The 72,089-nt window shown below is 36.2% G+C and overlaps 2 pseudogenes; both read left to right on the top strand.

The window, feature by feature from the left end:
- The first annotated feature begins 43,890 nt into the window (after positions 1-43,890).
- Positions 43,891-44,870, top strand: LOC149201053 (chaperonin 60 subunit beta 2, chloroplastic pseudogene; annotated as a pseudogene).
- Positions 44,871-45,127: 257 nt separating this feature from the next.
- Positions 45,128-47,657, top strand: LOC149201054 (ruBisCO large subunit-binding protein subunit beta, chloroplastic-like; annotated as a pseudogene).
- Positions 47,658-72,089: the final 24,432 nt, after the last annotated feature.

The raw sequence follows: 72,089 nt of genomic DNA on the forward strand, positions 1-72,089 counted from the left end.
TAAGACAAAAAGAGTTTGAGATAGATATATTTTAAGACAAAACTTTATATTTAAGACAATGACAATTAACATTAAACTGATTTAATACAGTTAACAGTTAAGACAAAACCATATCAATTTAAGACAATATTACCTAACACCTGCAAAATTGACTATGAGAGTGTGCCGTAAGTCCACCGACTTGCAGCTACTATTTTCTCCCACCTATATCGAGGTTGTTATTTCACTTACCATTGATGTTATCTTATATAAAGACAATGATTTGTTTGGCTCTTCATTTTGTATGGGTAGCCAACTCTGAAGAACACGATAGCTTTTCGTGGGAAGATTTCTCGGACATCAATTCCCCTTATCTCCCCTCGATCTCTACTAATATGATTAGAGACAACTTGTATGTTATTGCATTCGGGAAGTTTGCAGAGATTCTATTAGCACTAAGTTTATACTTTCAAAAAAGGGTCAAAATGTTTTGAAAATCAGTTAAGAGTTTTATTACAAGCAAAGTGGGCTTAAGTGTAAGACTAGGTAAAATTTTGGTGTGAAAAGGTGGCATAAGAGTTAAAAAATCATGTTAAGAAATTTGTTTATTTCATGCCAAGTCTTGCACCAATTGGATGCCAAAAACAGAGGGTGCTATGAAATATTTTCGTAGCGCCTACAGGTCGCACTACAAAATATTTTCATAGCGCCTACAAAATTTTGAAAAAAATAAAGTTTTATAACTATCACTTGGGTCATTTTAAACGCTTTAAAAGTTTTTGATGAAATTTAACCTATGATATGACTTTATGTGATGGTTTGAGGCGGTTTCAAAACATTAAAAAGGGTTTGGAGAGGACAGTTAAAACCAGAATTGTGTGCAAATCAACCATTTCCATCAAACCTAGGTGACTAGCTGGCAGCAGATAGTGAAATTGCTAGCAATTTTTGACAACGCATGGTAGAGTGCTTAGTTAAGCAATGGGAAATTTAGGTCATGTGAGACAATTTGAACTAGATGGAGTATGGTTCGAGGTCTGTGATGAAGTTTCACCTTTATTCAAAAATACAAGATGGGAGTCGATTTTCTAGCAGTTTCATGGTTACAATTTGAGTTGGTGTTATGATTTTATTCACTCTTTTGATGGCAACAGAGCTCAGATAAGAGGAATGGAGTTTGTAGTCACTGAATATTCAATAGTAGAAGCCATGGGGTTGCCTATCGAGGGTGAGAAGTGGTTCAAGAAACAAATGATGCAGAATGTGGATCTCAACTTCTTCCTAAAAGGAGAACATCAGAACCCTAATTGGAGCATGGGAATCCCTCAGAAGATGTTGAAGCCCGAATGGTCTAACGTTTTAAATATTGTGAAACTTTTTTTACATGTGAAGGCTGGTATTCCAAAATCTACCTTTACCACATGAGGTTTTTATGTCATTTAGCTGGTTTTGGAAAGATGAGCTTACCTTACATCAAAGTCTACTTAAAATGTCCACTAAGGCCAGAACCAAACCAGAACTGTTACCTCATGATATATGTCACCATGGCCTGATTAAGATATTGTATATACATGATTTAGATAAGAAAATACAAACCATGAGGCAAAGGACATGGAGAAACTCTGCACTTAGAAGACCAAGAAAGGGTAAGGCTAAAACTCATGTTGAAACCCTAGCCCTCGAAATAGAGGCTGAATCCAATCATGTGCATGTTGAGCAAAACCTTGTAAAGGAACCAAAGATTAAGGTCTATGAAAAGAGAACAAGAAGACAACAAACACAAATGTTAGAAAAGAGGAAGTAAAGCATCAAGCAGAAAAAAAGTGAGAAAGGAAAGTAGAGTATGGAAATAGGGGATGAAGACACAGAAACAAAGCCTAGGGTTTACCATAGGAAACCCCATACTCGTCCTACAAATAAATTAAGACTAAGTTTTAAGGAAAAACTTAATCCTAAGCTAAAGGAACTAGTGATAATTGATGAAGAAGAGAATGTGAAGTCTTCAAAGGGCAAGAAAAAGGCTATGAAACAGGGGAAAATAGAGTATGCAGGTAGGAAGGGGAAAGGAGCTCTAAAAGCTAGCAGAACTATACAGAAGGGTAATATAAGGATGACAAGAAGCCAAGACAAGTTAAAACTCCTTGCTCATGCTGCAGAAGTTATGGAAGAATGATCAAGTTACCTCATTGACAAGGCAATATATGAAACCCTAATTTTGTTGAAAAAACCCTAATTTTACCTTAGTGTTTTGGCATGCTCCATTTTATCTTTTTGATAGTTAGTTTATTTTTGATATGTTATGGTAATATGTCATAAAGGTTTTGTAGCTAAAGGAGAGCATAAAATACGAGTCAACACAAGAAGAAGGGCCTTAAAGAGTGTAAACAATTGCACAGTTTCAACAGATTTCACAGGTTCATGTATTAGTTTTGCTACAAAGGAGGAATACAAGTTACAGTTCTAGATACAAAGCCTACAAGGGTGTGAACAGTTTCAGTCCTACACTTCAGCTATGACTCGTCCTTTTCCCAGAAGAATAACAGAGGATGCACACAATAATTTTAAAATTCTTTGACTAATGTTTAATTAACAAATAGAGATCTGAATAGCTAGAAGGATAGGTTTTTAATTATGTTTTGTAAATTAAACTCTCAGATATTGTAAATATTTTACAATTATGCTACCAGAAATTGTGGATCTTAACTTTCCAGTTTTAGTTTTTGGTTTTTCAGCAATGCATTCTCAGTTTGCAGTTTCAATATGGACTTCAGTGTGGTACAATTTATAGGTTGCAGGGTTATTGGTCGGGAGCTGCCCAATGGATCAGGCACATGGTTAGTGTTTTATTTACTGCCTCTTTGGGATACAATAACCCCATTGGAGCCAATTGTTAGCACTAAGTTTATACTTTCAAAAAAGGGTCAAATTTTTTTGAAAACTAGTTAAGAGTTTTATTACAAGCAAAGTGGGCTTAAGTGTAGAACTAGGTAAAATTTGGTGTGAAAAGGTGGCATAAGAGTTAAAAAAGCATGTTAAGAAAGTTTTTTATGTCATGCCAATATTTTTTTACCTAATTATTGCACCAATCAGATGCCAAAAATAGGTGGCGCTATGAATCTTTCAAACTTTTCCCTTCCAAGCACTTTGGTGAAGATGTCTGCAATCTGCTCATTTGTGGAACAATGCCAAAGGTGGATTGTTTTGGCCTCAACATGATGTCGAATCAGATGGTATTTTTTATTAATGTGCTTCATTCAATCATAGAATTTTGGGTTCTTGGCCAACTTTATTACAGAAGTGTTGTCAATCAAAAGAGGATTTGAAGTGTTTTCATTCAAGAAAGCAATTTTTACATCCATTTGATGGAATTTCCAACCATTCTAAGCTGCCAAGGCAAAGAGTGTCCAAATGGTAGCCCATTTTTCTATAGGGGAACATTTATCCTCATAATTGGCCCCTTCTTTGTATGCAAAACCTTTTGCCACAACCCTAGCTTTATGCTTGTCAAATGAACCATCTACTTTATACTCATTCTTGAAGACCCACTTGCAGGTTATTGGTTTGGTTCCATATTGGAGGATCAACCATCTTCCAGGTGCCATTCTTTATCAAAGCATCATATTATTTATGCATCGCTTATTTCCATTCATCATGAGAAGCGACTTCTTTGAAGGAATTTGGTTCAAAATCTATAGAAAAATTTAGTTCACAATCATAAGAAACATCCATATCAATAGGTGAATCAGGATCGTATACATCACCTCCATTTTGTCTAGTTGAGCTTCTTGTTCTTGTCTTTCCAACCTCATTAGGATGAGAACTTTCAAGTGTCTTTGTTGGCCATTTTGGAGGACCTTTCTAAGATGGCACAAGCTGCACAGTTGATTGAGATAGGGCTAAATCAAGATTTAGGCTCCATATTATGTTAATCACATCACTCAAAGTGTCATCTTGATCAATGGATAGAGCTTCATGTGGGGGAGAGAGTGCTTTTGAAGGAGATTCCACAGATTGATCCTAAGAGAATGATAAGAAATCTACATTTTATGGGTGTCCAAACATTTGGAAACATTTAATAAGATGTTGCATGCAAATCAATAGCATGCACGACATGAATAAATTTCTTCTCTCTCCTAATGTGAGATACAAAAGTGTCCAACAACTACCAAGTCATCCCTCCAAAAGTTGTCCACAAATTGTCTTTCAAATGTCCAAAATTGTAACAACACTGGTAAAAAGACTCATGTAAAAATATATAAGACAATAGTTGATGGGACTAATATTCCAAGTTGAATGGTGGGCAAGACATCCTAGGAGGTGTTCATTTGGTTTTTTATGGCTAAAGGGAATTGGAAAAGGAAATGGCTAAGGCTTTTGAAAGGCATGGGGCATTAATTGGCATTTTTTTTATGAAAATAATGGAAATTATGAGAAAAGGAAGGGGAAAGGTCACATGTTGCATGCGAGGAGGAAAATGAAGGAAAATAATGGAGAATGAAGAAAATAGAGGCCTCATTCATAAAAAGGCTTATGAGGATCAGTTGGTAATCTTTTGTAAGTTTAGCTTTGGAGCTCTCTCATTATTCTCTCTCTTTCTCTCACATACTCTTGGGCACTTAGTGTTTCTTGGAGCACTTTGGCATTGGAGCAAGAAAGGAAAAGAAAGCAAAGATCAAGTAGGGAAAGGTAGGATCAAGTAGCTACAATAGGCTTCATTGCAGGTATGGACTTGCATGTGTATTTTCCTTGCTAGATTTGGCATGCATGGGATTGCATGTGTTTCTTTTCTAACATGGCATGGGTTTTTCCAGGTGTGACAGTCTTTTCAACCTAGCCTTGCCATGTCTTGAGAGATTTGATGAAATGGGTTCTCTCATACGGTTTATGTGGGATGGACAGATTAGATTCGAAGATGAGTGAGGTGGATCTCCAAATTGACAAACACATGGTATGAGTGGTCCCTAAACCGAACTATGGATCACGAAGCCACTAGCCTAGTAACCCCTGAACTTGATTGTGGGTGGTGGTAAAGCCAAATTGTGTGCCTCAGTGGGCCTAGGCATCCTTGCCAGTGAATGGCGGGATATACGATAAATCCAAGAGGTGGATTTTCTCTCCATTGGGCCTTGTGATCCCGGGATGGGATGCACAGTAAAGTCTAGAGAGTATGTCTCAGTGTAGGGCCTAGTGATCCCTAGATCAGACTGTGGATGCATGGTAAACCCTGAAAGACTAGGAGGCACTCAAATTCCTCACGATGTAGGTGGAGAACTCTGACGACATCCATGTTGATTGGTGTTTTTGATGTGTTCTATGAGTCCCAAATTCATGCTTGGAATATGGAACAGGGGTGATTGACTAAAGAGATATGTGGCTCAACCAATCTATGGTCAGGTGGAACGTGGTAGTCCCATCTCTGGTTGGTTTATTACATTCATTAATGAGAAATTCATTCCCTTGATTTTCATGTATAAATGTACTAATGTATATGTGAATTTTGATGATTGATATGTTTATGGTGTTGTTGTTCCTATTATTCTGGTTATATGCGTATTTTATGACAGTAACTATGTATGGCTCTCAGCATGTTTTTACTTGTATATGAATGGATAATGTGTTTATGACCTAATAGATGATAATGAAGAAAATGACATAAGTGAACAATGGTTCATAATGATTCTCAGATAAGTATGAGGTCCCTACACTTAATTCTATTGTTTACACCTGTAGCTTACATGTTGATGATATGTTTGACGAAATTATTGTCATGGCTAGTAGGGGTCTGGATATTGTCTTGTTGAGCGTATTGATTTTGCATCATTGTTTCCTTGTATTTTTACTGATTCTAAGTTATCATTCCATTCTGGGCAGTGGCCTTGGCTCTGGGCGTGAAAACATGGCTTAAATCTCGGGGTCGTTAGAGCAGAACTGACAACTTTGGTCTCTAGTCATTGCCAGCCAAGATTTTGAGAGTGACTTTGGGTTTCTGGTCGCTCCCTTGCCCATAGCATGGGAGAGACTATGGCCTAAGAGATCCAAAACAACAATGGGACCTAGGGATAGTCTGACTGAGTGGATGACTTGCCTCCTGAGGGTTTTGTTGGTGATGTTGGATTACTGTGTGTGATGTTTCGTCGATTCCACTTCCTTAAGGTCGCATAGGAGGTTGAATCTGATCATAGTATCCTCTTGTCTCATGTTTACCTCGGTTGGCATGGTTACTTGGGTGGATGTGGGAGGAGGGTGTTACAGAGTGGTATTAGAGCATGGTTCAACTCTCAGACTGGATGGGAAGTGTGTGTTGTTCATGCATGCATGCTAGTTGCAAGTGTGCCTTTTACACTTGCATTCCATGTGCTTGTTGCATTTGTTTGACGATTGATTATGGTTGTAGTGTGGTTGTTATGGAGAATTTGATCTTGATTTCGTGAAATGTATTTTTCATGTGTATGTGACTGCTTGCATATGGTTATGTGTCACTTACAATGTCTCCTACTTACATCCTTGTATGTTAGGTTACATTTTTTGAATATTTTGATTACATGTATAAGTCTTGTAGGATGGTTACAAGAATTGGTCGCTTATGTTTGACTACATGCATTTATGTGTATGCGTAGTTGATTAGGAATTCCTTATGCATGTTTATGGTTACATGTGGCAATGTCTACAATGAAGTAGTGGTTGTCAACATGCACGAGGTCATGGTTTGTGTGGTTGATATGGTCATGCATTTATGATTATACTCTAGATAGAATGATGTGTATATGTTGTTGCACTTCCTTGTTATGTGTCTATATGCAGTCATTATGCATGTATGGTCTTGGTTATAGTTATAGTAGGTCAAACATCCCTTGTGAAGTAATGGTATGAAATTTAGGTCATCATGGTGCTATTGGTATGCTATGATGCTAATGTGTTGAATGAGGTAAAGCAAGAGATGCAGATCATCAAAGTGAAGTTGTAGCATTGGACCTCGAGGCAAGAGCATGTTGTCATACATGTACTGTATGTTTTGGATGCAGGTATGTAAGTTAAGGATTTTTATATGCATTAGGTTTATGTACATGTCGTTTGATGTTATGGTTACATACATGATAGATGATAGTTTATTAGTATAGTCATATGCACATGTGTCGGGTAGTCAAGAATGATGGTAGCCTGTGGTTGTATGCATTGCTATTGTTGTTTTATGTTAGATAACTTTATGATTAGGTTATATGTTGTTGATGAGCATGATATGTAGCTTATTGTTGTTATATGTTATTAACTTTATGATTAGGTTTATTTCATTGAGATATTGATGTTGTAATTTAGATTGGTCATATGCGTGATGGTTATGTTCATTACATTGAAGATGTCGATGTTATACGTATCACAACAAGTTAGATTGGCCTATGTAGATGGTTATGGTTACGCTATTCAGGTATGAGCCGACATATTTGTGATATGGTGTTGTACTAATCTAGGCTGACTTTGCATATGTTTGAATGATAATTGTGTATGAGTTACGATGTAAACATGTTAGTTAGTTATTGTTATGGATATCACGATTTATGTTTGAATTGATATGTTGTGAATTTGTATCATGCTAACCTAGATTAATTGTGCAAACAAGATAGCCTCCCCTGAAATACACGAAGGTATGAGTTTTCTTATGTCGTATATTTGGTGCTTGATTCTTTGATTATGTCATCTATTTGGTGTTTGAGTGTTTGGTATCTATTATGTCCCCTAGTTGATTTACCTAACATGGTATATTTATAGTTTGTTGAATGTTAGATTTGTTGCATGATATGAGTATGAGTCTATAGCGTTGCATGAATAAATGATCTTGTTTTAAGATGATTGTACTAATACATATGTGTCAATACAATTGATATGTACTTGCATGTAAATAGGTGACAGTTGTAGCATTATGTCTAATGATTATGAGTTGACTATGGATTATGACATGATTGTTAGTCTTGCTAAATGTTGATTTCAAACTGATAGATATGATTGCCTTGATATTTGGAACATGTGTTTGACATGTGTGAGCAGTTGCAGGAAGCGTGTTGGTATTAGCCTGACAAGGTAATAGTTGATGTGTTTATATCACTAATAATCAGGTGATGTGACAGTGCATAGTAACACTTAATTGTAGCAAGGACAAGGTCAAAGGAAGGAATTGGGAAAGAACTCCTTTGGCTATGTTTGGAAACCCTAATTCCAAACGAATGAGTACTTTGCCTACAAGAAGTCTTCTTAACATTAATCATGTCTAAAATTATGTGGATACATGCAATATTCATGAACATGTACTTGACAGGTATATTAGCTAGTCTCTAGTTACAGGTGGATTTTTCAAAGGATTAGAGTCCCTTGAGAGATGGTGCGGATGTGTTCAGTTGCAAGCAACGTGCTTGACACAAGAAGATGAGGTAACTGGTGTATTGTTATGTTTATTTATGCACAAAAAATTATGTGTTAATGACAACATGGTGCATGGAGTTGCATGGCAAGAGAAGTTTCAATGAAATCTTGAAGAAAGCTCAGGTCAAGATTTCCTTGGGAACCATGGGGATTGAGTCATGGTGTCGGTTGTTAGTCTTATGCTTTTGGTATTTTGTGATTATTTCACTTGATTTGCAGTTTTGATTGTGTCTAGTGCATAGCTATGCCACTTTGTTGCAGTGTCATATTTATTTTGGTTTTTCATGGTCTTATTCTTGTTTGTTTTTGTTCTTTCCTTTTATGTTTTGAGTCTTGGGAATTGGTTTGGGGAAGAGGAAAGTTAATGGAGCTCGGGGAGATCTATGTTGTACCTAACAGGTAATGTAAGACACGGATAAAGCTTGGTGCATGTGTAAGCCCAGCGGAAGGTAAGACTATGACATTCAGTTGGATTGGCTGGGTCCATTGTGGTAAATGGACGCTGGAAGTAAATTCATGAGAAAGGTAACAAAAAAGGTAAAGTGAATGGAATAAAGGAATGATTATTCTTAATGTTGTGCATGTGTTACATGAATAAAGGAAGTTTTTGTAAACCTTGACCTTGATATCTGGTAATTATGTTACGATCATGATTATGTTGATGTTTATATATGTTCAATTGATAAGTCTCAAACAAAAGGGTTCAATAATGGAGCACATTAAGGAGTTCCAAAAATTGAACATAAGGGTAAAAAATATTCCAGAGGAGCATAGGATTGATGTGTTCATAGGGACTTTAAAGGATAATATCCAACATGTTGTTCGCCTTTGGGAACTTGATTCATTAGAGAAGGCATTCAGGTTAGAAAGAAAAGATAGAAAATATAGATCAATGCCTTAGAATTCAGCCTCTTCGAGGGGGAAACCTCCTTTACATTACATAAATGAAAAATTCTTGGATGATACAAATGAAAAAACCTCCTTTCTATATATAGGAGTCTAAGGGGTAATAACATAATCAGAGCCGACATAACAATAATAGTGTAAGGGCACAATAATAATAGTAGTGGGTTTCTATGGGGCACAATAGTAACAATATGGGCACTACATGGGTACATCAATATAATAAGTGGGTTGTACTAATAACAATAAGGGGTTACACTATTAGTATAGGGGCCTAACATGCCCCTCTCCTTCAAAAAGTGTTGTCGTCAACGCTTGAGTAGTTCTAGATGCTTCTGTATAAAATTCTTGTCCTCCCATGTGGAATCTTCAGCGGGTAAGTTCTTCCACTTGATGAGATACTCTGAAATTGATCGATTTCATAGCTGTTGGGTTCTTGTTTCTGTGACTGCTCCAGGTTCCAATATGATTTTTTCTTCCTCTTCAATTTCTGGCAATATTGTTTAAATTGGGATCTTTTGCAACTTTTGAATAAGTGGCCATACTTCTTCATCCTTCTTCTATTCATCCCTTTCTTCGTTCATCTAATCTAGTTGGATAATAGAAATAGCACAAAACAATGCTTCCACATCCTCATCCTTGAAGAGTCTTCCCATTTAGTAAGGTTGCCATTTTTTAAGTGCATGTAGTATTGCCAACATTTCCTTCTCATAAATAGCTTGCTTGAGATGTAGCAGTAAAAATACCCAATCACCTACATCAAAACATTTTTCACTACGATGTTGATCTACCTGTTGTTTCGTTTGATTTTGCACTGAAGTGGTGTTATCCTTTAAAAGTTGGAGAACTTGTTGTTGATGCTCGATGTTATCTTTCACTGCTTGAACCTTTTTCTTCTTGATATGTCCTTCTATCTCTAGAGTTTGAGGAGTGGTAATTTCTTCCAATCCTTCACAAGATATGGTTGGATTCATTTCTTGATGCTCGATGTGATCTTTCACTTCTTGAACATTTTTCTTCTTGATATGTCCTTCTATCTTGATAGTTTGAGGAGTGGTAATTTCGACCAATGAATTACAAGATATGGTTGGATTCATTTCTTCTTTCTCGATGTGATCTTTCACTTCTTGCACCTTTTTCTTCTTGATATGTCCTTCTATCTTGAGAGTTTGAGGAGTGGTAATTCTTGCCAATGCTTTACAAGATATGGTCTGATTCATTTCTTCTTTCTCTGGGGTGGGGTCCTGGCGTATATCTTCTTCTTTTGATGTTTCTTGATCATTTTCTTCCTCCTCTTCATATTCTATGTAAAATAATTTCTTCTCAGCACACTTATGACCTTTAGTGCATTTGCTATCACAATTGTAACAAAGCCCTTTTGCTCTTTTTTCTTCCAATTGTTGCGGTGTAGCCCTTATAGGTTGTGGAAGGCTAGGAGAAACAACACTTCCATCTTTATAGTTGTGAGGGGTATGCCTCCTGGTTTCCATAATTTTTCTTTCCACTATGTCACAAAGCCCTTTTACTCTTTCCAATTGTTGTGGTGTTGCTCTAAAGAAGGTGTTGCTCTTTGTATCCTCATAATGTGCTATCATTTCCTCCGTGAAAATTGACCACGTAACAAGTTGTTTACGAGAAAAAAGCCCTTCATACCATAAAAATTGATCCGGTTCTAAATATGAAGATGCAATACATACCTTTTGTAATAGTGGTACACCATGTAGATCAAAATATTGCTCCATCTGAAGTATCCAATTTATCGGATCCTTGCCATCAAACTTCCTCATCTTGCTTTTTCTTGATTTTAGGAGCTCGATCTTGAAATGACTGTAACTCTGTACTTTCAGATCTTTAAGTTTTGAAATCGCGATCTGTATTAGCCCTCTGTGTCCTATTTCCAATGCCACCAGTATAATCCAAATTGGATTCTCCAAGAAAGAGTTATGCACAATCTCCCAAGATGACATAATTATAGACCTTTCCAGAAGAGCAAACTTGTATGAAGTGCCACGTGTCATTGTTTCGACCTTTGGCACTGAAAAATATATACAAGAAACTACAGTCCGTCCTCTTTCTGCACCTTCTTACAAAATTTCAATCCGATGCTCAGAGAGAAAGTTATGACGATTTTCCCCAGGTCACCTGTTTGGAATTTAATTTAGGAGTCTTCCAAAAGACCAACTTCCTCAGATCATATCTCCGCAAATATAGTGCGAAAAGATCTGAAATTCAGACCCGAGATTCAGTGCGATGTATTCTCAAATGGGTTTTTTTTTTAGTTTCTGAAACTTCGCAGAAAAAAAGTTATAGTGAAAATTCCACGATGACCTGTTTGGAGCAGCGAAACCCTAGAATCCAAAGCTCTGATACCAAATGTTATGAAACCAGCTCAAGAAAAGATAGAAAAGATAGATCAACGCCTTAGAATTCAGCCTCTTTGAGGGGAAAACCTCCTTTACATTACATAAATGAACAATTCTTGGATGATACAAATGAAAATACCTCCTTTCTATATATAGGAGTCTAAGAGGTCATAACATAATCAGGGCTGACATAACAATAATAGTGTAACAGCACAATAATAACAATAGTGGTATTCTATGGGGCACAATAGTAACAATATGGGCACTACATGGGTACATCAATATAATAATTGGGTTGTACTAATAACAATAAGGGGTTACAATATTAGTATAGGGTCCTAACAATCAATTAAAGGATAAGTATCAATATATTATTTCAGTTTTATTATGAATGTGATTTATGATTTTGGTCTATGATGATTACATGTTTTTAATGATTTTAGTTTATTATGGTCAAATGTGATTTATGATTTTGATCTATGATGGTTGTGCTTTGAGTTAACCTGATGTGATATGTTTATACATGACGATTTGGTCTAAGATGTTAGTTTGACTTGTTTTGGTAGGAAGTACACAGGATGGCAACGTACCTTATTAATGAGCTACCCAGGAGGTATGATTTGATGTTATTTCAATTTATTTTAAATGTAATGGAAGTTATGTGCTTGGTACAGGAATGCATGAACATGCCTGGTTGGGTGGTTGAAATTGACTGTAATAATTGACAGAAGAAGTAAAAGAAATTGGAACATGCAGTAGTATGTTGGAAGAGTACTTCAGGAGCAGGGCCATTGTGGGGCACTAGTACCCAATAATGTCCATTTATCTCCATGAGCACGCTATGACCGATATGATGGTCTTGAGGTAGGTGTATGCCTTGGGTTTTGTATCTTCCGATGCGAGGAAGCCTCGCCAAGTGATGGACTACCCAAGATCAGGGTGCCAGTGGAACTTGGAAGGTGAGCGACTGCATGGAAGAGGTGACCGAATTCTCGAGGGATTGTGTAGCAGAGAATGGAAGGTCACGGATGGATCTGTTTTGGTCATGAGCATTGCCAGATGGAATCATATGCACATTGGGAGTGCGCGCTAGATCAATGAGTCGATAACTATTTACTAAGAGGACAAGTGGCGTAGGATTATAGTGCTGGACATTGGATGCGGATTTGAATTTGTAGTGGATTTTTAATTTCCTCGGAAGGGGGTGAATCCTGGTACTACTTTTGAAGGTTGAGGTGTGAGCCTCTATATTCCCTTGTTGTGGATGCAGGCATCATATTTTTTTATTTTCTGGTTTAGCAAATGTTCATGTGTGTATATGTGGTTATTGTAAATACCGTAATGAGCTGTGTTATAAAGCTCTAGTATGCGGTACTATTGTTATCTAGTCATGTTTTCATGATGTTTTTGAGCGAGTCATTCATTGTAAATACTGCAACGAGCTATGTTATAAAGCTCCATAGGCAATATCTTTTGTTTTCAGCAGTCTTGTTGGTTATAGGTGTCATTAAACACTGAGGATGGTGTTCCCCCAAGGGGGAGAAGGGAGAATTTTAGGGGCTAATATTTGCAAGTGGGCTAATTTTTCATGATATTTCCAAAAAACGATTCTCCAATTTCCATTTCTTCTAAAAATGATTCACCAAAGTTTTACAGTATAAAATTATTTTACCCTAAAAATCGCCAAAATTATATGGACTCTACCTATATAATAATTAGAAATTTGGATATTTTTATAAAGATATCAACAAACATTATTTAGTTTTCATGTTAGACACTAGTGAGATTCCCCAAGATTTGTTAACTTTGAAATACATTTCCTTCCTTAAAATTTTCTCTAAAGGGAAGGGTTTTGTAACAACCCTGGTAAAAAACTCGTGTAAAAATATATAAGACCATGATTGATGGGACACATATTCCAAGTTGAATGGTGGGCAAGACATCCTAGGAGGTGTTCATTTGATTGTTTATGGCTAAGGGGAATTGGCAAAGGCAATGGCTAATGATTTGGAAATGCATGAGGCATTAATTGGCATTTTATTTATGAAAATAATGGAAATTAGGAGAAAAGGAAGGGGAAAGGTCAGAGGTTTCATGTGAGGAGGAAAATGAAGGAAAATAATGGAAAATTAAGAAAATAGAGGCCTCATTCATAAAAAGGCTTATGAGGATTAGTTGGTAACCTTTTGTGAGCTTAGCTTTGGAGCTCTGTCATTATTCTCTCTCTCTCTCTCATACTCTTGGACACTTAGAGTTTCTTGGAGCACTTTCGCATTGGAGCAAGAAAGACAAAGAAAGCAAGAGGAAGCAAAGCTCAGGCAGGGAAAGGCAAGATCAAGCAACTACAACAGTCTTCATTGTAGGTATTGACTTGCATGTGCATTTTCCTTGCTAGATTTGGCATGCATGGGATTGCATGTGTTTCTTTTCTACCATGGCATGGGTTGTTCTAGGTGTGACAATATTTTTCAGCCTAGCCTTGCCATTTCCTGATAGCTTTGATGAGATGGATTCTCTCATACAGTTTATGTGGGATGGCCGGATTGGATTCAAATATGAGTGGGTTGGATCTTCGAATTGAAAAACACATGGTTTAAGTGGTCACTCAACCAAACTGTGGATCACAAAGCCACTAGCCCAATAACCTTGAACCTGATTCTGGGCTGTGGTAAAGCTAGATTGTGTGCCTCTGTGGGCCTAGGCAACCTTGTAGGTGAATGGCAAGATATACGGTAAAGCCAAAAGGTGGATTTTCTCTCCATTGGGCCTTGTGATCCCGGGATGGGATGTATGGTAAAACCTAGAGAGTATGTCTCGGTGTAGGACCTAGTGATCCCTAGATCAGATTGTGGATTCACGGTAAAGCCTGAGAGGCTAGGAGGCACTCAAATTCCTCACGATGTAGGCAGAGAACTCCGATGGCATTCATGTTGATTGGTCTTTTTGATGTGTTCTACGAGTCCCACCTTCATGCTTGGAATATGGCACGAGGGTGATTGGCTAAAGAGAGATTGGGCTTAGGAAATCTACGCTCAGGTGGAACGTGGTAGTTCCATCTCCAGTTGGTTTATTGCATTCATTAATGAGAAATTCATTCCCTTGATTTTCATGTATAAATGTATTAATGTATATGTGGATTTTGATGGCTAATATGTTTATTGTATTTTTGTTCCTATTATGTTGGTTATATGTGCATTTTATGAAAACATCTATGTATGGCTCTCAGCATCTTTTTACTTGTATATGGATGGATAATGTGTCTATGAAATAATAGATGATAATGAAGCAAATGACATGAGGGAACAATGGTTCATAGAGATTCTCATATAAGTATGAGGTCCTTACACTTAATTCTATTGTTTACACCTATAGGTTACATGTTGATGATATATTTGATGAAATTCTTGTCATGGCTAGTAGGGGTCTAGATCTGGTCGTGTTTAGCTTATTTATTTTGCATCATTATTTCCCTGTATTTTTACTGATTCTAAGTTATCATTCCATTCTGGGAAGTGGCCTGGGCTCTGGCCCTGAAAAGTGGCTTAAATTGGGGGCATTGGTACAAAAATGGAAGCTTTTGTCTCTCGTCGCTGGCAAGCAATCCAATGAGAGGAACTTTGGGTTTCTGGTCGCTCCCTTGCCCATAGCATGAGAGCAACTAGCCTAAGAGATATAGAATAGTAGTGGGACCCAGAGACAGGCTATCTAAGTGGATGACTCTGTGTGATGTTCCATCGATTCCACTTCCTTAAGGTCCCATAGGAGGTCAAATATGATCATAGTAGCCCCTCGTCTCATGTTTACCCTGGTTGGCATGGTTACTTGGGTGGATATGGGAGGAGGGTGTTACTGAGTGGTATCAGAGCATGGTTTAAATCTCAGACTAGATGGGCGGCATGTGTTGGTCATGCATGGATGTCAGTTGCATGTGTGCCTTTTACAAGTATTGCATTTCATGTGCTTGTTTCATTTTCTTGACAATTGATTATGGTTTAGTGCGGTTGTTACCGAGAATTTGATATTGATTTCATGAAATGTATTTGTCATGAGTATGTGACTGGTCTCATATGGTTATGTGTAACTTACATATTGATTTTATGTCGCCTACTTACATCCTCATATGTTAGGTTACAATTTTTGAATATTTTGATTACAAGAATGGTTACAAGAATTGATCGCTTATGTTCGACTACATGTGTTTATGCGTATGTGTAATTGATTAGGAATTACTTATGCATGTTGATGGTTGCATGTGGAAATGTGTGAAATGGAGTAGTGGTTGTCATCATGCACGAGTTCATGGTTTGCGTGGTTGATATGGTCATACATTGATGACTGGACTATAGCTAGAATGATGTGTATATGTTAATGCACTTACTTGTTATATTTCTATATGCAGTTTTTATGCATGTATGGTCTTGGTTTTTCTATAGTAGGTCAAAAATGCCTTGTGAAGTAATGTTATGCAATTTAGGTCATCATGGTGCTATTGGTATGTTATGATGCTAATGTGTTGAATGAGGTAAAGTAAGAGATGCAGATCATCAAAGTGAAGTTGCAGCATTGGACCTCGAGACCAAAGCATGTCGTCATACATGTATTGTATGTTTGGCATGCATGTATGTAAGTTAAGGATTTTTATATGCATTAGGTTTATATACATTAGTTTTATGTACATGTCTTTTGATGTTATGGTTACATATATGATAGATGATGATTTATTAGTATAGTCATATGCACATGGGTCGGGTAGTCGAGAATGATGGTAACCTATGGTTATATGCATTGTTATTGCTATTTTATGTTAGATAACTTGATGATAAGGTTATATGTTGTTAATGAGCATGATATATAGCTTATTTTTGTTATATGCTATTAACTTGATGATTAGGGTAGTTCATTGAGATAGTGATATTCTAATTTGGATTGGTCATATATGTGGTGGTTATGTTCATTGCATTGACGATCTTGATGTTATATGGTTCACACTAAGTTGGATTGGCCTATGCAAATGGTTATGGTTACAATATTTAGGTATGAGGCGACATATTTGTGATATCGTGTTATACTAATCTAGATTAACTGTGCATATGTGTAAATGATAATTGCATATGAGTTATGATGTAAACATGTTAGTTAGTTACTATTATGGATATCACAATTTATGTTTGAATTGATATGTTATGAAGTTGTATCGTGCTAACCTAGATTTATTGTGCAGGCAATATAGGCTCCCCTGAAATACACTAAGGTATGAGTTTTCTTATGTTGTATATCTGGTGCTTGATTGTTTGATTATGTCGCCTATTTGGCCCTTTGAGTGTTTGGTTTCCATTATGTCGCCTAGTTGATTTATCTGACATGATATATTTATAGTTTGTTGAATGTTTAATTTATTGCATGATACGAGTATGAGTCTATAGGGCTACATGAAGAAATGATCTTTTTTTAAGATGATTGTACTAATACATATGTGTCGAGACAATTGATATGCACTTGCATGTAAATAGGTGACAGTTGTAGCATTATGTTGAATGACTATGATTTTACTATGGATTATGACATGATTTTTAGTCTTGATAAATGATTATTTCAATTGATAGATATGATTGTCTTGATATATGGAACATGTGGTTGACATGTGTGAGCAGTTGTAGGAAGTGTGTTTGTATTAGCCTTACAAGGTAATAGTAGATGTGTTTATATCACTAATAGTCGAGTGATGTGATAGTGCATAGTAACGCTCAATTTCCAGCAAGGAAAAGGTCAAAGAAAGGAATTGGGAAAGAATTCATTTGGTGATGTTTGGAAACCCTAATTCCAAACAAATGAGTACTTTGCCTACAAGAAGTATTCTTAAACTTAATCTTGTCGAACATTATGTGGATACATGCTATATTCATGGACATGTACTTGACAGGTATATTAGCTAGTCTCCAGTTACAGGTGGATATGTCAAAGAATTGGAGTCCCTTGAGAGATGGTGTGGATGTGTTCAGTTAAAAGCAACATGCTTGTCACAACAATATGAGGTAACTAGTGTATTTTTATGTTTATTTATGCACTAAACATTATGTGTTGATGACAACATGATGCTGAGAATTTCATGGCAAGAGAGGTTTACATGAAATCTTGAAGAAGGCTAAGGTCGATCTTTCCGTGGGAACCATGGGGATTGAGTCATGGTTTTGTTGTTAGTCTTATGCTTTGGGTCTTTTGTGATTGTTGCACTTGATTTTCGATTTTGATTGTGTTTGGTGCATAGCTATGTCACTTTGTTGCGGTATCGTATTGCTTTTGGCTTTTCATGGTCTTCTTCTTGTTTTGTTTATGTTCTTTCCTTTTATGTTTTGAGTCTTGGGAATTGGTTTGGGGAAGAGGAAATTTAATGGAGCTCAGGGAGAACTGTGTGGTACCTAATAGGTAACATAAGACACGAATGAAGCTCGGTGCACGAGTAAGCACATTGGAAGGTAAGACTATGACAGTCGGTTGGACTGGCTGGGTCCATTGTGGTAAATGGACGGTGGCAGTAAATTCATGAGAAAGGTAACCAAAAAGGTAAATTAAATGGATCTGAGGCATTAGATGACTTGGCTATGTTGGGAACAACTATTCTTAATGTTTCACATGTGTTTCATGAATAAAGGAAGTTCTCTTAAACCTTGACCCTAATATCTGGTAATTATGTTATGATCATGATAATGCTAATGTTTATATATGTATACATGTAGGTGTGTATGTATGTCATGTTTGATAGGGTCGTCATGAATCATGATTATTAATGCTAACATTTATGTGTATATATGCATATCATTTTCTGACTGAATCATTATTGTTTATGTTATTGTTTACGTATATGTATGTATGTATCCATGTATCCATGTCATTTTCCGATAGATCATCAAGAATCATTCTTGTGGCAGAATGATTTCTTATGTAGGCGAATGGCATGAAAAATTTCCTGGCTATGAGGAATCAAGTGGGAAGAATATTCATGACAAATATATGAGGTCAGTATCATGTGAATGTGAATTTATATTGTATTCTTGTACTATGCCTATGCTTATGTTATGGACATATTATACCGAGGGATACATCAGCAAAGTGAAAGCAGTGTAGTCTGCGGCATGCTAGGATAAGCATGGATAAGACACTGGAAGGAAGGTTTCTTGGTAAGGACAATGTGGTTCTGGATGTGTGGTATTACTGTTGTGCATATGTTGTATATGTTGTGTTAGGTTCCTACACTAATAGGTGTCATAATTTATGATTGACTTAGTTTATCTCTATAATATGTACATACCTTTGCTTTCTACAAATGTTTTCCATATTCAAAAATTCAAAAACAAAAAAAATTAAAAAAATGTAAAGAGGGTCTGTCCTAAAAGAAAAATCGAAGGACAAAAAGAATAAAGAAAAAAGTCAAAAAAATGAAAGAATATGAACCCCAAAAACAAAAAGACCATGAAAGTGTACAAGACACAATGCCACTACTATTTACTTTTCTGCATAATAATGATTGTGTGTAGCTTGTTACCTTTGCCATAATCCATGGATGGTCAAACAGTGTAAACTTGACTATTTCATGTTTTGAATTTCATGCTTAGTAATAGAGAATAAAATCTGACCAAACTATTTAATCTTGGCAGATAAGTAGATAGGTAGAGTGAATAAAAGGAGCTCAACAGTTTAATCTGAGCCCTTGGATGTAATAAGGATAGACTTAGATAGATTGCTATATGCAAAAGAAAAGAAAGTTTGATAAGGGTTTGCCAGTTTAAGTGCACCCTAATAAAAAGAAGAAAGATGGTAGGATAAAGTAGGTAGGGTAAGTAGATGAATGGTTGCAGAATTATGTATGATGAATGATTATCCAGATATCAGGTCATATACTTTCATCATCAAAAGAACTTAAAAGATATGGATGACAATGAAGACATTTACATCATAGACAAAAGTCAAACTAATTAACTTCCTCACTCATTTTTCCCTAAGTTTTACTAATTTCCCATAAGTACTAAAGGCACCAACAACCTGAAAGTTAAAGGGGCTCAGAGCATTTCTCTGACTTCTGGAGGGACCGGACCCTCGGCCCAATAACTTGTGAGGCCTAAGTGCTAAAACCCCTTCATCAAAATTCACCCCCTTTCATAATTCATTCATCCCCTTCAAATCCTTTTCCTAAGGTAAAATCACTCTTTTACTTAGGAAAAATAAATGGTTCTTTATAAAACCCCCCAAACACATTTTAGCCTAAGTCATAATGTTGGATGATGAATGTATTTTCGGAAACATTTACTTAGCGCATTTTCCTCTTCCATGGTAATATTAACTTTTAATTCTTATTATTTATTTAAATCCCGAAACAAATTTCCCTTTCCCATATTATTAATAAAAGTCCCAAAATAAATAAATATCCCATCCCGATGGTTTGCAAAATAAACCATAATAAAGTTAATTAAGTTGGATTAATTAATCGAACCACGATTGGTTAAGAGCCAAAATTAATTAATCACCTGGATTAATTAATAGCCTCTCTACCAATCATATCATCCTTGATATAATTAAAGTCATTTTAATTATGTTAATTATTCCATTGGGCCCCTCCATTTAACTCCCTAACACTTTCTACTGCTGACTACCGTCCGATCGGCCTTCCCTCATCCAACGGCTCTCACCCATATCGCGCTGGCCTTTTGGTCGAACGTTAACCACATGATATAAGTTGTTTTGACTTTTCGCCGATGCTACGTGTCATCCAATTTGTGGCATCGTGCGACCCTCTGCCAAAACCACCAACCTCCCAAAAGTTGTGCGATGGATCCCACTTACCGCCTACCCACTACGCGACAAACCATCTACTGTTTAGTTCGTGCCATATTTTGAAAGTTTGCCCGTTAAAGTTCAAAACCCCAAGAATCCATGTTTTCTCGCCCTTCGCCCATTCTACTATATAAACTTATGAAACCCTTCTGCTCCACCTGAAGCCTCTGCTAACCAATTCAAGCATGGTTTACTTCCCAAAATCATTTTGGACTCACTTCATAGATCTATAAAGCTCGATAAATCCATTAATGACCCTCCCTATCAACCCAATGTTTTCCTAACAGTTTGTTTTGTTTTACAGGTGATCAAAAGACCACAGCCTTGGATAAACAGTCTTAATACTAGTCATAAGACCTGTTTACTCCAAGATTGTTATAAAACCTATTCAAACATATATGGAAAATAAAACATGCAGCTAAAAGAAAAACAGAGGAAACATGGAATTAAATGATTTACTGTTGAAATAGACAGTAAAAAACCTAAAATATATAGTGAAGGTAAAAGGACACAGTAAAGAAAAGTCAAAGTGTATCAGGATTAAAGAGTATCAGATTGAAGACCAAATCGAGTAAATCAGCTAGCATGAAGATAAACAACAGGGAAGACAATTACAGAGCATACAGATTCATGTCAAAGTAAAGACAGATGAAAAAACAGAGCAGTAAAAGTAAGCCATAAAAGTAAAACAGTAAAAGTAAACTTGGAGACAGTAAGGGTTAAACAGAGATGAAAATACTTTCACCAGAAACAATGAAGTTTATCCAAAGTAAAAGTGAAAAACAGTTAAAAGAAATTTAAGGTTAAAAGATGAAATCAGAGCAGAAATGGTACATTCTTCAGAAATTTTTTGTTTAAGTAATAGTTTTTCAGAAACTATTGTGGCCAATCCAAGAAGTATTTCAAGAAATTGGAGGAGGATTTTGTTCCTAACAGGCCAATCTACAAAAACCTATCTCACATTGTACACAGGTATTACCAAAAGGGAGATAAGTGCATGTCTTCACAGCCTATTTTTCAGTTTGTGCAAAGTCTTGTTTTTTACATCTGTTTGTAGAGAATATTGTGAACATATGGAGATGAATTTTGGGAAACTGAAAGAGGTTTATCTCAATAACATGCTTATATACAATAACCTCTTTCACTATTTACATATCTATCTCGGATTGAGATATACAAGCCTATCATTGGACCCTAAGTTTGTAGAATTTCTGGGGTAGAATGCACAAAGGAAGGATGTAGTTAGTGACTGGGATGCCTCATCATCAACTAAGAGTTGCTATCAAATTCGAATTTCTCTTCTTTGTCACCATAAATCCATAAACATAGTGCCAAATAGATTCATTAGTTTTGAGTGTCATTTATTTAAGTTCTATTAATGTAAAATAGTTGGAGATATTTGTGAAACCAATCTTGATACTTTTTCAAGATATTTCAGTTTAGAATTAGTATAAATGCTTCTTCATTTGAAGTATTTTGGGTGGAATCTATAACATCTTTGTAAACCTATGCTATCAAGATGAGAAAGCTTTTGTACTCAAATCTGGATGTTCGCTGGAAAAGAAATGAAAGTTGAGGACATTTCATCAGATTCTCGTGCAGTATAATTGCAAATAAGTATTCTATCCTTGTGATTTTATGTGTTTTTTATATGTTTCAATGTTTCATGCATTTTAAATCTAAATGGTAAAATAGTCAAAGTATATCAGAATTAGCTTTATTGCTCTTTGCTATCAACAGTCTACCATTTATATGTTTTCTTCTAAACTATTTTGATAAATGAATTCTTAATTGCTCCTCTATCCCTGTAGTTTTTCTTTAATAAGTCCCTGGTATAGGATTCTTAATTGCCCTTTGCTAGTTGACCTATCTTCCTTTCTTCTTTCTAATCCTAACTTGAGGATTCTTGATTTCCCTCTAGTTTTGATCATAACTATCACCCATTCAATCCTCAAAGTTTGTTTTTACTCTGTTATCTTGCCTGTTGAAATCCTACCTCAGCGATTCGACTTATTCCAGTGAATTATCCCTATTTGACTCCATAGCCCAATGGCCTAAAAGCCTAGTTTGCCCATTTGTTTCCAAACCCCACCACTCTCAAACAAAACAACCTCATTGAACATTAATACTAGCCTAAAATCCTTTCAAACATAGCTAAATCATACAAAGAGAGACCTCTCTGGATTTAGGTGGGCTAGCACCTAAGTCTAAAAGTTGGATTGTGGTTACCTCGGAAATTTCTTTCTTTAACCTTGAGAAAATTCTGAGTGATAAAATGTTGTACATGTTTCATATATGAAGTTGTGCAGATGCAATTTTGTGCATATATAGTGTGTGTACATGTTGTTTATGCAATGTTATGTACAAGATGGTATAGATAGTGTTGTATGAATGCTGCATATTCTATGCTGGGTATAGATGATGTTATGTACATGTTGGATATACAATGCTATGTACTATTGTGTTGTGTGCATGTGGCGTTGTGTACATGTTGTACAAGTGGTGTTGTGTGCAGGTGGTGTTGTGTACATATTTTACATGTGGTGTCGCGTACATGTTGTGAATGTGGTACTATGCACATGTGTTATTGTGTACATGTGGTGTGGTGTACATGTGGCATTGTGTACTCGTTTTGCAGGTGGTGCCGTGTACATGTGGTGTTGTGCACACGTTGTGACATGGTGCGATGTATCGGTGGTATTGTGTACATGTTGTACATATGGTACTGGTGTACGTGTGATATTGTGTACATGAGGTACTATGTATGTGCATTGTGTAGTCGTGGTATCATGACATGTGTGCTCGTTATGTTGTACTCTGTGTAGTTCATGTATTTTGTTGTGTTGTATACCATATGTAGGTACATGCATTATGTGGCGTTGTATATCAGGTGTATGTGAACGCATTTTGAGGTGTCACACATTGTGTGCGGATGAATGTCTTGTGATGTACAATGTATATGTATGTGTTGTGTTGTGTCGTACAACAGGCATAGGCACATTTATTGTGTTGTATTGTGCCCTGGGTGTAGGTGTATGAATTGTTTGTCAGGTGTGAATGCATGTATTGCATGGTATGGTATGTCATGTGTGGTTGTATGTGTGGGATGTACACTATGTGTGTGCACATGGTTGAGGAGAAGGAACTAGGTGTTTGTTGAGTGCGGCAACTGATCTAGTGTGCGTGCGGAATAATTGCAAAGGAAAAAGTAAGGATCAATTAAAGGATAAGTATTAGTATATTATTTCAGTTTTATTATGCATGTGATTTATGATTTTTGTATATGATGATTACATGTTATCTATGATTTTGGTTTATTATGGTTACATGTGATTTATGATTTTGATCTATGATGGTTGTGTTTTGAGCTAACCTGATGTGATATGTTTATAAATGATGATTTGGTCAAAGATGTTAGTTTGACTTGTTGTGATAGGAAGTACACAAGATGGAAAGTGTACATTATTGATGATCTACCCATGAGGTATGATTTGAAGTTATTTCAATTTATTTTAAATATAATGGAATTTATCTACTTGGTATAGGAATGCTTGAACATGCCTGGTTGGGTGGTTGAAATCAACTGCAATAATTGGTAGCAACAAAAAAAGAAATTGGAACCTGCAACAGTTTGCTAGTAGAGTACTTCAAGAGCAGGGCCACTATGGGGCATTGATACCCAATTGATTGCCATGAGCACACTATGACCGGTATGATGGTTTTGAGGCAAGTGTATGCCTTTGGTTTTGTATCTTATGATGTGAGGAAGGCTTGCCAAGAGATGGACTGCCTAAGATGGGGGTGCCAGCAAAACTTGGAAGGTGAGTGACTGCACAGAATGGGTGACCGGATTCCCAAGGGACTGTGTAGCAGAGAAGGGCAGTTCACGGATGGATTTGTTTTGGTCATGAGCATTGCAAGATGGAATCAGATGCACATTGGGAGTGTGCCCTAGAACAATAAGTCGATAATTGTTTGCTAAGAGGACAAGTGGCGCGGGATTATAGCATTGGACATTGGATGCATATTTGACTTCGCAGTGGATTCTAGATTTCTGGGAAAGGAGGTGAATCCTGGTAATAATTTTGAGGGTGGAGGTGTGAGCCTCTAGATTCCCTTGTTGCGGATGTAGGCATCGTATCTTTTAAGTACTGGTTTAGCAAATGTGCATGTGTGTATATGTGGTTATTATACATACCATAATGAGTTGTGTTATAAAGCTCTAGTATGTGGTACGATTGTTATCCTGTCATGTTTTCATGATGTTTTTGAGCGGGTCATTCTTTGTAAATACTGCAACGAGCTATATTATAAATCTCCATAGGCAGTATGTTTTGTTTTCAGCAATGTTGTTGGTTATAGGTGTCATTTAACGTCGAGGATGGTGTTCCCCCAAGGGGGAGCATGGAAAATTTTAGTGGCTAATATTTGCAAGTGGGATGACTTTTCATGGTTTTTCTAGAAAAAGATTCGCCAATTTCCATTTCTTCTAAAAATGATTCGCCAAAGTTTTACACTATAAAATTATTTTACCCTGAAAATTGCCAAAATTATATGGACTCTACATATAAAATAATTAGAAATTTGGATATTTTTATAAAGATATCAACAAAAATTATATAGTTTTAATATTATACACTAGTGATATTCACCAAGATTTATAAACTTTAAAATACATTTCCTTCCTTAAAATTTTCTCTGAGGGGGAGGGTTCTGTAACAACCCTGGTTAAAAACTCATGTAAAAATATATAAGACCACGGTTAATGGGACACATATTCCAAGATGAATGGTGGGAAAGACATCCTAGGAGGTGTTCATTTGGTTGCTTATGGCTAAAGGGAATTGGAAAAGGAAATGGCTAAGGCTTTGGAAAGACATGAGACATTAACTGGAATTTTATTTATGAAATAATGGAAATTAGGAGAAAAGGAAGGGGAAAGGTTAGAGGTTGCATGTGAGGAGGAAAATGAAGGACAATAATCGAAAATGAAGAAAATAAAGGCCTCATTCATAAAAAGGCTTATCAGCATCAATTGGTAACCATTTTACAATTTAGCTTTGGAGCCCTCTCATTATTCTCTCTCTCTCATACTCTTGGACACTTAGAGTTTCTTGGAGCACTTTGGCATTGGAGAAAGAAAGGGAAAGAAAGAAAGAGGAAGAAAAGATCAGGCAGGGAAAGGGAGGATCAAGCAGCTACAACAAGTTTCATTGTAGGTATCGACTTGCATGTGCATTTTCCTTTCTATATTTGGCATGCATGGGATTGCATGTGTTTCTTTTCTACCATGGCATGGGTTTTGCTAGGTGTGACAGTATTTTCAACCTAGCCTTGCCATTTTCTGATAGATTTGATGAGATGGGTTCTCTCATATGGTTTATGTGGGATGGCTGGATTGGATTCAAAGCTGAGTGGGATGGATCTCCGAAATGAAAAACACATGGTCTAAGTGGTCCATGAACTAGAATGTGAATCACGAAGCCACATGCCTAGTAACCCATGAACCAAACTGTGGGTTGCAATAAAGCTAGATTATGTGCCTCGGTGGGCCTAGGAATCCTTGCCTAGAGAGTATGTCTCATTGTAGGGCCTAGTGATCCCTGGATTGGTCTATGGATGCATGGTAAAGCGTGAGAGACTAGGAGGCACTCAAATTTCTCACAGTGTAGGCAGAGAACTCCGGTGACATCCATGTTGATTGGTGTTTTTGATGTGTTCTGAGTCCCACATTGATGCTTGGAATATGGCACGGGGGTGATTAGCTGAAGAGAAACTTGGCTCAGCCAATCTATGGTCAGGTGGAACGTGGTAGTCCCATCTCCAGTTGGTTTATTGCATTCATTAATGAGAAATTCATTCCCTTGAGTTTCATGTATAAACGTATTAATGTATATATGGATTTTGATGGCTAATATGTTTATGGTATTTTATGTTCTTATTATGATGGTTATATGTGTATTTTATGACAACAACTATGTATGGTTGTCAGCATGTTTTTACTTGTATATGAGTGGATAATGTGTCTATGACATAATAGATGATAATGCAGCAAACGAAATGAGGGAACAACGGGTCATAGCGATTCTCAGACAAGTATGAGGTCCCTACACTTGATTATGTTGTTTACACCTATAGTTTACGTGTTGATGATATGTTTGATGACATTCTTGTCATGGCTTGTAGGGGTCTAGATATGGTCTTGCTCAGCTTATTGCTTTTGCATCATTGTTTCCCTATATTCTTACTGATTTTAAACTATCATTCCATTCTGGATAGTGGCCTGGGCTCTGGGCCTGAAAAAGTGTCTTAAATCTCGGGATCGCTGACACAGAACTGGCAACTTTGGTCTCTGGTCACGAATTGGCAAGCCTGTGAGAGCGACTTTCAGTTTCTGGTCACTCCCTTTCCCATAGAATGAGATCGACTATGGCCTAAGAGATCCAGAACAACAGTGGACCCATGGACAGGTTGTGTGAGTGGTTGACTTGTCTCTTGAGGGTTCTGTTGATGATGTTGGATTACTATGTGTAATGTTCGATAAATTCCACTTCATTAAGGTCACATAAGCAGTCAAATCTGATCATAGTTTCCTCTCGTCTCATGTTTACCTCGGTTGGGATGGTTACTTGGGTGGATGCAGAAGGAGGGTGTTACAAAATTGAACTTGATCAAAGTCTTGACTTAGATTTGTACTAGGGCCAAATTTAGGCTTTCTTTACTATCCCAAAAAACTCGGTCTTCGCCACATAATAAACTTTGATTGCAACTCTGAATGGGCTCGGATATTATCACAAACAAGGCTTGAACTTCACCCTCAAAATGGTCTTGAACTTCATCATAGAACAAGCTTGGACTTTATCTTAGATAAGCTCAGACTTCAAAAATTCCATAGAGATGGTGTTCCACTGGAGGCTTGTTCAAGTCTTGACCTAGTCACCATAGGGTTTCAAGGCAAGCTATAAAATGAGAAGAGCTATCATTTATTGTGGGTGGAGAGAGCCAATAGATTACCTCCAACTCGCACGAAAGCTATTCTTCTTGGTCAAACACCTCAGCCTCTATGATGGCACCATCTATAGGGATACCCATGATCTAGTATACATCCTCTAGTGTAGGTGTCATCTTTCCCCGCAATAACACAAATGTCACTACTACATGAAGTGAGTATTTAAGACATTTGTTTAAGACAAAATAATCATTTTGTCTTAAAATTATCATTTCGTCTTAACTATTTATTCCTATTCAATTATTTTATTTTGATATTTTAAATTAAAATGGTCTTGGGTGCACAACTAAACCTCTATGCACTATGTGGCTTGTATTTTTGTGTGACTTTTGCATCTAGAGGAGGAGATATGTGGAAATTGAGCCCTAAATCTCATGTCAATGTATCTAGGTTAAGTAGTGTGATGGAAATATTGGGGATTTTCCCTCAATGTATCCAGGCTAAGCAACATGATTGAGATATTGGGGATTTGATATGCATATTTCAACATTGATTCTCTCATGGTCGATATCTGTGATAAAGTCATTGAAAATGAGTGCAAGCTATCAAAGATCACCAAGGAGACTGTAAATCTTGAATAGAATATCATTTCCATGATTTTAAGTGGTAAAGGGGATGAATTGAAGCCCAATTATTGCAATGTAGTTGAAGTTGGGGAACATCACACCTGTGTTTCCACATCAAAAGTGTGATTCAATTCATTTTATAATATGGAATCATAGTAGATGAGTATCCTACCCTAGCTTCCATTTGAAGTTAGATGTCATTGGAGTAGAGAGATGCTTAAGAGTTTCAATGTTCACATTTACAAGAGTTAGTGTCCGTACAAATATGAATGTTGGGTCCCTATAATACTAGTGATTACCCCATTACTATTGTAGTTATACCCCTTATTTATATTGTTGTGCCCCTATTACCCCCATATTGTTATTTCTGTGCCCCATAGAATCCCTCTATTGTTATTTTTGTGGCTTTATATTATTATTGTTAGGTCGGCTGGATTATATTGTGACTCCTTAGACTCCTATATATAGAAAGGAGGTTTTGTCATTTGTATCATCCAAGAATTGTTCATTTATGTAATGTAAAGGAGGTTTCCCCCTCGAAGAGGCTGAATTCTAAGGCGTGGATCTCTCTTTTCTATCTTTTTGTGAGCTGGTTTCATAACATTTGGTATCAGAGCTTTGGATTCTAGGGTTTCGCTGCTCCAAACAGGTCATCGTGGCATTTTCGCTATAACTTTTTTTCTGTGACGTTTCAGAAGTCACAAAAAAAACCCATTTGAGAAGAAATCGCGCTGAACCTTGGGTCCGAATTTCAGAGCTTTTCGCGCGATATTTGCGGAGATATGATCTGAGGAAGTTGGTCTTTTTGCAGACTCCTGAATTACATTCAAAACAGGTGACCTGGGGAAAATCGTCATAACTTTCTCTCTGGGGATCGGATTGAAATTTCGTAAGAAGGTACAAAAAGAGGACGGACTGTAGTTTCTTTTATGCGAGTTTCAGATCCAAAGGTTGAAACAGTGACTCGTGGCACGTCGTACAAGTTCGCTCTACTGAACTAGTCTAAAAGCAAGTCACTGTGGGAGATTTCACATAACTCTTCCTTGGAGAATCCAATTTGGGTCAGACTTGTGGCATTGGAAAGAGGACACAGAGGGCTACTACAGATCACAAATTCAGAACTAGATGATTGGAAAGTACAGAGATACATCAGAGGCAATATCGAGCTCCTACAAAGTGAAAAAAGGTGTGTAGATTTTCTTAAATTTTTGCTTAAGCTTGGTTTGAAAATTTATTTTGAAGGAATTCAAAGGGCATAGTAGAGCATTATTATCGGTAACTGATGCCCCGAGGAAAGAAAATGCAAACACCTAGTAAGGAACCTGAAAGCTCTAGCATGACTCATGAAGAAGAGGAAGAAATGCAACATGATATATCAAAATTACAAGACCAAGTGCAACAACTGTCCCTTGCACAAAAAGGAACAGAATCTAAGATGGATGGTTTAAAGAAAGATGTAGAAGCTAAGATGGATGGTTTAAAGAAAGGCATAGAAGCTAAGATGGACTGTTTAAAGAAATGCGTAGAAGCTAAGATGACTGACGTGGAAGCTAAGATGGATGATTTAAGATAGATTTGAAGACAGACATGGACGAATTGAAGATAAATATGAATAAGTTGCTACAAGAAATGGTCACTAATGGTGAAAGGGTAGTAAAGGAAACTCATGATGAGAACAAAAGAAATGTTAATCATGATTCCATAGACGCTAATGTTGGATCGAAGAATCACCATATTCCAAAAATCGATATGAGGAAGTTTGATGGCAAGGATCCCGCCACATGGATATTACAGATGGAGCAATTCTTCGATCTCAATAATGTGCAAAACACACAAAAGGTACGTATGGCAACTGTATATTTGGAACCAAATCAGTTTGTATGGTATCAATGGCTTTGTTCTCGTAAACAATTTATCACTTGGGCAATTTTTACGGAAGAATTGATAGCACATTATGAGGATACAAAAAGCAACACTTTTTTTAGCCAATTGATAAGTCTCAAACAAAAGGGTTCAATAATGGAGCACATTGAGGAGTTCCAAAAATTGAACATAAGGGTAAAAGATATTCCAGAGGAGCATAGGATTGATGTGTTCATAGGGTCTTTAAAGGATAATATCCAACATGATGTTCGCCTTTGGGAACCTGATTCATTAGAGAAGGCATTCAGGTTAGCAAGAAAAATGGAAAGCAAAATTATGGCAACTAGGAAGCATACCACTCACAACTATAAAGACGGAAGTGTTGTTGCCCCTAGTCTTCCACAACCTACAAGGTTGACACCACAACAATTGGAAGAAAAAAGAGCAAAAGGGCTTTGTTACAATTGTGATAGCAAATACACAAAAGGTCATAAGTGTGCTGAGAAGAAATTATTCTACATAGATTGTGAAGAAGAAGAAAAGGAGCAAGAATGGTCAAAAGAAGAGAATATACTCCAGGAACAAAGCCTAGATGAAGAAAAAATAAATCCGACCATATCTTGTAATGCATTGGCGGGAATTACCACTCCTCAAACCATCAAGATAGAAGGACAAATCAAGAAGAAAAAGGTAATAGTGTTGATTGATTCAGGAAGCACCCACAATTTTATTCATTGTAGGGTAGCAAAAGAATTGAATTGCTTCCTATATCCAGCACCAGAGTGTCAAGTGATGATTGCAAATGGAGGAACAATAAATTGCTCTGGAAAGTGCCATAATATCAAGCTATCCATGGGAGAATATGTATTGACTAGCCCAATGCTTTCCATTCCAATGGGAGGTGCTGATGTTGTACTAGGAGTCCAATGGCTACAATCCTTGGGTACAATAGCTTTTAATTTTCAAGAACTTTTCATCAAATTTTCTATGGAAGGAAAGGAAGTTGAATTAAGGGGTATTGCAGGGAAACCAGGAAAGATAATCAGCTCTAATGGTATGACAAAGCTTCTAAAAAAGGAGCAAAGAGGTGTAATTGCACAATTATGTTCGCTAGATGTTTCCACATTGGAATCATCTATTTCTCCAGATCTCCAAAAAGTCCTGGACAATCATTCCAAGGTATTTGAGACTCCCAAAGGTCTCCCACCTATGCGTGATCATGATCATGCTATTCATCTGATTCCAGGAAGTGTTCCTCCAAACATCAGGCCGTACAGATATCCCTATGTCCAAAAAAGTGAAATTGAACGTATGGTTGCAGAAATGCTAGAGGCTGGTATAATTCAACCGAGTCAAAGTTCTTTCTCAGCTCCAGTAGTATTGGTGCACAAGAAGGATGGATCATGGCGCATGTGTCCAGATTATAGGGAGCTCAACAAGCTCACTATTAAAGATAAGTTCCCCATTCCTGTTATTGATGAATTACTGGATGAATTGCATGGATCAATTTACTTCACCAAGTTGGATCTTCGTTCGGGATATCATCAAATCAGAATGAAGATTGAAGACATTCCGAAAACGGCATTTAGAACTCATGAGGGTCATTATGAATTTTTGGTCATGCCTTTTGGCCTTACCAATGCACCTTCAACATTTCAAGGTTTGATGAATTCAATTTTCAAACCATTCCTTAGAAAATTTGTGTTAGTATTTTTTGATGATATACTAATCTACAGCAAGTCTTGGAAGGATCATGTTGAACATGTTGACAGGGTGCTACAACTATTGGAGGAGAAACAATTATATGCAAAAAGATCCAAATGTTTCTTTGGAGTCCAGGAGGTGGAATATTTGGGTCATATTGTATCTCATGAAGGAGTTAAGGTAGACCCTAGCAAAATTAAAGCCATTAAGGAATGGAAAATCCCCACATCCATAAAGCATCTGCGAGGATTTCTTGGGTTGACAGGGTATTATCGCAAGTTTGTTAAGAATTATGGGAGAATAGCAGCACCTCTAACAACATTATTGAAGAAAGATTCATTTTCATGGACTCCGGAAGCAACAAAGGCCTTTGAACATCTTAAAGAGGCAATGTGCCAAGCACCGGTCTTAGCTACACCGGACTTCACAAAAACCTTTATTGTGGAATGTGATGCTTCAGGAAATGGAATTGGTGCTGTTCTAATGCAAGATGAAAGACCCATTGCTTTTGAAAGTCGTCCAATCAAGGGAAAGTTTTTAAGCAAAGCTATTTATGAGAAGGAAATGTTGGCAATACTCCATGCACTTAAGAAATGGCGACCCTACCTAATGGGAAGACACTTCAAGGTAAAAACGGATCATGATAGCCTTAAATACTTTTTAGAACAAAGATTATCCTCTGAAGAGCAACAAAAGTGGGTCACAAAGATGTTGGGTTATGACTTTGAAATCATCTACAAAAAAGGGAAGCAAAATGTGGTGGCAGATGCACTCTCAAGAAAGGATGAGGATGTGGAAGCATTGTTGTGTGCCATTTCTATTATCCAACCAGATTGGATAAACGAAGCAAGGGAGGAATGGAAGAATGACGAAGAAGTGTGGGCACTTATTCGAAAGCTACAACAAGATTCCAGTACTTCTGATACATTTAGCTGGCAAAATGATTCGTTATGGTACAAAGATCGCTTATACCTCTGTAAGAATTCCCAGCTAAAACAAAAGATTCTTATGGAATTGCACACTTCTCCCTTAGGAGGGCACTCAGGATTTTTAAAAACTTACCACAGGGTTAAGAAGGAATTTTTTTGGGATGGCCTTAAATCAGATATTCAAAAGTTTGTGGCGGAATGTTTGGTTTGCCAACAAAATAAAGTTGAAACAATTAAGACACCGGGTCTATTACAACCTTTATCCATTCCAAGCCAACGTTGGGAGGAGGTTTCAATGGATTTTATCACAGGTTTACCCAAGTCTGAGGGAAAGAGTGTCATCATGGTGGTAGTTGACAGACTTACCAAGTATGCACACTTTTGTGCATTATCACATCCATTTAAAGCCAGTACAGTTTCTACTGCATTTATGGAAACAGTTCAAAAGCTACATGGAAACCCAAAGATTATTGTAAGTGACAGAGATCCCATTTTCACTGGAAATTTTTGGACAGAATTATTTTCTTGTCTTGGTACTCAGTTAGCTCATAGCTCATCTTATCATCCTCAATCTGATGGGCAAACTGAGATAGTAAACAAATGTTTGGAAGGATATCTTCGTTGCTTTGTATCTGATAAACAGACACAATGGGTCAAATGGTTGCCTCTGGCTGAATGGTGGTATAACACTTCCTTCCATACAGCAACAAAAATGACCCCATTTATGGCACTTTATGGGTATCAACCACCATCCATCACATCATATTTAAGAGAAAATTCTAAGGTTCAGGCAGTGGAACATCACATCGAACATCAACAACAAGTCCTCCAACTCTTAAAGGATAACCTCGTGTTGGCACAAAATAGAATGAAACAACAGGCAGATCAACATCGCAGTGAAAGAAGTTTTGATGTAGGTGATTGGGTATTCCTACGGCTACAACCATATAAGCAAATGTCCCTAAAGCAAGCTAAGAAGGATAATAAATTATCACCAAAGTATTATGGTCCGTACAAGGTGTTGCAAAAGATTGGTACTATGGCATACAAATTGGAGCTTCCTGCAGCTTCTCGATTGCACCCAGTTTTCCATGTTTCATGTTTAAAGAAGGTTATAGGTGACAAGCTCCCAATTCAAACAATATTGCCAGAACTTGACGAGGAAGGAAAAATTATATTGGAACCGGAAGCAGTCACAGAAACAAGAACTCGACAGCTACGAAATCGATCAATTTCAGAGTATCTTATCAAGTGGAAGAACTTATCCGCTGAAGATTCCACATGGGAGGATGAGAATTTTATGCAGAAGTATCCAGAACTACTCAAGCGTTGAGGACAACACTTTTTTGAAGGAGAGGGGCATGTTGGGTCCCTATAATACTAGTGATTACCCCATTACTATTGTAGTTATACCCCTTATTTATATTGTTGTGCCCCTATTACCCCCATATTGTTATTTCTGTGCCCCATAGAATCCCTCTATTGTTATTTTTGTGGCTTTATATTATTATTGTTAGGTCGGCTGGATTATATTGTGACTCCTTAGACTCCTATATATAGAAAGGAGGTTTTGTCATTTGTATCATCCAAGAATTGTTCATTTATGTAATGTAAAGGAGGTTGCCCCCTCGAAGAGGCTGAATTCTAAGGTGTGGATCTCTCTTTTCTATCTTTTTGTGAGCTGGTTTCATAACAATGAACCACTATCATTTGATACTGGAAAAGATCCAACAAGGAACATGTATCAAGGTTCTATGTCGTATTTAGGAATTTGATTAGAGGTGTTTCCATTTCATATTATGAAGGATTATGTTGCCACCATATGAAGGTTCCTTGGGAAATTTTTGATTTGACAGTGGAGTGGTCGAGCTAGTGTGTATGTTGGCTCAAAGAAGATGGTGGTAGTTATTGGAAAAATATCCTAAGTGGGATCTTAATCGGTCTGAATGGTGTTGGGATTCATTTCATATGCTATTTTCTAGCTCAAATTGGTGTATTCTTATCATTCCTCACTTCCTCATCCTCCCAACTACCTTAGTCATATTTCTAACATTGTAGTGAACCAGAGTATAATGTTGTTGATCTATTGTAGTTTCTATACAGTTGGAGAGCTTGATTATTGTTGTAGTAATAATATGACACTAGGAGGGCTTTGCACCATTCTTATACACCCCATGCAGAGTCTTGATTGTTCGATCTAATGGTTTTTTGAATCCCCCATTGGTGTTATCATTGTGGGATTTTGAGAGTTACAAGGTCTCCATGAATTTGTGGCTCAGTGAGATCAAAGAGTTATTTTTTAATATATTCCTAGAAGGAATTCAATATATTAGACTCATTTTCCCTATATTGAATAACACTAGAAGGGATGCACATCCCTAAGGGATTATTGAGTAGAGAAATAGATCTTCCTTGTGTTGTGTGGGCCAATGGAGGAGGGTGTTATGATTGTTTTATGGATATATAAGGTTCCTAGAGAGTTCTATAATGAATAGATGTTCTAACACAATATAATATGGGCCAATTTGAGTGAGCTAGAAGCCCATAACTTGAATACATTGCCTTGTTGACCTCATACACTATCATGGATGTGGTAGTTATCTTAGATTCCTATGGTTGGGTGAAAAATTAGGATTATATCATTTTGAAAGATAATTTTCTATATTTTTTTTACAAAATCATTATTTAATCATATTTCATGTTATGATATGCATGTGATTATGCTTAAATTTAGTGATGGGTATTTGGTTTTCAATTTTTTTTTTTTAATTTTATTTCATGCTTGTTTAATTTCACTATATTTTAATTATCACATCTACACATATGTTTATTTAATTATATCTCTCCACAAGGGACCTTCCTTGTGGGGATTGTGGTGAATGGTCTTGAATAATATGCTTTGTTACTACTTGTCCAACAAATAAGGGTTATGGTCATGGATGTCATAGTGTGATGTGGGAGATAAAATTTAAAAATAAATCCATTTTGGTGTTGTTACATGAGAATTTGAAGACATGCTTCACATCTATGTGTGATCATTGAAAATATTTTATTAATATTTTATTTTTATATTTTCGTCTCTTTGACGATAGAACACTATTCTTTGTGATGAAATGGCACAGTTTGGTCGAGTGAAATATTGTAGTTTGTAGCATGGTCCCACCATTTCTTCCTATTGCAGTTTTAAGGAGGTTCATGATCCCACCATTTCTTCCTATTGAAGTCTTTTCATCCAAGTTGAAGGAGCTAAGGGGGTTGAGTTGCAGGCGAAGCCAAGGAGGATGTGGGGACTACAATGTGCTCAGGGTTCTTAATCCTCCCTGTTCTTACTATTTAAATTGAAGCCCTTTTATCCCAGTTGAAGGAGCTGAGGGGGTTGAGTCGCATGCATAGTCAAGGAGGATGCAGGTACTACATCTTGCTCAAGGTTCTTGATCCCACCAATTATTCCTATTGAAATTGAATCTTTTTCATCCTGGTTGAAGGAATGGAGATGAGTTGAGTTGTATGCATAAACAAGGAGGATGAAGGGACTAAGCTTAAGGGGACATGATAATGATTGGGTTAACTAGTTTTTCCTTTTATTTCAGTTCAAAAGAGGTTTAGGGTTATAATACTTTGTTCAATGACATATTTGCATGCCATCAATGGGTGTGTGGTTGGGGAATTTCCCATTCCACAGTTTCCTCGAGTGCCATCACGCCATTGTATGAACATGGTATATGGGATGAATATCGAGCCAAAACTAAGGAGTTTCTGGTTATGTCCATACGGATGAATAAACCCTCATTTTAAGCACCTACTGGTTATGTCCATAAGGAATCTACTATTATGTCTATAAAGAAATTACAATAAGTATATCTCAATATCTTTTAACCTAAATCATATGTCTAGATACTCTTTTTGATAGCCCTAAAAAGGCACTATTTCAGATAATAGAGCTTGTACAATGACCAGGGATGACCAAAGGTGGGTAATGGAATTTTAAGTAATGTGAAGTGTAATATATCAAGAGGGTGCACTAGGAATATATAGGTTATGTATATGAAGTGATGGAAATAAACATATACCAAAATGCTATATATCTATGTACTCTAACACAACTATAAGAAATTGAGGAATTCACTCTTATAAATTATTATAATGTATCCCAATAGTTGTTGAAAAATATCATTTGAAGAACCCTCTGACTACATTGGCCTTCACCACTTAGTGTTTGTAAATTTGTATTGTGGTAGACTTTGTGAAGACGCTCAATCATTTACCTTCTAAATTCTCAGTGGTTGCTTTGGATTCTATTATGATTGAGGAAATCCTACATACATGTGTAAATGAAAGGATTACTTAATTAGAGACCCACTTCAGCATTTCATTTTATGTTTGTCGTTATTATTTCCTTGTTAATTCTTAGATTTGATGATTCTCAGTGTCTGACTATATTATCCTTTTTGTCTTACTGGAGACAATTATTTAGAACCAGAACTAAAAGGAGGTGAGGGCGTTGCAAAAGTTCCTCCCTGTATTTTTGAATTTTATTTTGTAATCCAAATTAGTCCAGAGTCTTTAAAACCTATGGGCTAAAAAAATTACAAATGCACAGTAATTATTCAGAGTGTATATGGAGAATAGTTTGAGGAAATTCAGAGTGCCTTTGGACCTTGAGGGCACCCATGAGAAATCCATTGTTTTCCATAGTGGATAGGTCTCAATTGGAAAATCTAAGCTAGATAGTGCACAACCATACCTTAGATATGTGTTTTAATTTGATGGGGACATCACATTAACTACTCAAGTTTTTCAGATTCAGGGCAATATCAGATGACCAATTTTCAGCTGCAAGTTCAGTTCTCACCTAAGCTCCACATTATGGTTAGTATTCAATGTCTCTTCTTATTTCTGGATGTTTTGTCATAATCATTGACATTTCCACACATGAACACACATTCAAACACAAAGGAAGAGTGAAATTATAAAGATTGTAGACATATAAGATCATTACCTTTGGGGGATAGACAAATCAGTGGAATGTTTTGAATAGCATCGAACATTTGAAGTCAATAGGTGAATTGGTTATAAATTAGGACAATGTTTTGAACAATTGTCAACTTATCAGCCCAACTGAAATCCATGATAGATATATTTTAGTAAAATTCAACCAGTAGAGATAGAGAGGTGGATTGAATGGCTTGGGATTTTATAGTTCATACAAACACCATTAGATCCTTTTGGGAGAGTGATAGAGTGTCTCAAGTCCCCAAGGATGCAATGAGAAAAATTGCAAGAAATTAAACTTTGATTTGGCTGGCATGGCCTTCTCAAGCCATGTTATTGCACCTGCCAAGGCATGTTCCTACACCCCCCAACCCATGTGAAGAACATGGATGTCTAATAAACATGGAGTTATGTTTGAACCTTGAACTACATCTTCCCAAAATCAAAAGGGCATCTAGTTTCTGAGATAAATCCTAATGTTACATTCGTTCAAAGCGTATGAGCTAAAGGGTACTCTTGTGTGGTGTTACTTTTGTACCTTTATAAATTGTGTTTTTTAGATCTCCTAAGGTGTTTACAGTGGTTTTGAATGGGATACATTAAAGAGATATGAGATGAAAATTTATGTTAATATTCTCAATCAATTTTGATGGGGAATGGTTTGATTATGTTGGAAGTGCAATGTCTGATTAGGTTTTATTATTTAGTTTAATGCAACATGATAGTAGAAACAAGAAACACTGGTTGTGCCCATTCGGAAATGTTCAAGACTAAGAATGAGATAGGAGGGAATGCAAAGGATGGTTAGTAATGATTCATGATATGTCTGCTTCTCCTATAACAATTGCATCCATGTTCGCACCCTTTGCTCATTCACCTGTATCCAATCGTGTAAGCCACTCAAGTCTTGTTGCCTAGCTCATTCTCAGACCTAACCATACTGGGGTGAAGACAATTGGAGACCATGGGGTCACCTAGAAGCTTGGAGAGAATGAGAGAACAAGGGAGTGGTGGTGGATTGGGGTGTAAATTTTAGCTCATGGCAGATGGTGGTGGGTTGGATCAAATGGGCAGTGGACTTCTGCTAGAAAAATAAATTATTAATGCACAAAAAGATGGCAGGTTTCTTATCGATAGTGGTCATGGCAAGTTAGACACACCTGTCGGAGCCTTAATCGCCATATTGGAGCCTTCCACTAGAAATGGTGGTCAAAACGCAGCCTCTTGCTACCCTCCATAAGGAAAACATTGAGATAAAAAGAGGTAAGGAAATACAAAATAGAACCCCAATGGGCATCTCTTCTTCCTTTCCACCGCCTTCAATGAGAATGTAAAATTTAATGGTTATTGCATACAAAAACATTGTCCCTAAATCTGGTAGCCAAGGTGCAACAAGCTAGTTTATCCGATCAAAAAGCTCTGGCCACCATCACGAACAAGCTAAAGCCTCCAAATTCTGGACTGGAGACCTCCATCTGCCCTCACAAGGTGGAGAATAATACCAAGGGGGGAGTCTCTGGATCATTTTCTTGTGCTAAGAATGGGCGAGTGGGGATTGTAGCTTGAGCTACTCTGGGTGATATTACGAATGGGGTGGAATCGTGTAAGGCTTCAGAAATTTCACCTAAATAGAGGAAGGGTTGGTGAAAGATTATGAAAATGGGTCTTAATCCTAGAAATTAACTTACAAAGGAGGAAAAGAAGAATGCATATGCATGGGTTGGCTAGGGAATCGAGAGGGTTCAATTTAGCGATAAAGTCATGGAGGCGATGAAGGAAAGAATCACAGAAGAAGGTATGTGGGGTTTTCAAGGCCATCACTTTTTTGTTATTGGTATTTGTGTGTGTTTTCAGGTTTTATGCTTTGAAAGTGTTTTATCTTGGGTAGATTTTCACTCTCCACTTATGGGAATACTCATATCTCAAATCTGTAACGAGTCCAAGTTTTATGAGAGACTTTTTTTTTACTCGATTCATATATCTCCATGACCAATAGACACTCACATTATCACCTTCCCTTGAGAAGTCCTGATGAATTTGAAATCCTCACATTAATTTTACTTACAATTAAATTCACTAACACTGCATTGACTACCAGAACACCCATTTCTTGTACCATCCCTATTCTCTTCCCCATTCCCATATTGATACTACAGTAGTACATGAATAATCAAGTGGAGTGGGTTAACAGTTATTATCCCCAAATTCTCGTGTCCCTATTTATTATTTCATTCTCATTTCCATTTCGAGTTCTAATTTCTAATAACATAGCTAGTTGCAAATGACCTGTTGGATAATTCTTGGTATTTTGTGTGTCTTTGGATGTGCACTCAAATTTTCTTTGCTTCTGGGTTGCATGCAAGTCGATAAGTTCCCATAAGTAAAATTCTACCAGTCTCACTCACCCGTGTGATTTTCCAGACAACCACTTGAAAATTCTATTTTGTTTGGTGGATACAAGGGCAAGGAAAATTTTAGGGGCTATTATTCGTAGGTGGGCTAATTTTCCATGATTTTTCCAAAAAAAGGTTTCGTTAATTTCCACTTTTTTAGTTAAGGTTTGCTCAAATTTTATGGTGTAAAACTATTTTACCTTAGAAAACGTTAAACTTTTATATAGAGACTATACAAAGTTACTATAAATTTGATTCTTGAATATCTTTATGGAAATATCGCAAAACATTTTACATATTTGATATCATGAACTAGTGAGATTCGCTAAGGTTTCTAAACTTTAAGATAAATTTCCATCCTTAAAATTTCCCTTATATAGGGGTGCCCTGCTAATGTTAAATGTTGTAAGTGAAACTTCTGCAAGCCTTTCTAGAAGAAGGTTGCATTTGATTATTGGCATTTGACTACTTTTGGCCAAATAAATTACCTTAGTTTTAGAGACTTCCATGACATATGGTGACTTACTAAAGATGACATCTCTTCCAGATCTGCATTTCATAATCTTTGTTTCAGCTTCATATTTCATCATCTCTGAAATTATTTACGGAAATAAGGATTTACCTTACTTAGAAACCGGGGCGCAGGCTGGCCATTCCCGTTGTCTACAGTACATAATATTTATAACCATGTAATGCTTGAAATTCTGAATTTCTTTAGGAGTCAAAGTCATTAAGAAGTAGCATTTTAACTCCTTGACGCTAGTACAAAATTTCTATAAAAGCATATTCTAATAATTATCCAAAGAAACCAACACAAACATGATTTATGGATTGGAGTCTCCTGCTTGCTTGAATGTCCACTTTAATAAGTCTAGCATCTCTTGGATTTGAGATGCTTACATTGCCTGAATCTTTGTTCCCATTGCTGAGACCTTAGGGGTCTTCTAGTACAATAGTGTCAATGATTGACTCTCACTGTTCTTGATTTTAGGATGGGGTTCTTTCCATAGGTTTAGAAGTGGGAGTGTTATTTCATTAGCATGTAAGCTATTTTTGTTCCACCAGAACTGTTGGTTTAGCATCTGATTTGATCTCTTCTTACAGAAAATTCTTAGTATGGTCTCATGAAATTTCCTTAAAGTTGTTGTCAATTTGTAAGAACCTTTCATGCAATAACTTAGAAATTATTTTTCAGTTTCTAGTAGTGATACCTTTTTGATATAGAGTTCTTTACAGTCTGAGTGAGGTGGGAAGATCCTTCAATATCTGGTGCTTGCGTATAAAGGATTGTTTATGTACATTAGTGGTGAATTAAATCTAGATGGCCAATTGGATGAAAATGAAAACACGAACTCTAAATGTAAAATATTGAAATTAAAAAATATGCAACCTCAAGCTTGATGACTACACTTTATCTTGGAAACCTTAAAGGTGCATATCAGGTGCACTTGGCAACCTTGGGGTGCATATTAGGAATCGGGTCATATTGTTCTGTTATAGTATTAATTTAGCCATCTTTTCTTTGTTTTTTGCGAAATAAGAGTGCAAGTATAGAAAATTGTCTTGGTTTAGATGAGGATGGTGGTTGGGTACATTGTTAATAGCTTTGACTAATACAATCTTACAAAGGAGAATGACTTGCACATTTTTATTAAGAATTGCATCTCCACTTCCAGTGTTACTTGGTTTTTTTCTTTGATGCAAAATCATTCTTTAAGGTACAATAGTCTTGTTGGTCATCTCCTTCCTTTGTGGTCTTTGGCTTGAAGGACTCCATAAGATTTGATAGTTCTACTCCTTTGTTATGATTTCTAATTTTGACTTCCATTTGCATTTACAAATCTATAATATAAGTTTCATTTCATTTCACACTCTAACCAGTTATAATGAATGCATCAGAAGATAGTTTTTTGAAGGATTTGGGAGAGGAACAATGGAAACCATGAACTCGAATGTTGGGGATGTTGCAGTGGAAATTCTTCAATCACTGATTATATGTGAGGAAATTGCTTTAAGGTCTGACATGGTAAAAGAAAAAAATTATTGTTTCAATCTTCTATCATCGTTCAATGTTTCTCTTTGAATATTGAAAATGGACTGATTATAAGGGTCAACTTGACAATAAATAATGATTGCTGAGTTAGAAAAATACCCATTTTTTGTTTTAACAAGAATCATTTTTTGTGAATTCTTCCTCTTGCACTCTTGCATTTAATGCAATTAGTGCCAACCTGTTGCTACCTTAATTATTTTCATATCCCTTCTCATTCAGATTGTACGAAGTTTTATGAGAATGAATGGTGGTGTTGATCACATTTTTATAGAATTCCAAATTGATTTCAAACCCAACTATTTTCATATTATGTGCTACTCATGGCTGGATCTTTCACTTTTACAACATGTTGTCTCAAAGACAAGCGTTGGAGAAGATTGATGGATCTTCTTCAGAAACCATTACACTTCTATGGAGCATGAGGGAGTATCACAATGTGCACTCAAAATTTATGCCATATTTTGCTGCACTCCCAAAATCATTTCACACAGGTACTACTATGAATAGTTGTAAAATGTTGTCAAAATCTAATTTTCCATATTTTAGTTTGGTAGGGAGGGGTCCAATTTAGAAATTCTTAGCTCTGAGTCTTTGCTTATTTTTTGATAGGACTAAGTTTTGGCATTGATGCACTGACTTCTTTGGAAGGTACACTTCTGCTGGAAGAAATTATACAGTAAAAAGAGGTTATCCCAAAGTATTCTAGTTATGAAAGTGACATATTTTTTCCTTGCTAGTTCAAGGATAAGAAATAGGAGCTTTTGAAGAAATCTCATATTTTGAAGACCTTTCAATTTGATTTCCTACCAATTTCTCAATTTTTACCTCATTTTTCTCTGAGTTACAGCATCTACGTACATAGTATGAAACCCTATGCTCCACATCATTTGCAAGTAATCCAGAAATATTTGCTCCAGAGTTTGATATATGGAACCAATTTCTCTGGGCTTGTTAGCTTTGGTACTCAAATAACATTAAGGTTTCTTTTCCAGATGGAAAGTTCAAAACATGCTTGGTGCCTGTGGCAGGTCTTCTTAATCATTCGGTGTGTTATTCTTTATAAGTTGTTCTATATTGTGTTGAAGATGACATTGTTTTAGTTGTTATTTATAATTTTAGATTACAACTGTTGCAGTTGTATCCACATGTGATGCACTACAGCACAATAGATACAAAAATAGAGTCATTAAAGTTGTATGTATCATGCCCATGCAAATCTGGACAGCAATGTTACCTGAGCTATGGACCTATTCCAAGTTCTAATCTAATCACTTTCTATGGATTTTTGCTGAAAGGATAAAAACATTATGCCACCATCCCCATTGGTAAAGGTAATATTTGTATTTTCATTTGGAGTTTCTCATTTTTTCTAATATGAAATATTTTCAGTTCCAAAGAAGAACCAAATTTGTATAGGATATATTTTGGTTTCTCATATGTTGTACCTTAATTGGTTAAGTTTTTGGTTTTTTCTTTCTATTTTATAAACAACATTAGGATTGAAACAATGAGAGTTTAGTTTACAATAACAATGGAGTGTGAAATTGCAATATGATCCTTTCCTAAAGAACGTGAAATTTGAAAAGAAAAAATTACCACCACAATGCCAAAGGATAAGATTAGATCTGTGATATGGAAACGCCAAAGAATAAGATTAGATTTGTGATATGGCAACGTTCAGAGGGTCAAACATTATTGAATTCAGTTCTCCAGAACAAGGAATATCATAGCAATACAAGCCAACTTTCTCTGTCATGATGCTACATATTCTTCCAGAGGCCTTAATAGTTATTTAGTGTGTTAGTTATAGGTGTTTTTAGTTACTTTGGAAAATTTCATGTTTGTGAAATAATATCTAATATGAAGATGTTGTAATTCTCTATTCAGAATAACAGAACATGTCCTATGCTATCGGTAGTGTGACAACAGTGGTCACTTCTGCCTCCCTGGGTAACATTGGAAAGGAGAGGAAGTTGGGTGCAATATTTGACAAAAATGTTAGGCAATTGTCTTCTCTTGTTTCTCTTTCACCCATATCCTTTAATTGCTTAATCATAAGGTAGAACACGAGATTATGTAGCAGAGAGAACATATTCAATCCAAGAGCTATGGAAAAGGAGTTGTACTACAACCAAGATGGGTCAACAACAAAAAAATTGCAGGTCACTAAGAAATAAAGTCCATCTAAAGAAAGGTTATTTTCAAATAAAGCTTTACTGTGGCAGATATTTCTTTTTCCATATACATTTGATGTGAATGTGTGGTTTGTATATAGGTTTGGTATGACATATTTTCTAGCATTTTATTGTGCATCTACTTGAAAATATTTTCAATTTTTCTTGCAAACAGGTGTCAACAAGCTTGTTGATCTTGTCGGAGTCACCCTTGGACCAAAGGGCAGAAATGTTGTTTTGGAGAGAAAGTATTGTTCTCCAAAGATTGTCAATGATGGTATGACAATAGATAAGGACGTAAATTGTAGATGTGGGTTGTAAATTTTTTATATTCTATATTAGTTTTCCTTGCCTAAATGTCTTACTATCTTATACCTATGAGGCAAAATTCTCATAGGTCATAGACATAGTAGAGTAATGAATCAAGCTTTAAACAGTTGAAAACAAAGACTTGTGTGCTAGATGTTGATGAGTCAAGGTAAATTGTTATTACCAATCTAGTTAATGCATTTCAATGTTGCACCCTGCTTCTAACAGGTTGAATTAGAGGACCAGTTGAAAATATTTTGGCCAAGTTGGTAAGACAGGATGCAGCAAAGACAAATGATTTAGTTGGTGATTGAACTACCACATCTGTTGTACTTGTGCAAGGTTTAATAGCTAAAGGTGTAAAGGTAATTTATTTGTCCCTAGTATTGGCTTAAGTATTTATTCATTTTTATAGGTCCTTATGGTGGTTGTTGTTTATTTATACCTAAGTAGGATCAAGATAGTATCTGAGTGGGAAAATAGCCTTGTTGAAGATGATATTGTAATCATGTTGTAAATTAGTATGAGCTAGTTTGGAAAAATCCAACAGGGAAAGCTTGTTGGTATTTTTAAGATTTGTGAACAAGAATCTAAATCATAACCCTGTTCAAGCATTGACAAGATCGTAAAGCGTCTTGTTTTTTAACTCAAAAATTTGTCAAAGGAGGTAAATGCTCACAATTTGATTCGGTTTTCTCTTTCTAGTCTTGTTGCTTCTTGACTTAGTCTATGGTTGAGGTGCACTTTCATTAGGGCAATAGTTGATCCAAAACTATCAGATAAAGTTTCTTGAAGACTCTAGGGTAGAATGTTGAGTTACTTGTGAAACATCTAGGACATATTTTATCTGTAAGGGAGTGTACATGCTAAAACTTAAGCCCGTGTAATTGACATGATAGTGAATTAGCAGATGTTGCTACAATAAGTGCTGGGAATAATTATGAAATAGGAAACATGATAGCAGAGGTTATGCGTAAAGTTGGAAGGAAAGGTGTTATGACACTCGAAGAAAGGAAAATTGAAGAAAAAATGTGTCTGTCATTGAGGGAATGAAATTTTATCGTGGACACATATCTCCATACTTTGTGACAGACAGTGAGAAGATGTTCGTGGAGTATGAAAATTTCAAGGCAATTGATGTGAATTGAAAGCTTCTTGCTTTTCATTGTTCTGATGTTATTTTTTAGTGCTCCTTGTAATAAAAATAGAATGGATAGAAATCATGTGTAAAATTTCTAGAATTAAATCTCATCTGAGTTGTGGAATTTTTTCCCAATTACCTCCATCTATCATATATTCATGGCACATCCTCCTGGTTCAATTTTGGTTGGTGTTGGTTTTGTACGGAATTTTAAAATCTGTGCCTTATGAACCTTCTATTATTTCTCGAATCTGTACAATATTGGATTTAGAATATTGATAAGAAAGAAATATGACCACTACTAAGCATGGGAAGAGGGTTTCTAAATTTCTATTTATTTGCACTTGATTTTTAAAATTCACTGATCAGGAATTTGGAAATGAACTTGCATCTTTATATTTTCTTATAATTTGAAGCTATTATTGGTTGACAAAAGATCACAACTACAAGAGACTTGATCACAATATTGGAAGAGGCCATCTATGGGGGGTATCCTATCTTGATCATTTCTAATTATATTGAACAAGAAGCCATAAATACTCTTGTTGTGAAAAAGCTTCATGGTGCATTGAAAGTTGGCACTTTGGAAGCTCCTAGCCTTGGAGAGCGGAAAATCTAATATTTGGATGGCATTGCTATATTGACTGGAAGAATTTTTAAAGTTTAGATACATTAAGGACTTACATGCACTAAAAGAGTAAGTATAAATTTCGGTGTGTATATAAGCAGTCTTATATCATTTGTTGTGGAAACAATATTTATTTGGTAATGGGTTTTCTCTACAAGTTCAACTTTTCATGTTAATAGGATAAATTCTCACTGAGTGAGAGGTATTGAGAATAAAATATCTCCACCATGTCTATATTCACGGATTTCTAATATCTTATGTAGATAATGTTTTGTTTATTATTTCTCTATGTAGGCATTGTTATCGAGGATGAAGTTGGATTTTCCCTTGGAAAAAGTTGGAAGTAAGGTTCTAGGTATTGATGCCAAGGTGGTACTTACCAAGGATTCAACAATGATAGTTGGTGATGGGAGCACTCAGGAAGATGTTAATAAAAGAGTGTCTCAAATTAGAAGCTTGATTGAGGTGTGTCTCTATAACTTAAAAATAGGTTGCTTTATCCAAATGGAGGCTTGAAATTATTGTCTTGTTTTCTCTGTATAGCCACCATATATTGTAAAGTGGCCATCACCTTGTGTGGAGGGATCTCCTCATTAATATCATTCATGATGATGGTATTAATCTCAAATTTGAATTGTGAGTTTTCAAGACAGGAGTGTAGAAAGCAACAATTTTGATGCACAGTTTATAATTTGAATATATATGCCTCTGAAGGAATATGCAACAATAATTACAGACATTAAATTTAAATAACTTAAGGTTTATTTAATATAAAAATATGTTTGACTTGATAGCTAACTTCCTTATCAGCCTATTTTATCAAAGGTTTTCACCAATGATATCATTCTCACTTTCTTTGCAGGCTGCAGAATAAGACTACGAAAAATAAAAATTGAATGAAAGTATTACAAGATTTTTGGTGGACTTACTGTTATCCAGGTAAAGTTTGGCATGGTTGAATTAATGGTAGCTATTTGCAACAATTCCCTGTTATTGGAATTATAGTAATCTGAATCTAGTTGATGGACATTGGTGAATGCATTTCAATGTATATTTGTCTAAAGTAAGAATGGAGGGTATATGATAGTGTTCATAATTGTTGATAGGTGGGAGCACAAACAGAGACAGAGTTGAAGGAAAATAATTTAAGAGTGGAAGATGCCTTGAATGCAACAAAGGTATGCATGCAGAACATTATGCATAATCAATTACAGAATCTGATTCATATTTTCAAAAACATGTTGTGATATGAAATAAAGGTGAATAATGAATGTTAATTGAATCTTGTCATGCATGGAGTTGCTATTATATCAGAGGGGTATAGGAAATAAGTTCTTGCAGCTTGGACTTATTTGGAGTGAGGCTTTCAACTGTTTCTATGTGGGATTGGTGTTTGCAACAGTTTCAAGCTAAGCATCATGTCCAACAACATAAGGATCTAATTTTCTAGTAATTAACAGTGGTCGGGAGGATGTATTATGTTTCACGTTAGTTTTCCTAGTTAAGCACAATGTTGGTCTTTGGAATAGATCTCACATTCCTATTTATGGTCAAAGTATGGTGGAGAGAGGGTTGATTTCCAAAGAATGAGAGAGTGCTTGGTTTGATTGATTTGGCTACTTGGAACTTGGAAGTGTATCCTTGCTATGAAATTGTTTGGAGGGGAATGCCCTTGTAGGGGCTATTACAACATCGATTTTCTTTAGTGTAGCATGTTGGCAAGGTGTTGGTAGTCTTTCTTCTTCCCACCTATTCTAGGTCTCTTGTTGTTTATCTTCAAAAGTGTTTGGACAATAGTCAACTTGTTTAGATGGAACATGGATGTGAGTAGAGAAGGTTGTGATTTGGTGAGATGCCTTATTTGGAGTTGGAGGATAGGGTAGTTGTATCTCTTTTGGGCTCATCATATAAGTAGATAGGGAATTTAGTGGTTTGATTTTCTCTCGAGTATAAATTGAGAGAAGGATAAAAATAGCTTAAAGATGTTAAGTATAGATGAAACATTATATAATGTACCCTAGTTTTGGTAGAAAGAGCAATGTTTCGGTTTACATCCTCATGTGATAGCAACCTTCATTCTCTACCCATTCTCTATATTTGACTCCCTATTATCTTTTCTCTATGCTCCTCCTTTATCTAATCTCTATATATTTCTAGAACTTGGAGGCCATTTTCTAACTATTGTGGGTGGTTTTTTGGGAAGTTAGGGCCAATGCAATGTTTCATTTTCTTTTTCTTAATTTTATTATCAAATCCAATTACATTTCAATTAATGGGTGGCTTGAATTATTGGATTTTCCATTTGAGTGTATGTACCATTCGTTTTGAGGATGTGATTGGCCTCCCAACTGTCAAATGACTTGAACAATAGATTTCTCTCTACTCACATTTATTTCAATTTGGATACTAGAAGCTTGAGAGAAACTAATGAGATGGGACATTATAATTTGAGTCCCTAACATTTCCATATTATTTTTTGTTTCACTAATATTCCATGAATATTTCAACAATGTTTTTACTTTTGCAATATATATGAATCTTTGCAAGTTGGAGAGGCCCTATTTACCTTTTGAGGCCAATGAATGATAATGCATACATCCTTTGACTATATATCCACTTGCTAATATCACTACTTTATGTGTTATTTTGAGAGGATTGGTTCTCTTGAGTTGTTCTTGATTTATGATGCCTTGATTTTGAGATATTGGTTTAATATTCCAAGTCGATATCCACTTTTTATCTCTTTGAGTTAAATCTCCACTACAAATTTTATCTGTGCAATTCGTAATGATGGTTTATGTTGTCAAATTAATAGTATATTTTAATATCATTTTCGATGAGACTTCAAATGTTACAAATTATTTTAACAAATTTGAATAATAGGGGTACTTAGGAAGGTTTTCCATTGTCTCCTTGGAAAATCTTCCACTTACTTTAGGTCAATGCTTTTCTAGCACAAGGGGGGAACCCCTAGATTTTTTTTTTTTTTTAATATTTTCTTAAGAATAAGATGGATGTTGGAATTTATTGAGACCAATACTTATCCAATTGGGTTGTGGAGTCAAGACCAATGAAGAAGAGGGTTCAAATGTGATGAATATGAATGGCTAGGATAATAACAATATGCTCTAGCCAACCACATAGGTATTTTCAAATGTAGAAATTAATAGGAGGGCCCTTTTAAAGAACCCTCACAACAATTATGAAATAGACAAATATAACATGTAAAGATGAACAAGAAATGGAATAATAACAATATCTATTAAATGAAAAATGATTACAACATGGAGTGTTACACCTCAACCTTCTCTTCTCAAAGGAGCAAAGTTTCCATTCATTAAAGATTAGATCAATAGTTTTTAGGAGTAATTCAAACCCTCGTTGGCTTTATGCTTTAACTGGAGGCAAAAGAGTGGTAATACAATAAAATATTGATTTACACATCATTTGTCAATCTCAATATAGTTGTCTTCTCTAATAATATCATATTTTGACTAAAGGGAGGTCAGTTTTGGGAGTACATGCAACTATTTACTTTTTTATGACTTTTGCTTCACACATGGCCTAGGTTTCCATGTCATGAAGGAATAGTTTGATGAAACACATCATTGAAGAAATACATTTTGATAAAATAGTCAATGTGACTGTCAAATACATTTTATAGAATACATCGTGACTCAAAGCGAAGCCTAGACTCTCCAAGAAGTACAAAAGAGAATACAAAATATAGTAAGTAATAAAAAAAAAATCATAATATTATAATAGACCTTGAGACATAATGGTTTTGGTTTGGGTTAAATATATTTTTCTTAGTACTCCCTTATTTTCAAGATTTCAAAAGGAGATATTTGGATTCCTGTAAAGTGGATCCCCAATGCTTGAATCTGAACTATGAATGACAAAAAGTTGTTTAATCAACTAAATGCCAATACTTGAACTTTATTGTGTTTTTCAACAATGTCATTTCTATTTGCTTGAAAAAATGAAGCAATTGTAAACATATTGTCAACAATGTGCCACTTCAAAAAAATAGTTGTCAAGTTCACTGGACATGGAAGACTGTAAAAAATGGGTGAGTAGAAGGAATCTAGTGATGCAAATTGTCTCCTAAAAGTTTCAATGCCTAATGGAACTAGCAATGTTGATAAATTTGTAACAACAATCTGAAAACGTTTTCCAACATTAGATTATGACATCAACTACTTTAATTTTACATGATGCATTTTGGTGGAATAACTAGGTTGTTTGAAATTAGATAAAACCAATTGGCAATGTTGCAGTTGTAACAATAGTTCCCCCTAGACAAGAGAATAATATAATGGCTATAGCTATAGTTGTCTTGGTTGAAATGGAAGCAATAAAGTGGACTTGTTAATGCTGAATTCTATGGTCACCTATTAGATTTTTTCCATGATTTTATCAGTAACCCAACGTAGAGACTAATCCAGAGGTAATTAGACTCCAAAAAAATTAAAGCTATAATTCTTGAGTGACTTAGTAACTTTTTTTAGGATTGGGAATGTAATTTTTTGTGTCTTTTATTATGGTCGGTGGTAATTTCTGTTCGAAGTGATTATGAAAAATGCTTATATCAGTCAGACTATTTGACATTGCTACTTTTGCATGCATTTAAGTTCATTTTTTTTTGTTTGTTTACAGTGAAGTACAAGTAGAAGGATTGGAAAACTTGGATTACCTAGACAACTTACAAAATAAAGAACATTTTACTGCGCAAGGTGATGCAATCACCTTTGAGTTCGAGGTAAGCCATAGAACATAGGTGAACATCTTTGGCACTTATTCATATCATTGTATTTTTGGCATAGCTAATGAAATAGTTGAACCTCTTAATTGAATATGATTTTTTCATGGAGGAAGGTGGACATAATCTATCTTAGCACCCTCACAAAAATTGCAATCATTGACCATGAGAAGAAGAGGACATCCTGATTTTTCTTATTTTAATTATCTTCTGATTTTTCCAATTTCATGTCTTCATCCTTGTACAGAGCTAAAAAAAAAGGCCAAAGAAAAAGTCTCGGGTTCAATTTAGTTATTTTCTGAATTCTCCAAATTCACGTCTTTATTCTTGTACCTACATCTTAGATCTTTGTTATTTATGTCAACTTTGTTTCGGGGAGCTACTCTTGCACTCCCAATTTATATTACACAAATTGTACTTGACCACTCTGTCTTGGCCACTCCCCATAGGATATCATCTTCATCTAACAGTGCATTTTTCCATTTGGTCACTCCCTGGAAGATATCATCCATCAGTGTATTGGACCCTGCACAGTTATGGATGACTGACGAGGAGAGCCTAAATTGCAGTCACCCCACACCTTAACCATAGATAATATACCTTAGATCTTAATTCCTCTATCAAAAATATATGCTTCAGAACTTCGCTCCTCTTTCACAAATATATGCTTCAAAACTTTGCTCCACTGTCACAAATATATGCCTTAGATCCGAGCCCTGTATTTTCACCGGGTTCCACAGAGATATACTACAGAGTTTCGTTGACTTCCATAAAAGAAATATCACATATTAAGGCTCTTTTCATAGAGGATATACTTCAGAATCTTCATCCTTCTTTACACAAAAAGATTCATCCTTCTTATACAAAGACAAACCACATAATTTGGACAAGACCACAAACTTTATTCTACAAAAAATTCAGGCTGAATCATTGCTACCTCAAATCCATAGAACTGAACTTCTCTTTCCTTCCAAGATCTCTTTTATATTTTTATTTCACCAACTTCCTTGCTTCACTAAATTATTCTTGCACTATTTCATACACTATTTTTAGCTTAGATGACCCACGAGTTCCTCAGTTGCTTCTTTCTCACCGAACTCCTCTCCTGGAAAGGACATTGCATCACTTTTATGTATGTGATTTCAACTTAACATACAGGTCTTTCAAGCGGAACAAACTCGAACATAAGGAGGTCAACACACACATAATGATAATTCAAATTATTCTCAATATCCCTAAGAAACGGTAGTTATAAGAATTTAAAGCCGTTGGAATCTGATGCTTTTGCTACTTCCTGTGGGACCAATCAACAAGGTGTTCATCTTCTTCCCTTTTTTTGCTGCCACATATTTTCTATTGAGTAGATGGAGAGGGAAGATCATCAGTTCAACACCCTCTCATGTGCTTGTATTTGAGGATTTAGTGGCCATTTTCATTTAGCTTGCTTCACTCATATATTTGGTGGGATTCTTTGGCATCGATTATGTCCAAAATCTCATCTCTAGGAAAAATGATGATGAATATGTGAAGGAAGAGAAGGAGCTCATGAACTCTGTTTCTAAGAAATTTGTCATTGCTAATCTCAACTCAAGCTCATGAACCTTGTTTCTAGGAAAGAAGTCGTTGCTAAGCTCATCTCAAGAGAATTGTATTGGGGAGTAATGAGGATGGTCATATTGCTATTGTTTTTTTATTAATACTCTTATAAATCTCCTTTTCCTTTGAAAAAATTTTGCAACAAAAGAAATATTGCAGCAATTGTTGTACATTAAATCCTCACACAAGCACAATATCATGTATAGAGCTCTTATCTTGCCATCCCTCAAAAATTTCTTAACAAGCTAAAATTCCTAAACAAATCCATGTTGAGCTCTTTGATTTCATGTTCTATTTTCCCTTTCACAAGTACTAAAGGATGGCCAATATAATGATTCCTTACTTTGTTCTTGAATATAGCATAGCTAACCTATTCTCATCCATGACAACACCTCAAAAATTTCCTCTTGGATATTCTTATTGAAGTTTGTCAACTCTTCCAATTTGTCCCTCTTCAAGGATTTTCCTATAGCATCTTCTTCAACATATATGACAAACTTGATGTAATACCATATGGTTATAAATGGTAAAACTATGACCTATACATTTTATCATCATGGATCCTTTATGGAAATATAATGCATTCTCTCTTCAATTCCATGCTTAAAAGAAGGAAATACATTGAAAGATCACGAAAAACAATATCAAAACTGATTTAGTTATAAGTCCAAATTAACTCAACGCATTGTAATTCATATATATTATTGAAGTGGAAGCCTTGATGCAGATGCATACTTTGTTCATTTGTTTGTAGGAGGTGGTGTTAAATGCTTTATTGCTCAGAGTTATGCAAAGGATATGGGGTTGTATGGGAGTGTGTGGGTGCTCTTAGAATTGTAAGGACAAGTAACTTCAAAACCACTATGTTTTCAAGGATAAGTTTTATTTGTAAAAATATTGTATGTCTCAGCTGACATAAAATGTATGAACTTGTCATATGCTTGAATATCACCACTCTTGAATATCCAACCCTCAGATTAGTTTCTTGAAGTGAGAACTTTATCATTACAATGTATCTAATGCATGAATCTTTATCTTTATTACAATTGGACTGTTAAATTGAAAAAAATGACAGATTTCATTATTAATATATCTCTGGATAATCATTCACTGACATGAACCCCTGGAGATTGGAGCCACATTTACTTTTATGGATTACAGGAAATTCTTGTGCTACTCAATGCTGGGCCACCACCTTTACATGAATTAGTTGTCAATCGATGTGATCTAACTGAGGTGTCTATAAATGCATTGACAAAATCTTGTCAAATATTGAGTTATATTATCATTTTTCTACAATTCAATCAGCCATAATCAACTCTCTTAGCATTACTTGTATTTTTCATATAAGCATAATCGATGTTTGGGGTGTTTTTTATTAATGACATATCTTCTATGTGCTTGAGGTAGGCTATTGATTTTCATGGTCATTTCCAGGTTCCTAAAGATCAGGGTCTTCATTTTGGTGTTTCCCTTGATTATGAATATTAGTATTGTCTATTTGCAAAGTTAAAGATGATTTGTTTGCCAATGCATTTATGTTTTCAATTCATTTCGTGATCTCACTCATTTTTTACCTCGTGGATGTAGTACTTAACATCTCTTTTAGTTTCAGCATTTGGTGTTATCGATGATCTGGTAGAATGCCAATTTGAAGTTTAGAATTTACAAGCATTTATGATTAGAATCTAGGGAATCTCTTGGTTTCCAACATCTTGAGAGTTTGTAGTGTTCACGCCCTCAGTTGGAAAGCCTTCACCTGATTTGGAACAAATATAACGGACCAAGGGAAGTATAAATTTATCCCCTTACACAGAAGACATCATGAACTATTTTGTATATGTTTTTGTACAGATGTTGCATAGTAAAGGGGTTGAATTATAATGTGAAATGGACATTTTAAATCAATGTACAAATGGACTATGTTAGATTTGTTTTTGTACAGATACTTCATTGTAAATGGGTTGAAATTCAAGTTGCAATTATTATGTAAGATGGGAAATTTAAATCAACATCTTGGGTGATTAGGAAAATTTCATTCACCTGCAGCATATAGTATGTTGGAAATACGGAAACAAGGTTGTTAGCAAGTTTTGTGGATGATTGATATTATTGGTCCTTTTGTGCTGAAATTCATTCTCATGCTAATAATACGGCATTGTAGAAATACATTGAATATGTGGTACCTTGGAAGACAACCTCTGGCTGAGGAGAGATCAGTACCCAAGACATTTCTTTAAAACTATGAGAAAATGAGTTTGTTGTCCCATTGTTTTAAAACCCCGAAAATTATAATTATAAAGATGGTTCTTCTTAATCTTCTATGGGAAAAGAAATCTTTCAAAGTGACATTTTGATGTTGAATACAACTTTAATGGTAGTATAGTGAGAAAAGATAATGGAAATCCTTAACAACAGGTTTCTTAGTTGTCCTTAACTTTATAAGAAATATGTATTTAACATGGAATGAAATATAGAAAAGAGGAGCACATAATTAAGGTTCATTTAAATTTAACTCATATGAATAAAATTATGAAGAACTGTAAAGCTAAAGGCCATCGACTTCATTACTCTCTTCTATAGAAGAGAAAAAAAAGAGATGAAAGATAATAGGAAACACATATTATATTCAACAGGTGTCTGGAATCACTTTGAAATATTTATTTGAATCCACATGAAGATTGAGAATACAAATAGTTTCTTCTCTTGAGGTCCAAAAATCGGAACCCTCAGTTCTCCTTCTAAATTGATTTTTATACAAAATTTCATAAAGGGACGGTTATGAATCTGTCAACTATCAAAACTGCTAACCTCCTAAACTACTTTGGAATTACTTGTTCTTTCGTACATTACACTATTAAAAGAAGAAAACATAAATACATAATTTCATATTCATTGAAAAAGATCATTGCAAGACAGTTGGCATCGGTTCATTGAGTAAGATGGGACTCTGGTGCAGTTGAAGGTCCAACTTTTGCACTTGCCGTTGTTGGTGACATCCATTCTCTGCATTTTTTCTAAATAGTTGTGTCTAAACTTGGACTCTTGACAAAACTAGTATGTGCCATTCCGAAATTTTTAATTTTGTTGTATGTTGGCTTGTCAACAAAAAGGGTTCTCATTAACCACAATAGTTGGAAATCTCTGTGTAGATAGTTCAAAATTATTGCTCCCTTAAGCACTGTTTTTTTCTCATGAGTATCTCTTGGCATCCACAAGTAAAGTCTAATAGGTCTCCTAGGGTAATAAATTCCCCCGCTGGTCCCAACATGAAGGCAAACCTGCTCTAATTCTCTTCTTCAACTATAGATAAATATTCCTAAATATTCCTTACAGTATGAGTTATATCATTACACAAAATATCTCTTGCTTGAATAAGGGACATATTTCCCTTCACTTTTTCCTTCAGTTCTTTGATTTCTTGTGGGGCAGTCTGAAAGTCATTTTTGTACTTCAATGGACATGGCCAATTCCTTTTCAGTGGATTTTATTATTTTCAAAGAATTATCATATTCCCTTTGAACCCTCTTTAGTTCATTTACATATATTTTCATCTCAATCATTACTCTAGTCAATTTGTCATCTGGGTCTTCAGAATCTACTTGTACTAGGATAGTACAAACATGAGAGTCAATTTTCTCTTGTAAAATAGAATTCATTTCTTTCAGCTTGGAAATTTCATCATTTCTTTGTAAGAGTTCATTAATCAATGTTTCCTTTTATTTTTCCACCTGTGCTACTTCTGAAGCCATAAGATGTTCCATAGAAGGCAACTTCAACTTCTTTCTGAGCACCTAAATCTCTATTTCAGCTCCTTGCAACAATTTCTGAACAACACTTCTATCCTCTGGATTGACACCAATTTTAACAATAAATTTCTTTAACTCCTCATTTTGAGTGGTCAAAGCTCTAGAATTTTCCTTTTCTAGTTTTAATTTATTGACCACTTTCTCTAACAAAGCTTCAACTTTTCTAGCAACCAAGGAAGTTTTGTTCAAATCACTATAAATCAATTCCTTTGTCTACCTATGTAAATTAGTTTTGTTAGGTAGTGGGATCTCTCTAGCATCTATCGTTAAGTTGACAATATTGAAACCTGATGAAGAAGAAACATTCAAAGTAGAGGGGTGAGAGAAAGATATCTTTAGTTGATTTCTCTCCATGTCCATGGCAGAAATCAATATAGTTTGGTAATCTGAGATGGAATGAGCTTGTAATTGAGACTCCATGTTATATTTGACCCTTTTGTTCCTTTCTTCAATCTGAAAATATAATTCTTTTATAATTGGAAAAGAACTCTGAGCATCCTCTTCTGGAACAGGGAAAGAAGTTGTGCAAATAACTTCCCTCGATTGAACCTTAAAAACTACTGCTGGTGAAGAACTCCCCCCCAGATAACTTAATCCTTTTAGAGCCTTTATCTACTTCTTCTTACAAATCAATAGCATCTTCACTGCCTCTTTTCAAATTCTTTTCACTTGGATAAGGAGTGTAAACCTCCATCCCTCCTCTCATACTAGTTTTTCCTCCATTTGCCAACTTCTTAACATCTGGTCGAGGCTCATGTACATAGGGAGAATATGCATTCTCCACTCTTTTGTTTGAACTAATATGGTGAGGGTCATATGCCCATTTCTCACTGAGCTGCAAATTCATACCTTGAAGAACTTTTGTACTTCTCTTTTAGCTTGCCTATTATTTACAATAAAAGGTCCAACTATCCTTGGAAATTTAAATAAATGCCCCTTCTTTGCTGGAACAAAATGTACTTGATCAACATTCAAAATCTGCCTGATAAATTCTAATGAAAATAATATCATAAGCACAAATGTGGGGAGTTTGTAGGGGGAAAATTTTGCTCCATATAATCTGATTTCTGCATAATCTTCAAATAAAAACCAATCACCTACTTTGACATCTTTATTGAGATGAAGAAAAGATTGGGCCTTTGGTAGTATGCAAGGTGAAGGAGAGTTGTTTATGATTGAATAAGAAACTGATAAAAAGGAAGTGGTGAAATACATCAAGCCCTCATTATTTGCATTACTTCTTACCACATCTGTCCAAAACACCACTGAATGTTTTTTCTTGTGAGGATCCATGATATTCAATCCCAGTTGCATAAATATTTCAACATGAGTATATACGAAGAGATAAGTAATAAAATAAGGAAATCTAAAACATCCAGTGAGGGAAAGATTTGTTAATTTAGAATTGACCATCGTTTCCCACAATGCAGGTACGTCAAAAATTGTTTCAGGATTCATCATCAAACTAAACATTCCTAGGATAGCTCTGTCAATAATAGTTGTATCTTTTCTTCCCAAAATCTTGTCCAAAATTTTAAGAACAGGTATGGCATCCTCGACAAACGTATCTAAAGGGAAATGAGTGGGTTCTAAAGGCAAATGTTTCCCAGTGGGCATTAAAAACAAAGTTAAGTGAGCATAATTTGACCCAAACAAATTTTGGAAGGCAAACGACATGGTTTCCTCTAAGAAAGAAGTATAGGAATTTGAAGAAGGAAAACACAATTATTTTTTAATCAAAAGCGAAGACACTTGGAAAATATTTTCCCCCAATTTTTTCATGACAAAACATTTATGTGGATACAGGGCAGAGAGTAGCCAATAGATGAATTATGGGAAAACATATGTTTGAGGAATCATAACAGCTAAAACACTAGACCTAACAGTAGCAGAATATACTGGAGACTATGCTTGGTTGAGTAGGACACACTGGTGAAATTCTATGAATTTAATGGAGAAAATTGGGTCAAATACAACCCTTTCGGTGTCCATTAATGGAATATGAGAAGAAGAACCTGCTAGAATGGCTTTCTTGGAAATTTTGACAACTAGGATGCAAACGATGTCATACAAATACCTGATTAGCGATGAGTGACGCTGACTTGAGCTATTATTTGTATAGTCTCAATCCATGAAAGAAAGAGCAAGGAACAATGATAAATGGGATGAGCATGAGTAATGAGATTTATGGAAAGAACAAAAAAAATGGGAGGGAAAATAGAAATAAATGTGAACGTGGGGTGTTTGAATTGATGACATGGTGACAAGATGGATGAGGTGACAGGTGACGTGGTTGATGAGGTGGTGGAGGGGTAACGGTGATGGGACGATGACGATGCATTGACAGAAACAGATAGACAGGGGAACACTATTGTACGGAGGAAATGCGATGGAGTCCCCCTGTAACACATATGCACCATTGATCTATAACCAACGAAGATCTACGAAAATGTTTACAAAGGCACTTGGTGGGCTAACCATCGGGCATGTAGTGTCGTCGGGTTTGTTCCATCCGATGGGCCCTTCTTGTACTCTCCATCGCGCCCAGCAAATCAAACGACTTTTAAACCCTGTTTACTTTAGTGGATGGGGACGCACTACAATTTGTTTTTAAATTCTGCATTAAAACTTGATCAATGCTACTTATTCCATTATTAAAAATTAATTAAAATTCAAAATCAAAACCTTTGCCTTTGATTTTTTTTTTTTTTTCAAGTATATATATATATATATATTGTTTTTTAGAATACATGGAGAAAACTAAAAAGAGCTACAACATCTTGCTCCACCTAAGGATAGTGTTTTGAAACAAAACACTAATAACCGAAGATTAGTGCCTACACCTAGGGCATGGAGTCAAAATTATAGCTTGAAAAATTATAATGAATATCTCACCGAATATTCACAGTGATCAAAAGGGTATGTACAATGATGAAATAAAATGAAGTCAATGCTAAAAGTAGTGTTTCAAATACTGCCCATTGGCTAGCAGTTGCAATTGCTCACCATCCAAATTTTGCAGAATGAAAGTGTTATTGGCTCTAACTTTTGATATTTTAAAAGGAGCAAACCATAAAGGATTGAACTTGCCATGTTTTCCTTTATCTTCTCTCCTTAAGTCGCACTGAAGAAACAAATCTCTAGGTTGAAAAAGAATATTTCTAGCCTTTTGTGTCAAATATTAGCTTCATCTTTTCTTGGTAACTGATTATATTATCCATTACCTTCTCTCTGTTTTCATTTAAATCCACTAACTGATTCATCCTTCTTGTCAGTGCATTTGGCTCTTGCTGAGCATCTTGGATAAGTTCCACAATAGATTTTGCTAATTGGCTGGGAAATAAAGTAGTTTCTCCATATAACAACTCAAAAGGTGATTTTCCAGTCGACCTCCGAGTAGTAACCCTGTTTTCCCATAAGCCAAATTTAAACTTTAAATCTCGGTTTTTCTTATTCTCTACAATAGTTTCTTATGTATCTTCACCAAAGCTTTATTTGAAGACTCTTCCAGTCCATTCCCTTGGGGGTGATAGGTGCTAGAATGAGAGAGTATCAAATTATATTTATGACATAAATCAATTAACTTTGTAGACCTGAAAATCTGTGCATTATCTTCTACTAATTTTTTTGGACAGCCAAACCCAGTGAAAATATTTTTAAGAAATTTAATTACCAATGAATCATTAGCTCTCCTAGTTGGAACAACTTCCACCCATTTAGTAAAATAATTTGTACCTGTTAAAATCCATTTATGTTGTCTACTAGAAGGTTGATTTATCTCCCCCATAAAACATAGACCCCATTGTCTAAATGGTTCTTCAACAAAAAAAGGAATCAGTGGTAATGGTGCTAATCTCTTCTTTTCAGAAAACATTTGGCACTTCTCACAACTTCTCACAAGTCTGTAAACATTGAAAAACAAAGAGGGCCAAAAGAAACCGACCTTTAAGATATTATGTGTTGTGATCGTCCAACTGTAATGGCCACCACAGAGACATCCATGATATTCATTGACAACTTCTATAGTCTCTCCTTCTATCAAACAGAGCAGTGAAATACCAGCTGGATCTCTCCAATACAACTTTCCATCTACTATTACATACTTCTGAACTTTGACTCTAAGAGCTTTATATTTTGTTCTATTTAAAGAAGGAGGACAACTAAGGAAACACAGATAATGGACAATGTATTTATACCATTGGGAACAAATATACTTGTATTTAATTATGTTATCAGGTTCCTTATTCTTACCTTGTTCTTCTTTAGGTTTGGATTTAGCAAATTCGGCCAACAAATTGATTCTTGTAGCTTGATAATTAGCTTCTGTTACAAAAATTTATAATCCTTATCCATTTACTAACTTAGTTGGTTTGATGTCCATATCATACTCTTGGATCTTCAATATCCACTTTCATCTCTTTCCATCACTATCACTCTGAGTCGACACATCTTTGAAAACAACATTGAGAACATAAGCAATGATTTGAGACTAAAGAACATAAAATCTAGAAGCCTTTAGTGTTTTACCAAAGCATGGGATTTTTTTCTAGAATATTATACTTTATCTCTGCATCCCTTAACACCTTGCTGAAGAATGCTACATGTTTCCCCCTATTGTCTTGATTTCTTTGTAAAAGTACTATTGCAAGAATAAAAGGAGATTCAACAAATGAAAATATCTTAAAGGTTTTTCATAATCAGGACTCACCAATACAGGGTATTCTTGAAAAGATTCCTTGATCGTTGAGAAATATTCCCTGAATGTTATGGTCCACCTGACTTCTACATCCTTTTCAACAATTCGGTGATTTCTTTTACAATTTTTGCGTAATTTGGGGCAAACCTTCTGAGAAAATTTATCTTTCCCAAAAAAAATTGGATCTCCTTTTTTCTCCTTGGCAGAGGTATGCTTTTAATTGCTTCTACTCTTTTTGGATCAATCCTAACCCCTCCTTTAGATACAATATGATCGAGCAATTTTCCTTCTTTCAAAACAAAATGAGATTTCTTTGGGTTTAAGGATAATCCATACCTTCTTCATTTTTCAAAAGTCTGCTGCAACTGTTTCAAATGCTCTTCGTCTGACCTAGAAAAAATTGTACTATCATCCAAATAGATTACCACAAACTTATCCTTTTCACCTACAAAGGCTATATCCATTTCTCTCTGGAATGTAGCGCCTGCATTCATCAATCCAAACGACATCTTTTCATACATGAAAGTGCCCCATGAGGTTGTAAATACCCTCTTTTTCTGATATTCTAGACACACTGAAATTTGGTTATAACCTGAAAAACCATCAATCATCAATAATCTAGAAGATATTGCTAGTTTTTGCAAAATGTGATCCATTTTAGGGAGAGGATAATTATCCTTTAATGGCGCTCTGTTCAAATTATGAAAGTCAATACATAACCGGATTTCCCCAATTTTCTTCCTCACATTTACTAAATTGGCCACCCAATCAAAATATCTAAGAGGAAAAATGATTTTGGCTTGTAATAATTTCTTAACTTCTTTCTCGATTGATGGCAACAACAAAGGATTAATCTATCTCAATTTCTATTTGTATGGATTAACCCCTAGATTTAAAGGAATTTTATGTTGAATAATGTTGATGTCATAAGTCTTCAGATCTTCATAAGACCATGAAAATATATCAACATATCTCTTGAAACGATATACATACCTCTCTTTGAATTCTTTTGTAATATCCTTTTCCAATCTCACCATCTTTGGTTGTTGCTTTGTTCCAATATTGCAGTCTTCAAGATCATCTTCCAAATTTGTTTTCTTTGTACTGACAACAACATCATTAGCATTAAAGAGTCTCTCTAAGGGAACCAAACCTTTAGTTATCACATTATTCTTCAACTGCATTATCTTCTGATACCCTATAGAATATTTTAAACGCAATTTTTTGCTTGGTTCATCTTCTTGAACATCTTCAGTTTCATCCTCTTGGTCAATCTCCAAAGGCGATATAGTTCCTTCCGGCAGCAAGAAAAAATAAAGTGAGGCACGAAGTGAAAGCAATATCTTCAGTATGGCCTTGTGGTTTCACCTTATGTTTAGGAGTTCGGAGAAGTTTGGGATCACCATCCATGCTATTCCGCCCGTTCAACAGAATAACCGAGTAAGGAGGCCCACATCAACAATGTTTCCAGAAATATTTAATCTTGTCTTCATCTTTGAACACCTGCGAATAGTTTATTTTATCTGGAATAGAAGGTTTGTTCCTGATTTCCAGTTCATACCTAAGCCTGGGATTTAATGGAGGCTTAAAAGTACTAGCCGCAACTACCAATGAATCAACTAGTGTGTTTCCTTCCCTAGGTAGGAACTGTATATTAAAAGAAAAAAAAGAAATTATCCACTAAATCCCTTACTTCATTCCTATATGCTTTAAGCCTCGAATGTTTGGTTTGACATTGATTCTTGATTTGTTTAACCACTAATTCTGAATCCCAAAAATTATACATACATTATATCCCTAAATATTTTTCAGCTTGTAAACCAATAACCAAGTCCTCATATTCAATGATATTATTAGTAGAGTCAAATTTTAATTTATAAAAGAATGGAATAATATGACCTCTTGGATAAAGAAGAAGAACTCCAACGCCATTCCCTTCTTTCGAATATGCACCATCGAAACACAATTTCCAGACTCCACTAACTACTAGCTCCTTGCTTTTAATTGTTGAAGGGAGCTGCACTTCTGCGTCTTCAGCAATTTCCAGAGATTCTTGTAACATAAAACATGAAAAGTCATCCTTTTTCTAACTGTAAAGAGGAGAATTAATTGAACCCTCCTTTCTAATAGTCTTTACAAGCCTTATATCTCGACATAACCTCCTTTTTTCTCCACCAAAAACTGGAATAATAACACATGTGAAATCCGATTTGAGCACTCATCCTAGCTTGGCTCCCCGAGATATAGAGAGAAACATTCCAAAATGCGTTGGAATATCTGCAACAACCACATCCATTACAATACTCTTGGCTATAATTTGAGCCATTGAAACCACCAAATCTTTATTCAATCCCACACATTTGACCCATTTTGAATCAAAAGAATAAAGTTCTTTATAAGGTTTTTTAATTTGCAAGTTTAGCTGCTTCATAATTGAAAGAGGCATTAAATTGTGAGAAGTTCTTAAGTCCAACATACAGTTATGAGGAATGAAATTATGCATAAGAAGTGAAATATAAAAAGGAGTTGTAGAAGAATCTTGTTCTTTCGCATGAGGGTCAAACATCGGCACTAGCCTTTCCTCCTGCAAATTGGCTGCATCTACTGAATGATTATCTTGTGAGAGATTTATAAAATCAAAGACTTTCTTTTTATAAGTAGGAATTTTTACTAGCTCAGCCAAAGGAATTGGAACTTCAATTTTTTCTAATTATTTTAATAAATTCAAAGAATGACTCTCTTTCACTGTTTTCAATTGTTCCTCTTCATTTAACTTTTGATTTGACACATTTTGAGAACTGACAACAAGATGTTGAATAGATTTGTGCAACACCCATGAGTCCTTACTATTGGAACTTCCCCTTGTTGAATTGTGGCTGATGGGACTATATTCATTTTTTGTTTTCCTTTATCAAACCACTTTGGTGATTGTTGTTGAACTGTGTGATTGGTTTTCTCCTCTGCAGTCTCTTGAACTCTTGATCTCTTTCTTGACCTAAGATCATATTTTTTATGTAATTCTGCTTGCATAAAATATGTAAACTTCTTACAATATTCTTCAATTTCTTCATCATCTAGAGAGACCTGAAATTCCAAATTTGAATCTTCATTTATGACTCCTTCTCCCTCCTCATACAAAGTAGAAATTTGATTTTCCTGTTCTTTAAGGGTTTCCTCCACTGCTTCCTCTGGTTCATCTTCAATATATATAGGTGGTTGTATTTGATCTTGGTCCTTTTTATCTCTTTGCATAATTTGCAGTGGTTGTCTCCTAAACTGAGGATTAAAATTTCTATTTTGTCCTTGTTGAATCTGCCTCGAAGGGTTTTTACTTTCTAATTCTAGTTTCACAAGTTTATTGGATAGATTCCTAATGACTTTAGTCATTTCATCAAGCTTATGTTCATGAGAATCTTTAGGCTGACTAGTAACCTTCACTTCTTCTTTTCCTTTGTTCTTATCTTCAACTTGTTCTTTTGGTTTGATTTTCCCTACAACAAATAAATTTGCTTCAATTTCTAGTGCATCAGTCTAGATCTGGTCTAAAGTAGGATATCTCCTCTCCCTTAAGGTAAAACCAAAGTCATATTCAAATTCCCCTGCAAGCACCACTTTTTCTCCTGGAGGTGGTGGCTTTATTTCTTCTGCTAAAATTTTACACAATTTAATAAATCTTTTAATGAATTCATTTACATCTTCTTCTCGTTTTCTTTTAATTACATTGAATTTAGTTATAAAATAATTGTGATCCTTCTATTCACCCCATCTTTGTGTGAAAACATTCTCTAATTCCTCCCAAGTATTAATAGAATTAGCATGAAGTGTTTTGAACCACTTTCTTGTTTCTCCATTCAATGACTACACAAATAATATCGTCACTACATCCAGATATTCAACATTTAAATTCTTAGCAAAGGCACGAAAAGAGGCAACATGTTTCTCTGTTGTTACTTCATCCTCCCATGTAAACTTAGGTAATAATTTAAGATAAGCTTGAGGCATAGGATTAATTGGCTTGGGAATATTTAATGGTGCATATTTGTTTAAAAGAAAGGCTGGAATGGCCATGTTTGAATTTGGGAAAGGTACAAAAGAGCTTCCTGCTTGGAATACAAATGATTAAAGTGGGATAACATAAATAGGAATTGGCTGGCTGATAATAGAAATTGCTTGATGTGGAATTGAAAAATCAATTGCTTTGATCTCTTCGATCTCTAGAAAATAAAAGGACACTGACTCAAATGATTCTCCTTCAAATGTGGGTTGTGGAAAAATATTATGATGAGAAGATAAGATTTCTTAAGAAAATTCAAGGTTTTTCACAACTTCTTCTGAATAAAAAGTGTTTAGAAATTGAGGAACATAATTGGAACGAGGAGCAAATAAAGTAGGGTTTGGAGTTGCTGGGCACTTTGCTTTCCAAACTCTTCGAGAAATTAATTTCTTTGGATCGGAAAGGATAGGAGCTTTCTGTTGTGAGGTATCAAACCTCATGTGAGGCTATTTCAGAGCCAACACTTTTTTTCTTGGTGAGAGGCTCATCCTAGACACTTTCTTTGATCACCAGACAAAGAAATGACTACAAAAAAAAACCCAAGGAAAAATAACTTCGTGTCTCTGATCCCCGACAATGGCACCAAAAGATGTTGTACTTGGGAAGACAACCTCTAGTTGAGGAGAGGTCAGTGCACAAGACTTTTGTTTAAAACTGTGAGAAAATGATTTTGTTGTTCCATAGTTTCAAAACCCCATAAATTATAATTATAATATTGATGCTTCTTAGTCTTCTATGCGAAAAACAATCTTTCAAAGTGGCCTTCTGATGTTGAATACAATTGTAATGGTAGTATAGTGAGAAAATATAATGGAAAGCTTTAGCAACAAGTTGCTTAGTGAAAAATATTTTGTATTCAACTTTAGAAGAAATATGTACATGGAGTGAAATATAGAAAAGAGGAGTACATAATTAAGGTTCTTTTAACTTTAACTCACAAGAATCAAATTTTGAAGAACTGTAAAGTTAAAGGCTAACAACTTCATTACTCTCTTCTATAGAAGAAAAACATAAGATGAAAGATAACAAGAAACACATATTATACTCAATAGTGTCTCGAATCACTTTGAAATATTTATTCAAATCCACATGAAGATTGAGAATACAAGTAGTTTCTGCTTCTGAGGTCCAAAACTCAGAACCCTCACTTCTCCTTCTGAATTGATTTTTATACAAAATTTCAAAAAGGGACGGTTATGAAATTGTCAACTACCAAAACTGCTAACCTCCTAAACTACTTTGGAATTACTTGTTCTTTCAAACATTACATTCTTAAAAGAAGAAAACATAAATACATCATTTCATAAATATTGAAAAAGATTGTTGCATGACAGGTGGCATCGGTTCACTAAGTAAGTTGGGACTCTAGTGTAGTTGAAGGTCCAACTTCTACACTTGCTGTTGTTGGTGACATCCATTCTCTGCATTTCTTCCAAATAACAATGTCTAAACTTGGACTCTTGACAAACCTAATATATGCCATTCTTAAGTTTGTAATTATGTTATATGTTGGTTTGTTGGCTTGATGGGGCCTGACCCAGGTTCAACATTATCTGTGCCAACCAAAAAAACCCTAACTGCTGGCCCTTTCGGCAACAACCTACATAATGTAGGTTGCAGTCTCACCCGAAGCAGTATTAGGGGATGCTAGAACTAGGTTTCTGCATCTAGAGGCATGTGTGATGGTTTCCTGAAGTTCCTATGGCTTAGATCTACCTTCGCGCAACTCTAATCCTTCCGAACAGATAACTACTGCAAATCTATCTAAATGACTTCCAGATCTTCATGAAGGTACTTAATTGTACTTATCATGCATAAATATCACAGATCTACCACTTTTGCACAGTAACCAAACATTAATTCATATAAATCATAACACAGAGAGAAGATACATAAACTTTGCAGAAGTAAATAATAAGACACAAATGCATCAATTTCGACCCAAAACAGTCTTTATTAAGTATAAGTGTTCAATTATAGACTTCTTTCTCCTACGCACTCAGCTGCAGGGGGCCACGCACTCAGCCTATATACTTACCAAGGTCTCCACGCACTCAGCAACAGGATCCTTCCTCTTTCGCCTAAGTACAGGAAAAAAAACTTTGCTACCTTAAAACCTTGCCCTTACAATGATTCTTTGCTATTAGATATATTTGAAGACTCACTATGACTAATCTATATGTAGCATTTGATTTATAATAAAATGGTTCACATACCATGGGCGGGTCTCAAAACAACCCTATCACTTACCCAACTAAGGGACTAAAGCCCCTTTGACTTCTACTAGCTTTGCGCTCTGCTTCCACATTTCGCGGAAACTTTACATTCGCTACAAAAAGATATTACAAAACTTAACAAAATTGACCCCAGGGACCCCATCCCAATAGGCCCCCAACACAAATTGGGTGACTCGCCCTCGAGTCACTCACCTGGCGCATCTACCTTGTTGCATAGGTGGGTAAACTCCACCTTCAACACCTCTATGTCAGCAGAACCCTACACCGCAACTGGTTGCACTTCCTCTACTAGCTTTTCGGTAGTTGGGCCTTCCATCGCGAGGTGCATCGTCCTTTGTGTCTGTTGGAGTGTCTTCAAATTCTCTTGGACCGATAGAGTAAGTTGGCTTGCTTCCTCTATCCATGGTTATATTCTGGCCTTTAAGACGACCTCTTTTCTCTGCAGCTCTTTAATTTGTGTTTGCAGCTATTTTCATTCTTGCAATTGAGCTAAGCACTAGATTGGCACCAAAGTGCGCGCAGTGGCCCTAAGTTCATCAAAATTTTGCTGCATCTCCCGAATGTCTGTGCCAAGTCTCTGCAGGGTTGGGTCCTCCAACAGAGTCGTTCATAGTTCCATTTCCTTCTCGAAGATTAGTGTACAGCCTATGACTACTACATCCAAAGTGGCCATGCTCTCCCTGATGGCTGCTCTGCGTTGCTCCTGGACTTCTGGTGGAGTGGTTGGCTGCAATTTCAACTCCAGCTCTGAGATCTTCATTTGGAACTCAAATGTTACTCAGTTGATCTCATCCTTCGATTCTCTGACTACGGCAACCAACTTCTGAATCTTCGTTGTTGCTGTTGCATCTTCTAGAATGTGAAGTTCTAGCAGCCTCTTACATGCCTGTGTAATTTTTGCCTCCAAGCTCTGGCTTCGTGCGACCAGTTCCTCCTTTTCCTTTAGCGCCTAAGCCTTTTTTGTGAATATCTACTCATTGTTCATCTTTACCTTGCTGATAACTGATAGTGCATGTTGCTCCCTAATCCTCAGCTCATCTGATAGCCCCTGATGAAGCACGTGGAGGGTTTGAATATGAAGTGTGACTAAGTTGACAACCACGTCCTTAATCTATTCGAGCTGGGTGTTTGCTTCATCTCTCTCGATGCATAGTGATCCCTCTAGCAATGGTATGACTATGAGATCTAGAGTCCTATATGTCTCCAACATCATTGTGCTCGCTTGCTGCAGACTTGTTTGAATCCTACTCGTCTGTCCCACGCTCGCTTGTAGCCATCCTGTTTGAATCTGTAACTCGCGCAGATCCTTGTACACTCTCCCTAGCGTCTGCAGGTACTGTTGCTCAAATTTTTGCCATAGTTCGGTTGTTGTATTGCAGACCTTATCTCCGATATCATCCAAGTCCCCCTTAGTGAGGACCATTGGATCCACATGTACATGCTTATCATATTTTTGTTTCTTTCTAGGTCCAGAAATCGTCTCCTTCTGGCGCTTTGTGATTCTGAAAGGAGTGCTCTGCTCCTCACCACCACCTCCTTCCTCCTCGGACCCTTCCTTATCTGCAGTATGTTGAGATGCAGACTCCTCAACTTCCACTATGGTCTCCTTTGTGGCGTGCTCCATGTTAGCAGCTGCCTTAGCAACAACTACCTTCGAAGCAACTTCCTTCTTTTTCTATGTTGCTTTTTTCAGGTTATTGCCTGCTCAACCTCTTTCTTTTTCTGCGCTGCCATCGTCTGCATGGAGGAACTCTCTCCGCCCTTGCTTGTTCCCGCGTCGAGATCTATGGGGTGCAACCACTCCCTTGGCCATTTCCCCACAATTTCCTACACATTGGCATCGTTGACGAGGTACAATAACTTGTACCAAACGTTTTTAGGATCTCCTCATGCATGGATAGACACGTTGTGAAAATATGCCTTGAACTCTGCATATTCCTCCAGCTGGTCAAACAGGGTTGGTGAAAACCTCAACCTCTGGCTGATCATCATGTGGAGGTCCATCTCGACTAGCACCCAGAATATCTTCATCTCCATGACCCTGTTCGGATCCTTTGTTTCTCCGAGCGAAGCAAACTTCGCGGCCTCTAGTAAATCAACATCTTATGGAGGGAACTGACTGTGTTATGGAAGTCTCTACGCAACTAGGGAAATTAACAATAGCAACTAGGCATAGTGTAATTCCTTGCCATCATCCTGTGCTTCGCTAAAATTAAACAAAAAATCTTTACACAGATATTGTGCCCAGTTGTATTGTACCCCCTTCATTCATTGTGTAGCCAATGAAATGACTGGCGTCGAAACCTCATCCGCGTGGCACTTTCTCATGACCTTGTAATCCAAAATTTGGGCGGAAAACTCCACCGCCTTGTCTGTGATGGAACAGATAGAGTGTCCACGCGACTTATTCACTAAGCCAAACTTGCTCTTCATTCTGTTCGTGAGTTGTTTTTCTTTACTCTTGCCTCCAAACTCCTCGGTTGGATCCACCCCTTGGTAGGGAAACCTTGTGATGCGGTGGATCAACATATATATGATGGGGATGGGATCTCCCAGCCAGAGACACACATCATGAACAAATGTGATTAATTGGCGTGCACACACCGTGTTGATAGTGGTTCTACTGAAATGTGGTACCCATAGCATATTCAGTAATCCAGCCTTCTCAACCCCCATGACCCACTTCATAGGCTCCAGTCGTATGACTCCTGTCTCTTCATAATAGATCTTGGCCAAATAATTGTTTTGCGCCAACTGCGGAAAATTGTTGGTGATCAACTAGATCCCAATCTTCCATTTTAAGTGCAGGAATGCACCCTAAGAGCGCGCCTTCAAATACCACCTATTCTGGCAACAGTAGTATAGAGACCATAAACTTGACGGAATCGAGATCTTTCAGGACATCCGCTTTGCCTTTCCACGGAGGGATATACTTCGGGAGCCTAGTTGTTACAAGGAAAAGTGTCTACACAAAACTGCTTATCCCACTAAGGTGTGGTAGCTACCTTAGAAACAAACAAAGTAAAGCTACTTTCGTTTTTCCTTTATGAAATATAGATGAGAGAAGAACAAAGGAGACCACCTCTGTCTTGCGCTTATCTCCTAGTTCGATGCCTCTCTCTTCTGATAGTCCTTCGCTACTTGCTTCCTTGTATGCCCAGCTTCACAGAGTACTTGTAGGATCAAAATAGCATAACACTATACAAGAACATGGATCTATAATCATAAAAAATCTAGGATTAGATGTAAATTGACCATACAAATGCATAAAACATAAATGACACAAGAGTATGGAGGAAAACTTGAATAGCTTTTATTGATAATCAAGAAAGAGCCAAGGGAGTTACAACTAGTTGTTCTGACCCAGCATCATCCTCTCAGCAAGTAAGCCCTTCTTCACCTCATACAAAGCTTAGATCACCCAACACTATGATGTTGTCTCAAGAAACTAACAGCAATTCCTTACAAGATGCAAAATTCTAGCCTCTGGATCTCTGGGATGAGGGATCCATATATAGATGTCTACAAGGGAGATGAGTCAGCTTGTGATTTGATTAGTGTCTTCCCTCTGATAGTTCTTGCTTCCACTTGGAGATTGATGATCTCTTACTCATCCTTGGTCGAATTCAGAGAGGCAAGTGTCACAGGAGAAGTTTCTGGAAGATTACATGCCTCTCCACCTTGCGGATTGACACTGCCATTTGTCACTTCTCACCCATCGCACCCCATAGAAGGGCTTTCTGAAATGCAACGCACCCACAGAGTGTACTTAGGTGAGATGCAACGCACTTTGCCTATGGAGCAGCTGAAATGATCCTGTTTTGACCAGTTCTGAGCATTTTTTCATGGAGAACTTCTGGGAGAAGCTGTAATCAGTTGACCTTGTTCCTTTAGGGGTTAGAACAACACTTTTAGGGACTTAGGAGCCCTTGGTTTATGGACATTTTATGCTTGGGGTTGCAGTGCCCAAAAATGTCTATAACAGTTGCCCCCTAAAGCATGAGGTCGTTAATCTTTTGATGTCGGGTGAAATGCTTTATTATGAGGATCCGAAGTTCTTTCAAGCTGGGAGGAGACCTGTAATAAGATACAATACAATACATTATCTTCATAATATTTTCATGATCTAGATGAGGTGGGCATTCCCATGCTTAGCTTTATAAATTCATTTTCATGTACATAGGACAGACAATCGTCTGAGTGTAGACTGATGATTCTGGTAGAGTCATCATCCCTTTGATTGGATGATTATCTGTGCAGCAATGATGTACATTTAATGTCTTTATTTCCTTGAATATATATCGCAGCCCGAATGGATGAAACTAGATCCGGGGTCTTCAATCTCATTTGATCTTCACTCGAAGTACAAGTCTATCCATGTGAGAGATGTTCTGGAGTCGAACATGGAAAGACATCGCCTGATTACCAGCCAATGATGTAAGTTGTTAACAGGCGCGAGAGGAATCACCGATAATGATAATTACCCTCAAGGTACTACAGTACAATTCACGTGGTGTGAATAAAGGACTTGGCATCGAACACCAGGCAAAATCTTTCGGTCGAAGGTCATTGATGTAAACCTGTCGCCGGAAGTGAGAAACTTGCCATTGAGGCATGCAAGCTTCAAAGTACTGAACGGGGTGTTCCTAGATCGACTTCTTGGATAATGAGTTGATGTCGACAAGAAGCGA

This window comes from Pinus tabuliformis, chromosome 2_1 (assembly GCF_031772625.1).
Source record: "Pinus tabuliformis cultivar Carrire ecotype Pingquan chromosome 2_1, CPIR1, whole genome shotgun sequence".
Taxonomy (NCBI): Eukaryota; Viridiplantae; Streptophyta; class Pinopsida; order Pinales; family Pinaceae; genus Pinus; species Pinus tabuliformis.